The sequence below is a fragment of the Oncorhynchus masou genome, chromosome 31 (assembly GCF_036934945.1).
Source record: "Oncorhynchus masou masou isolate Uvic2021 chromosome 31, UVic_Omas_1.1, whole genome shotgun sequence".
Taxonomy (NCBI): domain Eukaryota; kingdom Metazoa; phylum Chordata; class Actinopteri; order Salmoniformes; family Salmonidae; genus Oncorhynchus; species Oncorhynchus masou.
Genome location: NC_088242.1, coordinates 1,706,560 through 1,778,648, shown reverse-complemented (window position 1 = coordinate 1,778,648; position 72,089 = coordinate 1,706,560). Strand labels below are relative to the sequence as shown.

General features: G+C 49.5%; 1 protein-coding gene across 1 annotated transcript; it reads left to right on the top strand.

The window, feature by feature from the left end:
- Positions 1-19,418: 19,418 nt before the first annotated feature.
- On the top strand, positions 19,419-60,999 carry LOC135524870 (netrin receptor UNC5B-a-like). Its single transcript, XM_064952725.1, has 7 exons — positions 19,419-19,599; positions 24,885-25,109; positions 28,610-28,753; positions 30,462-30,565; positions 35,373-35,553; positions 60,383-60,550; positions 60,824-60,999. The coding sequence occupies exons 1-7, from the start codon at positions 19,419-19,421 to the stop codon at positions 60,997-60,999; spliced, it is 1,179 nt and encodes a 392-aa protein (XP_064808797.1).
- The last annotated feature ends 11,090 nt before the right edge of the window (positions 61,000-72,089 follow it).

Below are 72,089 nucleotides of genomic sequence, written 5' to 3'. Positions count from 1 at the left end.
GAGCAGCTTACCGATCACTGTACCTGTACACAGACCATCTGTAAATAGCCCACCCAACTACCTCATCCCCACATTGTTACTTATCTTCTTTCCTTTTAGACCCCAGTATCTCTACTTGCACATCATCATCTGCACATCTATCACTCCAGTGTTAATGCTTAATGCCAAACTGTAATTATTTTTCCTCTATGGCCTATTTATTGTCTTGCCTCCCTACTCTTCCTACCTCATTTGCACACACTGTACATAGATTTTTCTATTGTGTTATTGACTGTACATTTGTTTACTCCATGTGTAACTCTGTGTTGTTGTTTGTGTCGCACTGCTTTGCTTTATCTTGACCAGGTCGCAGTTGTAAAGAAGAACTTGTTCTCAACTGACCACCCGGTTGAATAATACCACAAAATACAGTTACTATACTTGCTGCAGTTTCAAAATATCTTTTGTACGGGTCTCTTTTTGAGAAAGGGAAATGGTTGCAAATCACCCTTTTCCAAATGTGCTTTTGTTTGGTAATACATATTACATTTGCTCTTGTTTTGCAACTGGTAAGATCTGCAAACAGGCATTAATGGTTCTGTCCCATCATCAAACCTTTTAAACTCTTCTTAGCTTTCTCTGTCTGGATGTGTGGTGGGTAAACAATGTCCATAGCAACGCTGGTGATGTTGGCCACAATGTCGTAATTGAAGCCTGTTGTTTCTTTGTATTATTGTCTCTAGTGTCTCCAGAGAGCTGTTTTACTTTGTCTTTTGTTTTCTGTCTTTCTTTTGTCTTTTCTATTGTGCTGTTAACTAGCAATTTTTCTGTTGTTGTTAGCTGGCTAGCTTCTTTTAGGAGAGTCCCTAGCAACTGCTTAGCAACTGGTAAACGATCCAGCTAAGCTAACGACACAGTGTTTCCTCCATGATTACGGGTGGCACTTCCGGCGGAAGTAGCTGAAGTACTGATTTACCGGTGGTATTTTTGGCTTAAGAAGCTAGCCAACTGGGATAAGCAATAATGAGATATTCACTCGCTAGATGTTGAAGTGTTACGGAGTTCGGGGTTGTACATGCAACCAGACAAAACTTAATGATTGGCTTAAATTGGAGTGCTTCGACTATGAAACTAAAACAGAATGTTCCTGTCAGAGATGGGACAGTTTACATCGCCTCCCAAATTACGATGAAGTGAAAAGAAATTGGAAACTTAAACTTAAAAAAACAAAAAGTTGTATGTTTGCTCGCTTCACGTTGTTGATAAGACGCCAACGCAGGATAACCCAACACTCTTTCTGGGTGATGACCACCAGAGAAGAGACGTCGCCTTAGCAGGACAGGTCTGTCGACTAGTTTGATATCGCATGTTTGTCTTCAGTTTTTGCTACTAGAATCTGACTACGGTAGCTTCTAGTCAGGGTCTGAAGTTGATCTCTTTAATTTCTACCGGACACTTTTTTTAAAAATCTGCCATTTATGAAATCTATGTTGAACGCTTTATAATTGTAAACACTGAATCAGTGGTGGGCTACCTGACATTAGAACTAGGATACATCATGTGTAAACATAATCCATGATTATTCTTCATTTATAATATTAATATAAGAATAACTTATCTGTCATGGTGGCAGGTGACCTGAAATGTTTACCTGCCACAGCCAACATTTACCCTGTAATTGTCAGGGGTTCATTTCAATCCCTGTTCTCGCTAATAGATACAGAATAGTCTGTTGACACTAAATGAAACTTAGACCAAACTTTGTTATAGCTGATTTAGCAAGATGCTTCAAAAGGTCACCCGGGTCATGTAGGTAAAACATTCTGGATAGATGTTGTTGCTGAGCACACCAAGGATCTCGTTCCTCGTGCGATGATAAAGGCTACTAATTTAGGTAAAACATTCTGGATAGATGTTGTTGCTGAGCACACCAAGGATCTCGTTCCACGGCGATGATAAAGGCTACTAATGTAGGTAAAACATTCTGGATAGATGTTGTTGCTGAACACACCAAGGATCTCGTTCCACGGCGATGATAAAGGCTACTAATACCACAGGTTTTTCCAGGGAAGAAAATGTCAAATACAACTTTCTGACTGCACAGAAAGTGTTTTGAAACAAAAAAATAAAATCTGGACTCCAGAACTGAATCTTACAGTCACTACTATGCCAGTAATACTGTAAAATATCTAGTTGCATCTGCTCCATCAGGAATGGTTGTGTTCATTTCAGATGCTTACGGTGGGGAATGTAGCGATAGGTTCACAACACAGAACTCAAGGTTTCTCCACCGTTTGCGTGCTGTAGATGGGGTGACCATGGCTTCACAATTAGGAACTTGCTAGAGGAACGGAATGCACCCTTCGTCTTAGTTGACCAATGAGAAGGTCACTGGCACACGACACATTGCTAATGTCTTTATCCATGTGGAACGATCAATAAGGTGTTTTTAAGGTGTACAGGATTCTCTCACACACTGTGCTCTCTTAGTTTTGATTCCCTAATGTTGACAACATATTTCAAATGTGTTTAGCTCTTGTAAATCTGAGAGGATTATTTCTAACAAATAGACACAATGTCTAACATCATCAACATGTCTAACAACATGCACTGATCGTTTAAGTATTCCAAAAATGTACATCACTTTATTCCTATTAATGAACTGCGGAACCTTGTCAGCATTGTCAGCATCGATTTGATTTGATTTGAGCATTTGTAGCATTCTTTTTATTCCAACTGTTAGCTGTAATTGTTTCAAGTCATTGTTTCAAGTCATTGTTTCAAGTCATTGTTTCAGGCCATTGTTTCAGGCCATTGTTTCAAGTCCTTGTTTCAAGTCCTTGTTTCAAGTCATTGTTTCAAGTCATTGTTTCAAGTCATTGTTTCAAGTCATTGTTTCAAGTCATTGTTTCAAGGTATTGTTTCAAGGTATTGTTTCAAGTCATTGTTTCAAGTCATTGTTTCAAGGCATTGTTTCAAGTCATTGTTTCAAGGCATTGTTTTGCCAGCTCACACAACTGCCTGTACCAACATGCCTATTTTAACTGGTTCATTGTTTCAAGTCATTGTTTCAAGTCATTGTTTCAAGTCATTGTTTCAAGTATTGTTTCAAGTCATTGTTTCAAGTCATTGTTTCAAGGCATTGTTTCAAGTCATTGTTTCAAGGCATTGTTTTGCCAGCTCACACAACTGCCTGTACCAACATGCCTATCTTAACTGGTTCTGTCCTATGAAAAATTGAAGGTTGTATCCATCTGTTCAATTAAGGTGAAGTAGAGGCTCTGTCCATTTTTACCGACCTGAAGGTTGTATCCATCTCTTCCATTAGGGTGAAGTAGAGGCTCTGTCCATTTTTACCTACCTGCAGGTTGTATCCATCTGTTCCATTAGGGTGAAGTAGAGGCTCTGTCCATTTTTACCTACCTGCAGGTTGTATCCATCTGTTCCATTAGGGTGAAGTAGAGGCTCTGTCCATTTTTACCGACCTGAAGGTTGTATCCATCTGTTCCATTAGGGTGAAGTAGGCTCTGTCCGTCGTCCAAGATTTTGATGTCGCCATTTGAGGCGACTCTGAAGTTCTGTCAGAGACGTGGAACTCTTGAAGGGGCACTTGATCTCAAGGAGCTGTGTTGCATCTAGGATCCCATCCGGGCTGACTCCCTACCAGGGATCCCATCTGGGCTGGCTCCATACCAGGGATCCCATCTGGGCTGGCTCCCTACCAGGGATCCCATCTGGGCTGGCTCCCTACCAGGGATCCCATCTGGGCTGGCTCCCTACCAGGGATCCCATCTGGGCTGGCTGGGATCCCATCCGGGCTGGCTCCAGGGATCCCATCTGGGCTGGCTCCCTACCAGGGATCCCATCTGGGATCTGGCTGGCTCCCTACCAGGGATCCCATCTGGGCTGGCTCCCTACCAGGGATCCCATCTGGGCTGGCTCCATACCAGGGATCCCATCTGGGCTGGCTCCCTACCAGGGATCCCATCTGGGCTGGCTCCCTACCAGGGATCCCATCTGGGCTGGCTCCCTACCAGGGATCCCATCTGGGCTGGCTCCCTACCAGGGATCCCATCCGGGCTGGCTCCCTACCAGGGATCCCATCCCATCTGGGCTGGCTCCATACCAGGGATCCCATCTGGGCTGGCTCCCTACCAGGGATCCCATCTGGGCTGGCTCCCTACCAGGGATCGCATCTGGACTGGCTCCCTACCAGGGATCCCATCCCTGGCTCCCCCATCTACCAGGGCTGGCTCCCTACCAGGGCTGGCTCCCTACCAGGGATCCCATCTGGGCATCCCTACCAAGGATCCCATATGGGCTGGCTCCCTACCAGGGATCCCATCTGGGCTGGCTCCCTACCAGGGATCCCATCTGGGCTGGCTCCCTACCAGGGATCCCATCTGGGCTGGCTCCCTACCAGGGATCGCATCTGGACTGGCTCCCTACCAGGGATCCCATCTGGGCTGGCTCCCAACCAGGGATACCCATCCCATCTGGGCTGGCTCCCTACCAGGGATCCCATCTGGGCTGGATCTCATCTGGGCTGGCTCCCTACCAGGGATCCCACCTTGGCTGGCTCCCAGGGATCCCATCTGGGCTGGCTCCATACCAGGGATCCCATCCCTTCTGGGCTGGCTCCAGACCAGGGATCCCTCTTGGCTGGGATCCCATCTTGGCAGGCTACCTACCTGGGATCCCATCCCATCTGGGCTGGCTCCCTACCAGGGATCCCATCTGGGCTGGCTCCCTACCAGGGATCCCATCTGGGCTGGCTCCCTACCAGGGATCCCATTGGCTGGCACCCTAGGGATCCCATCCCTCCACCAGGGATCCCATCTGGGCTGGCTCCCTCCCATCTTGGCTGGCTCCCTACCAGGGATCCCATCTGGGCTGGGATCTCATCTGGACTAGCTCCCTACCAGGCATCCCATCTGGGCTGGCTCCCTGCCAAGGATCCCATCTTGGCTGGCTCCCTACCAGGGATCCCATCTGGGCTGGCTCCCTACCAGGGATCCCACCTTGGCTGGCTCCCTAACAGGGATCCCATCTGTGCAGGCTCCATACCAGGGATCCCATCCCTTCTGGGCTGGCTCCAGACCAGGGATCCCTCTTTGGCTGGCTCCCTACCAGGGATCCCATCTTGGCAGGCTACCTACCAGGGATCCCATCTGGGCTGGCTACCTACCAGGGATCCCATCTGGCCTGGCTCCCTACCAGGGTTCCCATCTGGGCTGGCTCCCTACCAAGTATCCCATCTTGGCTGGCACCCTACCAGGGATCCCATAAGGGTTGGCTCCCTACCAGGGATCCCTTCTTGGATGGCTCCCTACCAGGGATCCCATCTGGGCTGGCTCCCTACCAAGGATCTCATCGGGGCTGGCTCCCTACCAGGGATCCCATCTGGGCTGGCTCCCTACCAGGGATCCCATCCCATCTGGGCTGGCTCCCTACCAGGGATCCCATCCCATCTGGGCTGGCTCCATACCAGGGATCCCATCTGGGCTGGCTCTCTACCAAGGATCCCATCTTGGCTGGCTCCCTACCAAGGATCCCATCTGGGCTGGCTCCCTACCAGGAATCCCATCTAGGCTGGCTCCCTACCAAGGATTTCATCTGGGCTGGCTCCCTACCAGGGATCCCATCTGGGCTGGCTCCCTACCAAGGATCTCATCTGGGCTGGCTCCCTACCAAGGATTTCATCTGGGCTGGCTCCCTACCAGGGATCCCATCTGGGCTGGCTCCCTACCAGAAATCCCATCTGGTCTGGCTCCCTACCAAGGATCTCATCAGGGCTGGCTGGCTCCATACCAGGGATCCCACCTGGGCTGGCTCCTTACCAGGGATCCCATCTGGGCTGGCTCCCTACCAGGGATCCCTTCTTGGCTGGCTCTCTACCAAGGATGGTCAGGTTGCACCACCAGGCCTCTGTTCTCCACAACATGCCCTCTGCTCTCCAGGAGTGTGATGACATTGACCTAAATTTCTTTGCCGTGATTTGTTGCAGTATTGACAGTGAAGGCTGGGTACAAATGCTCATTTAAACCCTCTGCTTCTCGCTGTCCCTCTCCTTCTCGCTGTCCCTCTCTCTCTCTTGCTGTCCCTCTCTCTCTCGCTGTCCCTCTCTCTCTCTACCTCTCTGTCTCTCTCTCTCTCTACCTCTCTGTCTCTCTCTCTCTCTCTTTCTCTCTCTCTACCTCTCTGTCTCTCTCTCTGTCTCTCTCTCTCTCTACCTCTCTGTCTATCTTTCTCTGTCTCTCTGTCTCTCTCTACCTCTCTGTCTCTCTCTCTCTGTCTCTCTCTCTACCTCTCTGTCTCTCTCTCTCTGTCTCTCTCTCTCTACCTCTCTGTCTCTCTCTCTCTCTCTCTCTCTGTCTCTCTCTGTCTATCTCTCCTCCTACTGCTGAGCTGGACTCAAAGCACTCAGAACGACTCCAGTCAACTCCAAATGACATTCCACAGAAGACAGACACACGCAGACACACATCCCTGTTCCACACAGGTCATTATAAAACTCCTACCATCACACAGAGAGGGAGGAAGACGGCAGAATGAGTGACTATGTGGATCTCTCTGCTGTCTGGCTGCCTGTCTGGTTGGCTGTCTAGCTGGCTTTCTCTCTGGCTTTCTGTCTGGCTGGCTAGCTGTCTGGCTGGCTAGCTGTCTGGCTGGCTTTTGGTCTGTCTGTGTGTCCGGCTGGCTGGCTAGCTTTCTGTCTGGCTGGCTGGCTGGCTAGCTGTCTGGCTGGCTTTTGGTCTGTCTGTCTCTGTCTGGCTGGCTGACTTTCCATCTGTCTGGCTGCCTGTCTGTCTGGGTGCCTGCCTGGTTGGCTGTCAGGCTTTCTATCTGTCTGTCTGGCTGCCTGTCTGGTTGGCTGTCTTGGTTTCTCTGTCTGGCTGGCTAGCTGTCTGGCTGGCTGGCTAGCTGTCTGGCTGGCTTTTGGTCTGTCTGTGTGTCCGGCTGGCTGGCTAGCTTTCTGTCTGGCTGGCTGGCTGGCTAGCTGTCTGGCTGGCTTTTGGTCTGTCTGTCTCTGTCTGGCTGGCTGACTTTCCGTCTGTCTGGCTGCATGTCTGGTTGGGTGTCTGGCTTTCTGCCTGTCTGGCTGGCTTTAAGTTTGGCTGGCTGGCTGGCTGTCTGCATGGCTGTCTGGCTGCCTGTCTGGTTGGCTGGCTGCCTGTCTGGTTGTCTGGCGTTCTGGCATTCTGGCTGGCTGTCTGCCTGGTTGTATAGCTGCCTGTCTGGTTGGTTGGCTGGCTGTCTGTCTGGTTGGCTGGCTATCTGTCTGGTTGGTTGGCTGCCTGTCTGGCTGGCTGCCTGTTTGGGTGTCTGCCTGGCTGGTTGTGAAAGGGGGGTTCTGTGTGCCTGCCTGTGACACGTATGTATCTACCTGTGTACATGTCTACCTGTGTACATGTCTACCTGTGTACATGTCTACCTGTCTACCTGTGTACATGTCTACCTGTGTACATGTCTACCTGTCTACCTGTGTACATGTCTACCTGTGTACATGTCTACCTGTGTACATGTCTACCTGTGTACATGTCTACCTGTCTACCTGTGTACTTGCGTACATGTCTACCTGCGTACAAGTTTACCTGTCTACATGTCTACCTGTGTACATGTCTACCTGTCTACCTGTGTACATGTCTACCTGTCTACCTGTCTACCTGTGTACATGTCTACCTGTGTACATGTCTACCTGTGTACATGTCTACCTGTGTACATGTCTACCTGTCTACCTGTGTACTTGCGTACATGTCTACCTGCGTACATGTTTACCTGTCTACATGTCTACCTGTCTACCTGTGTACATGTCTACCTGTCTACCTGTGTACATGTCTACCTGTCTACCTGTCTACCTGTGTACATGTCTACCTGTGTACCTGTCTACCTGTGTACATGTCTACCTGTCTACCTGTGTACTTGCGTACATGTCTACCTGTGTACATGTTTACCTGTCTACATGTCTACCTGTCTACCTGTGTACATGTCTACCTGTCTACCTGTGTACATGTCTACCTGTCTACCTGTCTACCTGTGTACATGTCTACCTGTGTACATGTCTACCTGTGTACATGTCTACCTGCGTACATGTTTACCTGTCTACATGTCTACCTGTCCACCTGTGTACATGTCTACCTGTCTACCTGTGTACATGTCTACCTGTCTACCTGTCTACCTGTGTACATGTCTACCTGTGTACATGTCTACCTGTGTACATGTCTACCTGTGTACATGTCTACCTGTGTACATGTCTACCTGTGTACATGTCTACTTGCGTACATGTCTACCTGTGTACATGTCTACCTGTGTACATGTCTACCTGTCTACCTGTGTACTTGCGTACATGTCTACCTGCGTACATGTTTACCTGTCTACATGTCTACCTGTCTACCTGTGTACATGTCTACCTGTGTACATGTCTACCTGTCTACCTGTCTACCTGTGTACATGTCTACCTGTGTACATGTCTACCTGTGTACATGTCTACCTGTGTACATGTCTACCTGTGTACATGTCTACCTGTCTACATGTCTACCTGTGTACATGTCTACCTGTGTACATGTCTACCTGTCTACCTGTGTACATGTCTACCTGTCTACCTGTGTACATGTCTACCTGTGTACATGTCTACCTGTCTACCTGCATACATGTCTACCTGCGTACATGTCTACCTGTGTACATGTCTACCTGTGTACATGTCTACCTGTCTACCTGTTTACATGTCTACCTGTGTACATGTCTACCTGTGTACATGTCTACCTGTCTACCTGTGTACATGTCTACCTGTCTACCTGTGTACATGTCTACCTGTGTACATGTCTACCTGTGTACATGTCTACCTGTCTACCTGTGTACATGTCTATCTGTGTACATGTCTACCTGTGTACATGTCTACCTGTCTACCTGTGTACATGTCTACCTGTCTACCTGTGTACATGTCTACCTGTGTACATGTCTACCTGTCTACCTGTGTACATGTCTACCTGTCTAAATGTCTACCTGTCTACATGTCTACCTGTGTACATGTCTACCTGTCTACCTGTCTACCTGTGTACATGTCTACCTGTGTACATGTCTACCTGTCTACCTGTCTACCTGCGTACATGTCTACCTGTGTACATGTCTACCTGTGTACATGTCTACCTGTCTACCTGTGTACATGTCTACATGTCTACCTGCGCACATGTCTACCTGTGTACATGTCTACCTGTCTACATGTCTACCTGTGTACATGTCTACCTGTCTACCTGTGTACATGTCTACCTGTGTACATGTCTACCTGTCTACATGTCTACCTGTGTACATGTCTATCTGTGTACATGTCTACCTGTGTACATGTCTACCTGTGTACATGTCTACCTGTGTACATGTCTACCTGTCTACCTTTGTACATGTCTACCTGTCTACCTCTGTACATGTCTACCTGTCTACCTGTCTACCTGTGTACATGTCTACCTGTGTACATGTCTACCTGCGTACATGTCTACCTGTGTACATGTCTACCTGTCTACCTGTGTACATGTCTACCTGTGTACATGTCTACCTGTGTACATGTGTACATGTCTACCTGTGTACCTACGTACATGTCTACCTGTGTACATGTCTACCTGTTTACATGTCTACCTGTGTACATGTCTACCTGTGTACATGTCTACCTGTGTACATGTCTACCTGTCTACCTGTGTACATGTCTACCTGTGTACATGTATTCCTGTCTACCTGTGTACATGTCTACCTATGTACATGTCTACCTGTGTACATGTCTACCTCTGTACATGTCTACCTGTGTACATGTCTACCTGTCTACCTGTGTACATGTCTACCTGTCTACCTGTGTACATGTCTACCTGTCTACCTGTGTACATGTCTACCTGTCTACCTGTGTACATGTCTACCTGTGTACATGTCTACCTGTCTACCTGTGTACATGTCTACCTGTCTACCTGTGTACATGTCTACCTGTGTACATGTCAACCTGTGTACATGTCAACCTGTGTACATGTCTACCTGTGTACATGTCTACCTGTGTACATGTCTACCTGTGTACATGTCTACCTGTCTACCTGTGTACATGTCTACCTGTCTACCTGTGTACATGTCTACCTGTGTACATATCTACCTGTCTACCTGTGTACATGTCTACCTGTCTACCTGTGTACATGTCTACCTGTCTACCTGTGTACCTGTCTACCTGTGTACATGTCTACCTGTGTACATATCTACCTGTCTACCTGTGTACATGTCTACCTGTCTACCTGTGTACATGTCTACCTGTGTACATGTTTACCTGTGTACATGTCTACCTGTCTACCTGTGTACATGTCTGCCTGTGTACATGTCTACCTGTCTACCTGTGTACATGTCTACCTGTGTACATGTCTTCCTGTCTACCTGTGTACATGTCTACCTGTGTACATGTCTACCTGTGTACATGTCTACCTGTGTACATGTCTTCCTGTCTACCTGTCTACCTGTGTACATGTCTACCTGTGTACATGTCTACCTGTGTACATGTCTACCTGTGTACCTGTGTACATGTCTACCTGTGTACATTTCAACCTGTGTACATGTCAACCTGTGTACATGTCTACCTGTGTACATGTCTACCTGTGTACATGTCTACCTGTGTTCATGTCTACCTGTCTACCTGTGTACATGTCTACCTGTCTACCTGTGTACATGTCTACCTGTGTACATATCTACCTGTCTACCTGTGTACATGTCTACCTGTCTACCTGTGTACATGTCTACCTGTCTACCTGTGTACCTGTCTACCTGTGTACATGTCTACCTGTGTACATATCTACCTGTCTACCTGTGTACATGTCTACCTGTCTACATGTGTACATGTCTACCTGTGTACATGTTTACCTGTGTACATGTCTACCTGTGTACATGTCTGCCTGTGTACATGTCTACCTGTCTACCTGTGTACATGTCTACCTGTGTACATGTCTTCCTGTCTACCTGTGTACATGTCTACCTGTGTACATGTCTACCTGTGTACATGTCTACCTGTGTACATGTCTTCCTGTCTACCTGTCTACCTGTGTACATGTCTACCTGTGTACATGTCTACCTGTGTACATGTCTACCTGTGTACATGTCTTCCTGTCTACCTGTCTACCTGTGTACATGTCTACCTGTGTACATGTCTACCTGTGTACATGTCTTCCTGTCTACCTGTCTACCTGTGTACATGTCTACCTGTGTACATGTCTACCTGTGTACATGTCTACCTGTGTACATGTCTACCTGTGTACATGTCTTCCTGTCTACCTGTCTACCTGTGTACATGTCTACCTGTGTACATGTCTACCTGTGTACATGTCTACCTGTCTACCTGTCTACCTGTGTACATGTCTACCTGTGTACATGTCTACCTGTGTACATGTCTTCCTGTCTACCTGTCTACCTGTGTACATGTCTACCTGTGTACATGTCTACCTGTGTACATGTCTACCTGTGTACATGTCTTCCTGTCTACCTGTCTACCTGTGTACATGTCTACATGTCTACCTGTGTACATGTCTACCTGTGTACATGTCTACCTGTCTACCTGTCTACCTGTGTACATGTCTACCTGTGTACATGTCTACCTGTGTACATGTCTACCTGTGTACATGTCTACCTGTGTACATGTCTACCTGTGTACATGTCTACCTGTCTACCTGTCTACCTGTGTACATGTCTACCTGTCTACCTGTGTACATGTCTACCTGTGTACCTACGTACATGTCTACCTGTGTACATGTCTACCTGTGTACATGTCTTCCTGTCTACCTGTCTACCTGTGTACATGTCTACCTGTGTACATGTCTACCTGTGTACATGTCTACCTGTGTACATGTCTACCTGTGTACATATCTACCTGTGTACATGTCTTCCTGTCTACCTGTCTACCTGTGTACATGTCTACCTGTGTACATATCTACCTGTGTACATGTCTTCCTGTCTACCTGTCTACCTGTGTACATGTCTACCTGTGTACATGTCTACCTGTGTACATGTCTTCCTGTCTACCTGTCTACCTGTGTACATGTCTACCTGTGTACATGTCTACCTGTGTACATGTCTACCTGTGTACATATCTACCTGTGTACATGTCTTCCTGTCTACCTGTCTACCTGTGTACATGTCTACCTGTGTACATATCTACCTGTGTACATGTCTTCCTGTCTACCTGTCTACCTGTGTACATGTCTACCTGTGTACATGTCTACCTGTGTACATGTCTACCTGTGTACATGTCTACCTGTGTACATATCTACCTGTGTACATGTCTTCCTGTCTACCTGTCTACCTGTGTACATGTCTACCTGTGTACATATCTACCTGTGTACATGTCTTCCTGTCTACCTGTCTACCTGTGTACATGTCTTCCTGTCTTCCTGTCTACCTGTGTACCTGTCTTCCTGTCTACCTGTCTACCTGTGTACATGTCTACCTGTGTACATGTCTACCTGTGTACATGTCTACCTGTGTACATGTCTACCTGTGTACATGTCTTCCTGTCTACCTGTGTACATGTCTTCCTGTGTACATGTCTACCTGTGTACATGTCTACCTGTGTACATGTCTTCCTGTCTACCTGTGTACATGTCTTCCTGTGTACATGTCTACCTGTGTACATGTCTACCTGTGTACATGTCTACCTGTGTACATGTCTACCTGTCTACCTGTGTACATGTCTACCTGTGTACATGTCTACCTGTGTACATGTCTACCTGTCTACCTGTCTACCTGTCTACCTGTGTACATGTCTACCTGTGTACATGTCTACCTGTGTACATGTCTACCTGTGTACATGTCTACCTGTGTACATGTCTTCCTGTCTACCTGTGTACATGTCTTCCTGTGTACATGTCTACCTGTGTACATGTCTACCTGTGTACATGTCTTCCTGTCTACCTGTGTACATGTCTTCCTGTGTACATGTCTACCTGTGTACATGTCTACCTGTGTACATGTCTACCTGTGTACATGTCTTCCTGTCTACCTGTCTACCTGTGTACATGTCTTCCTGTGTACATGTCTACCTGTGTACATGTCTACCTGTGTACATGTCTACCTGTGTACCTGTCTACCTGTGTACATGTCTTCCTGTCTACCTGTCTACCTGTGTACATGTCTACCTGTGTACATGTCTACCTGTGTACCTGTGTACATGTCTACCTCACACTATCGTAGCCCGTATATCATGCGTGTGTTTCCGTGTTCAAGAATCCCTGTGATCAGCCAGCGTTCTCTGTTCTGTCTGTTGTCTGTCATTCGTAATGGAAGAGTACTGACTCGCTGCACTACATCACAGAGCAGAAGACAAGCTGCCTCCCAAATGGCCTCTAACGGTTTCTGCTCAAATGAAGTGTATTATAGGGAGTTTGGAATACAGCTCTGTTCTTTTCTTTAAACAACGTGACTCCTCCATTTCACAAAAATTGCTGGCTGCTGAAGCCTGATGGATGTTTGTGTGACGTAGGTGTGTGTGGGGTTCGGCCTCTGAAACACGTTTCAACCCTTCTGTTATTCAACAGTGTAGAGGACAGCGTTTCAACCCTTCTGTTATTCAACAGTGTAGAGGACAGCGTTTCAACCCTTCTCTGTTATTCAACAGCGTAGAGGACAGCGTTTCATCCCTTCTCTGTTATTCAACAGTGTAGAGGACAGCGTTTCAACCCTTCTGTTATTCAACAGTGTAGAGGACAGCGTTTCAACCCTTCTCTGTTTTTCAACAGTGTAGAGGACAGCGTTTCATCGCTTCTCTGTTATTCAACAGTGTAGAGGACAGCGTTTCAACCCTTCTCTGTTATTCAACAGTGTAGAGGACAGTGTTTCAACCCTTCTCTGTTTTTCAACAGTGTAGAGGACAGCGTTTCAACCCTTCTCTGTTATTCAACAGTGTAGAGGACAGCGTTTCAACCCTTCTGTTATTCAACAGTGTAGAGGACAGCGTTTCAACCCTTCTCTGTTATTCAACAGTGTAGAGTACAGCGTTTCAACCCTTCTGTTATTCAACAGTGTAGAGGACAGCGTTTCAACCCTTCTCTGTTATTCAACAGTGTAGATGACAGCGTTTCAACCCTTCTCTGTTATTCAACAGTGTAGATGACGGCGTTTCAACCCTTCTCTGTTATTCAACAGTGTAGAGGACGGCGTTTCAACCCTTCTCTGTTATTCAACAGTGTAAAGGACGGCGTTTCATCCCTTCTCTGTTATTCAACAGTGTAGAGGACGGCGTTTCAACCCTTCTCTGTTATTCAACAGTGTAGAGGACAGCGTTTCAACCCTTCTGTTATTCAACAGTGTAGAGGACAGCGTTTCATCCCTTCTCTGTTATTCAACAGTGTAGATGACGCGCGTTTTCAACCCTTCTTCTGTTATTCAACAGTGTAGAGGACGGCTCTTTCAACCCTTCTCTGTTATTCAACAGTGTAAAGGACGGCGTTTCATCCCTTCTCTGTTATTCAACAGTGTAGAGGACGGCGTTTCAACCCTTCTCTGTTATTCAACAGTGTAGAGGACGGCGTTTCAACCCTTCTCTGTTATTCAACAGTGTAAGGACGGCGTTTCAACCCTTCTCTGTTATTCAACAGTGTAGAGGACAGCGTTTCAACCCTTCTGTTATTCAACAGTGTAGAGGACAGCGTTTCAACCCTTCTGTTATTCAACAGTGTAGAGGACAGCGTTTCAACCCTTCTGTTATTCAACAGTGTAGAGGACAGCGTTTCAACCCTTCTCTGTTATTCAACAGTGTAGAGGACAGCGTTTCAACCCTTCTCTGTTATTCAACAGTGTAGAGGACAGCGTTTCATCCCTTCTCTGTTATTCAACAGTGTAGAGGACGGCGTTTCAACCCTTCTCTGTTATTCAACAGTGTAGAGGACGGCGTTTCAACCCTTCTCTGTTATTCAACAGTGTAAAGGACGGCGTTTCATCCCTTCTCTGTTATTCAACAATGTAGAGGACAGCGTTTCAACCCTTCTGTTATTCAACAGTGTAGAGGACAGCGTTTCATCCCTTCTGTTATTCAACAATGTAGAGGACAGCGTTTCAACCCTTCTGTTATTCAACAGTGTAGAGGACAGCGTTTCAACCCTTCTCTGTTATTCAACAGTGTAGAGGACAGCGTTTCAACCCTTCTCTGTTATTCAACAGTGTAGAGGACAGCGTTTCAACCCCCGTCCGTCTGTCAGTATGTCAACACACCTCCACTCCAGCTCTAAGAGGTGTCTTTTCTATCTGTGTTTGAGAAAAACGATCAATGCCAGACAAAGGCAAGGGGAGAAAGGAGAAACACAATTGCTTATTGACAGAGAACTCAACGTCTGGACCAATAGAAGTCTGAAAGACGACAGCTTAGGGCTTAGTGACTGGTGAGGTAAGAGAGATACAGAGAGATACAGAGAGATACAGAGAGAGACTGAGAGAGACTCCACTCCAGCTCTAGAGATCTGACTGCCAGACAAAGAAGACTGAGAGAGAACTGACCAATAGAGAGACAGAGAGAGACAGAGAGATACAGAGAGATACAGAGAGATACAGAGAGATACAGAGAGATACAGAGAGAGACTGAGAGAGACTGAGAGAGACTGAGAGAGACAGAGAGTCTGAGAGAGACTGAGAGATACAGGGAGAGACTTAGAGAAATCTACAAAAATATCCTCTGTGTTTACAAAGTAAAACACCAAATTAAAGCATGCAGAACAGAATTAGGCTGATACACACTAATTATCAAAATCCAGAAAAGAGCTGTTAAATTCTACAACCACATAAAAGGAAGCGATTCCCAAACCTTCTATAACTAAGCAAGCTGGTCCTGGGGCTCTGTTCACAAACACAAAACAGACCCCACAGAGCCCCAACACAATTATAACCCAACCATAATATGAGAAAACAAAAAGATAATTACTTGACACATTAGAAAGAATTTACTGAAAAACATAACAACTAGAATACCTGACCACTGTGACTGACCCAAAATTAAGGAAAGCTTTGACTATGTACAGACTCAGTGAGCATAGCCTTGCTACTGAGAAAGGCTGCCGTAGGCAGACCTGGCTCTCAAGAGAAGACAGTCTATATGAACACTGCCCACAAAATGAGGTGGAAACTGAGCTGCACTTCCTAACCTCCTGTCCAATGTATGACCATATTGGAGACACATATTTCCCTCAGATTACACAGACCCACAAAAAAATTGAAAACAAACCCCATTTTGATAAACTCCCATATCTACTGGGTGAAATTCCACAGTGTGCCATCACAGCAGCAAGATATGTGACCTGTTGCCGCAAGAAAAGGGCAACCAGTGAAGAACAAACACCATTGTAAATATAACCCATATTTATGTTTATTTATTTTCCATTTTGTTCTTTAACTATTTTCAAATAATATGACATTTGAAATGTGTTTTTTTTAAACAGTTTTTTTCTTCAGTTTAATTAATTAAATTAATTAAATAATTATCTATTTCACTTTGGTAAAGTATTAAGACCCCTTAACGTTTTCCACATTCTGTAAAATAAATAAAATGTATTAAATACTTTTTTCCCTCATTAATCTACACACAATACATCATAATGACATAACAAAAACAGGTTTTTAGAAATGTTTGCTAATTTCTTTTAAAAGTATATATATATATATCACATTTACATAAGTATTCAAACCCTTTACCCAGTCCTTTGTTGAAGCGCCTTTGGCAGCGATTACAGCTTTGAGTCTTCTTGGGTATGACACTACAAGCCTGGCACACCTGTATTTGGGTAGTTTCTCCCATTCATCTTTGCAGATCCTCTCAAGCTCTGTCAGGTTGGATGGGGAGCCTCGCTGCACAGCTATTTTCAGGTCACTCCAGAGATGTTGGATTGGGTTCAAGTCCGGGCTCTGGCTGGGCCACTCAAGGACATTCAGAGACTTGTCCCGAAGCCACTCCTGCGTTGTCTTGGCTGTGTGTTTAGGGTCGTTGTCCTGTTGGAAGGTGAACCGTCGCCCCAGTCTGAGGTCTGGAGCCGGTTTTCATCAAGGATCTCTCTGTTCTTTGCTCTTTTCATCTTTGCCTCCATCCCCACAGCATGATGCTGCCACCACCATGCTTTACGGTAGGGATGGTGCCACCACCATGCTTCACGGTAGGGATGGTGCCAGGTTGTCTCATGGTCTGAGAGTCTTCGGTGCCTTTTGGCAAACTCCAAGCGGGCTGTCATGTGCCTTTTGCTGAGGAGAGGCTTCCGTCTTTCCACTCTACCATAAAGGTATTATATAGACAGGTGTGTGTCTTTCCAAATCATGTCCAATCAATTGAATTTATCACAGGTGGACTTCAATCAAGTTGTAGAAACATCTCAAGGATGATCAATGGAAACAGGATGCACCTGAGCTCAATTTCGAGTCTCATAGCAAAGGGTCTGAATACTTATATAAATAAGGTATTTCTGTTTTAAATAAATAACGTATTTTTAATACGGTTGCAAAAATGTCAAAACTGTTTTGTCATTGTTATTATTGTCTGTAGACTGATGAATGTTTTTACTTAATCCATTTTAGAATAAGGCTGTAATGTAACAAAATGTGGAAAAAGTCCAGGGGTCTGAATTCTTTCCGATGGCAATAAAGCACCTTAAATTGAATTGAATTCAGAGAAACTTCTGTCTATGTAAATCTGTCATGGCCACGAGAAGGTAGAGGTTGAAGTAAAGTACTCTCTCTGATAAGATTATTCTGCTACTGGCTCTCCTCTGCTCAACTCTCCTCTTGGCTGACTGGGAGGCTGACTGGGAGGCTGGCACTGGGAGGCTGGCTGGCTGGCAGCGCTGGGTGGGAGGCAGGCTGGCTGACTGGGAGGCTGGCACTGGGAGGTTGGCACTGGGAGGTTGGCTGGGAAGCTGGCAGGCTGGCTGGCTACCTGGCAGGCTGGGAGGCTGGCACTGGGAGGCTGGCACTGGGAGGCTGGCACTGGGAGGTTGGCTGGGAAGTTGGCAGGCTGGGAGGCTGGGAGGCAGGCACTGGGAGGCTGGCAGCGCTGGGTGTTACTGCTAGTTTATGTTAAGTGACACTTCTCCCAGTGAGAGGCTGAAACTCACTCTCACCCTCTCTCTCTCTATCACACCAGGGTCTTGTCGGCTTTTGGCTGATAAAAATATATAAAAGCCTATAACTGTTGCCGGCCAAAAAATCCATTGCAAAATAATGTTTTTTATTCATTGATGGAAATACCAGTGGATATAAATACACTGAACGCAACATGTAAAATGTTGGTCCCATGTCTCACAAGCTTGAAATAAAAGATCCCAAGAAATGTTCCATATGGACAAAAAGCTGATTTCTCTCAAATTTGTTTAGATCCCTGTAAGAACAAATTCTTATTTACAACGACGGCCTACCCCGACCAAACCCTAACCTGGACAACGCTGGGCCAATTGTGCGCCGTCCTATGGGAATCCCAATCACAGCTGGTTGTGATACAGCCTGGAATTGAACCAGGGTCTGTATTAATGCCTCTAGCACTGAGATGCAGTGCCTTAGACCGCTGCACCACTCGGGAGCCCACATCTGGCTTCTCCACCTGCGGGATCGTCTGAGACCAGCCACCTGGACAGCTGATGAAACTGTGGGTTTGCACAACCAAATTATTTCTGCACAAACTGTCAGAAACCGTCTCAGGGAAGCTCATCTGCTCGTCATCCTCACCAGTGACCTTCACCCTGACTGCAGTTTTGCGTCGTAACCGATTTCAGTGGCCAATGGCACGTTGGAGAAGCTCTTCACGGATGAATCCCGCTTTCAACTCTAATGCAGATGGCAGACAGCGTGTAGAGCGGGTTGCTGATGTCAACATTGTGAACAGAGAGCCCCATGGTGGTGGTGTGGTTATGGTATGGTGTTTGCTGATGTCAACGTTGTGAACAGAGAGCCCCATGGTGGTGGTGGGGTTATGGTATGGTGTTTGCTGATGTCAACGTTGTGAACAGAGAGCCCCATGGTGGTGGTGTGGTTATGGTATGGTGTTTGCTGATGTCAACATTGTGAACAGTGCCGCATGGTGGTGGTGGGGTTATGGTATGGTGGTTGCTGATGTCAACGTTGTGAACAGAGAGCCCCATGGTGGTGGTGTGGTTATGGTATGGTGTTTGTTGATGTCAACGTTGTGAACAGAGAGCCCCATGGTGGTGGGGTTATGGTATGGTTGCATGGTATGGTGGTTGCTGATGTCAATCGTTGTGAACAGAGAGCCCCCATGGTGGTGGTGAAAATGTCCTAGTTCTTCCATGGCCTCCATGGGAATTGAGCATAATGCTACAGACAACAAACACAATTGCATTTTATCGATGGCAATTTGAGTACACAGAGATACCGTGATGAGATCCTGAGGCCCATTGTCGTGCCATTCATCCTCCTCCATCACCTCATGTTTCAGCAGGGTAATACACGGCACCATGTCACAAGGATCTGTTCACAATTCCTGGAAGCTGAAAATGTCCCAGTTCTTCCATGACCTGCACACTCACCAAACACGTCACCCATTGAGCATGTTTGGGATGCTCTGGATCGACGTGTACGACAGCGTGTTCCAGGTCCCTCCAATAACCATCAACTTCACACAGCCCTTGAAGAGGAGTGGGACAACATTCCACAGGCCACAATCAACAGCCTGATCAACTCTATGTGAAGGAGATGTGTTGTGCTGCAAGAGGCAAATGGTGGAACCAGATACTGACTGGATTTCTGATCCACAGCCCTACCTTTTATTTAACACGCTGTCGTACACGTTGATCCACAGCAGATACTGACTGGTTTTCTGATCCACGCCCCTACCTTTTATTTAACACGCTGTCGTACACGTTGATCCACAGCAGATACTGACTGGTTTTCTGATCCACGCCCCTACCTTTTATTTAACACGCTGTCGTACACGTTGATCCACACAGATACTGACTGGTTTTCTGATCCACGCCCTACCTTTTATTTAACACGCTGTCGTACACGTTGATCCACAGCAGATACTGACTGGTTTTCTGATCCACGCCCCTACCTTTTATTTAACACGCTGTCGTACACGTTGATACACAGCAGATACTGACTGGTTTTCTGATCCACGCCCCTACCTTTTATTTAACACGCTGTATCTGTATTTCCAGTCATTGATCCACAGCAGATACTGACTGGTTTTCTGATCCACGCCCCTACCTTTTATTTAACACGCTGTCATGTTATACGTTGAGACACAGCAGATACTGACTGGTTTTCTGATCCACGGACCCATATCATACCTTTTATTTAATATCATACACGCTGTATCGTACATGTTGATCCACAGCAGATACTGACTGGTTTTTACATGGACAGCATACATATCATACATTTAAAGGTATCAGTGAAACAACAGATGCATATCCCAGTTGCGTGTTATATTTTTTGTTCCATGTTCATTTGACCACTATCATACATGGACAGCATACATATCATACATGGACAGCATACATATCATACATGGACAGCATACATATCATACATGGACAGCATACATATCATACATGGACAGCATACATATCATACATGGACAGCATACATGCGGATTTTATATGCTACTCCTCAACTGGAGAACTCGTGATTTTAAGACAGATGATTTATTTTAGCACTCATGACTCCTTTCTATGCGATTCACCAAAATGACGATCTGTTTCTCTGAATGGCCTTGTGAAAGCCTAACACTGTCATGTCGTATTTTATAACTACTAGTCATGTTGGCAATAGAACAAGCTTTCAAATCATGCCCACCTGACCCAGATTGTGATTTTTGTGACATTTGTTTTTATTTTGAGCATTTATTTTATTAATTTATTTAAGCTGCTTGCTGCTGGAGTAAAACATACTTTTATAAACAATTTCATTGCTCAACAATTGTAAATGCAAATCACATTTCAACATTTTGCTGCACGAATAAAAAATAGCTACTATCTTTATTTCTAAACTGGTCATTGAAGTCATTAAAGGTTATCAGCGCATCACATACCACTTTTGAATGTAAGCAGGAGGCAGTATGCATTTTGAAAACATACTTAATTGTTTGTTAATTTGTTATTATGAGCCATGTCTTACCTTGCTTTAAAGTTCGCTATAGAAATCCAACCTTTTTAATGAAGACTCCTTAGGCAGCGGTTGATTTTCAAGGGGAAGCTTACAGTTTATATATTATAGATATATATATAGCTTACAATTTATATATTTCTACCGTTCCAGTTTGATTTTCATATGTGCATTTCAGTTTCTTTTCAATAACGATCTTTTCGTTTCTCAAAATCATCGTCACGTGGTTAATGATTAAAAAATGTAAATGTTGAAAGCCTCTGCCATGTGAACACATTGAATAAAGACGAAATAAAATAAACATTAAAAAAAAACCCACTTGTGATCGATTGGCAGCTAAAGAAATGAGCGAATGGAAGTTAGTTTATCAGCCATTGCAGCTGGAGGCCTTTAACTTCCTTTGCTCTTTTACACTGAGGATTGGCGGTTATCAAGGGGGGAGAATGTTTGCAGACTGTCCAAGCATTTCGCTACACTCGCATTAACATCTGCTAACCATGTGTATGTGACAAATAAAATTTGATTAGATTTTTTTTTGATTTGATAGATTTTTCAAATTGTGAGGAAACTGTGAGGAACTAATAGTATTATATTTCGCAAACACTTTCCTACATTTCTGCGCAGCAGGTCAGATACTTCTATGGGGCGGCAAGGTAGCCTAGTGGTTAGAGCGTTGGACTAGTAATCAAAAGGTTGCAAGTTCGAATCCCCGAGCTGACAAGGTACAAATCTGTTGTTCTGCCCCTGAACAGGCAGTTAACCCACTGTTCCTAGGCCGTGAAAATAAGAATTTGTTCTTAACTGACTTGCCTACTAAAATAAAGGTAAAATAAAATAAAAAATATGCTCAACATGATCAGGACAGCGAAACCAGACAGCTCATTGTTCACACAGAGCACTCCAAACAAAAGACAATGAAAACATTTACAATGTAAATGATGGTTATGAAATAACACTGGTTTAAGTGTAGCAGGTTGTGAACTCTGCAAACAATGTCATTAATACATTAACAGAAATGAATGTAACCAAATGATGGAGATTAATAGTAAAACACACACACCCTAACACCCTAACACACCCCCCCTAACACACACACTCCAACACACACACACACTCCAACACACACACACTCCAACACACACACACCCTAACACTCCAACACACACCCTAACACACACACACACACACACACCAACACACACACACCCAGGAGCGATGTGTCAGAGGGAAAACATCTGAGGATAATTTGTAAACACCAGACCCTGTCTGAGGGACATGGTACCTCCCGGAGAGGCTGTCTGAGGGACATGGTACGTCCCGGAGAGGCTGTCTGAGGGACATGGTACCTCCCAGAGAGGCTGTCTGAGGGACATGGTACCTCCCGGAGAGGCTGTCTGAGGGACATGGTACGTCCCGGAGAGGCTGCCTGAGGGACATGGTACCTCCCGGAGAGGCTGTCTGAGGGACATGGTACCTCCCGGAGAGGCTGTCTGAGGGACATGGTACCTCCCGGAGAGGCTGTCTGAGGCACATGGTAACTCCCGGAGAGGCTGTCTGAGGGACATGGTACCTCCCGGAGAGGCTGTCTGAGGGACATGGTAACTCCCGGAGAGGCTGGATGGGGCAGACAACTGAAACCAGGGGGGTGCAACCTATCAAGACTATAAAGGATTGGTCAGGGTGCCAAGCTCACAGATTCATATTACTATCACTACTGTAACACACACACACTCTCCATTCTCAAGCTCACTCTCTCTAACTCTCCCTCTATCTTACTGTTTGTGTCTTCTGTTCCTAACCATGGTTCTCTAACTCTCCCTCTATCTTACTGACTGTGTCTTCTGTTCCTAACCATGGTTCTCTCTCTATCATCGCTCTCTCAATTCAATTCAATTTCAAGGGGCTTTATTGTCCTGGGAAACATATGTTAACATGGCTCTTTATGTTAACATTGCTCTTTATTGTCATGGGAAACATGTTAACATTGCTCTTTATTGTCCTGGGAAACATGTTAACATTGCCAAAGCAAGTGATGTAGATAATATACAGAAATGAAATAAACAATAAAAATTAACAGTAAACATTACACTCACAGAAGTTCTCTCTCTCTCTCTATATATATATTATATATATATATATATATATAAACTCAGCAAAAACAAAAACTGACCTTTTTCATGACCCTGTCTTTCAAAGATAATTCATAAAAATCCAAATAACTTCACAGATCTTTATTGTAAATCTATATTGTAAAGGGTTTAAACACTGTTCCCCATGCTTGTTCAATGACCCATAGACAATTAATGAACATGCACCTGTGGAACGGTCATTAAGACACTAACAGCTTACAGACGGTAGGCAATTAAGGTCACAGTTATGAAAACTTAGGACACTAAAGAGGCCTTTCTACTGACTCTGAAAAACACAAAAGAAAGATGCCCTGGGTCCCTGCTCATCTGCGTGAACGTGCCTTAGGCATGCTGCAAGGAGACATGAGGACTGCAGATGTGGCCAGGGCAGTAAATTGCAAAGTCCGTACTGTGAGACCTCTAAGACAGCGCTACAGGGAGACAGGATGGACAGCTGATCGTCCTCACAGTGGCAGACCACGTGTAACAACACCTGCACAGGATCGGTACATCCGAACATCACACCTGCGGGACAGGTACAGGATGGCAACAACAACTGCCCGAGTTACACCAGGAACGAACAATCCCTCCATCAGTGCTCAGACTGTCCACAATAGGCTGAGAGAGGCTGGACTGAGGGCTTGTAGGCCTGTTGTAAGGCAGGTCCTCACCAGACATCACCGGCAACAACATCGCCTATGGGCACAAACCCACCGTCGTTGGACCAGAGAGGACTGGCAAAATGTGCTATTTGACGAGTCGTGGTTTTGTTTAACCAGGGGTGATGGTCGAAGGATTTTTTTTCGGAGCGTTACACCGAAGCCTGTACTCTGGAGCAGGATCGATTTAGAGGTGGAGGGTTCGTCATGGTCTGGGGCGGTGTGTCACAGCATCATCGGTCTGAGCTTGTTGTCATTGCAGGCAAATCTCAACGCTGTGCGTTACAGGGAAGACATCCTCCTCCCTCATGTGGTTCCCTTCCTGCAGGCTCAACCTGACATGACCCTCCTTCATGACAGCCATACTGCTCGTTCTGTGTGTGATTTCCTGCAAGACAGGAATGTCAGTGTTCTGCCATGGCCAGCGAAGAGCCCAGATCTCAATCCCATTGAGCACGTCTGGGACCTGTTGGATCGGAGGGTGAGGGCTAGGGCCATTCCCCCCAGAAATGTCTGGGAATTTGCAGGTGCCTTGGAAGAGTGGGGTAACATCTCACAGCAAGAACAGGCAAATATTTATTGCAGCTGGTGGCCACACCAGATACTGACTGTTACTTTGATTTTGACCGCCCCCCCTTTGTTCAGGGACACATTATTCCATTTCTGTTAGTCACATGTTTGTGGAACTTGTTAAATTTATGTCTCAGTTGTTGAAACTTATGTTCATACAAATATTTATACATGTTAAGTTTGCTGAAAATAAACGCAGTTGACAATGAGAGGACGTTTAGTTTTTTTCTGAGTTTATATATTTCTGTATAGAAAGGAGTCATTTATATAATTTAGGCAAATGTATTTTCTAATGGGTTCGCTCTCTCTTTCTCTGTTTCTCTCTCTCATTCTATCTCTTTTTTTCTCTGTTTCTCTCTATCATTCTATCTCTCTATTTCTCTGTTTCTCTCTCTCATTCTATCTCTCTCTTTCTCTGTCTCTCTCTCTTTCTGTTTGTCTCTCTTTCTCTCCTTAGAGACCAGTGACTACAGCGAGGTGGTATCAGACTCCTTCCCCTCCGCCCCGGCAGAACCTCTCCCAGAGTTCCAGCTGGAACCCGAGGATGGTTTCGTCGTGAAGAACCGTCCGGTGCAGCTCCGCTGTAGGGCCGCCCCCGCTACGCAGATATACTTCAAATGTAATGGAGAGTGGGTCAACCAGAACGATCATGTGACCAAAGAGAGCCTCGACCAGATCACAGGTACAGGAATAGTACTGGAGCACAGAATGCAATCACACAATCCCATAGTCTCAAACATTCACGAGCGCAAGAATTCACACACACACACACACACACACACACGCGCGCACACGCAATCTCATGAGCGCGAGCATTGACACGAATACACATTCTCATACACTACACTCACTCTTAACTTTCCACAACCATCCACTAATAGACGTTACAATAAAGAAACCCTGTACTGTAGTGGTACGCTGGTCAGCTGTTTTTTCATCCGCACCCGCACCTGCCCGCAGTCGCTAATGACCCATATACAACCTCCCGGCTATATGTGAAAGGCTGAGGGCCTGTTAGAGGAATCAATTATTATTTTTTTGACAAGTGGTGATGTAGCCGGATTTAGAGGTTTCTGGTTCTAATTTCTGACATTTTGATTGGGTGTTAGAATATGCAGACTAAATAAACCAGAATAATGTAATAAATGATAGAATGAATGTTTCAATCAAGTTGACATTAGTAAAGATTTCTCTGTCATCTCTGGATTTTTCCCTGAGCGAAGACATTTTAGGAACCAGGGAGAAAATGCAATAACAAAAAATAAACGGGAATGATTTTCTGTGAAAATAACATCAGTTTGAATGGTTGAAAGGAAATAGAAAGCTGTGAAAATGACCCAACATGTTTCAGATAAGATTTCAGTTCAGCTTGAATGCAATATTTTATGTGGTTGAAATAATATTAGCTTTCATGATGCTGATAAAGATGGTGCCTTTACAGACGGTCCCTAACTGTGGTAGAAATACTATCAGCTTTCATGATGCTGATAAAGATGGTGCCTTTACAGATGGTCCCTAACTGTGGTAGAAATACTATCAGCTTTCATGATGCTGATAAAGATGGTGCCTTTACAGATGGTCCCTAACTGTGGTAGAAATACTATCAGCTTTTATGATGTTGATAAAGAAAGCACGTTTACAGACGGTCCCTAACTGTGCATTCTCTTAAGATTCTCCAGATTTCCATTTAACACAACTGAACAGTAAGCTACAGTTCCCTTAACTTGCCATAGGCCGATTTGAAGTCCCTGTCTTGTCCCTGTCTTGTGACGGTCGAATGTTTTATAGTTCCTCACAATCATCACACATCAACATAGCGGCACTGCTATCATCCTCTTCTAATGCTTAATAATTCAACTCTGACATTGTCCTTTTGTTTTGCCTCCATTGGATCGTCGTTAACTTTTTCTGCCTGTTCCCAAAAAACATTTGGCGATTTGGCGTGTAAGCGATTTGGAGCTCATACAGCTAGGTCCTGAAGCTTAGTGTTACACACTAATGCCAGACAGCATAAAATAAGGAATGAAACACCTCCATCTAAGCAATAGATAGAAATTGAACAAGAATTATATATTTAATGATTTTTCAGTTATTGTTTTGTCTTTATTTAACCCACGGCCCACCCAAACTTCATCCACACAATAATAAATTACCCCAAACCAGCCCACACCATGAATATCACCATGGGGACTACTAAACCAGCCCACACCTCGGATATCACCATGGGGACTACTAAACCAGCCCACACCATGGATATCACCATGGGGACTACTAAACCAGCCCACACCATGGATATCACCATGGGGACTACTAAACCAGCCCACACCATGGATATCACCATGGGGACTACTAAACCAGCCCACACCATGGATATCACCATGGGGACTACTAAACCAGCCCACACCATGGATATCACCATGGGGACTACTAAACCATCCCACACCTCGGATATCACCATGGGGACAACTAAACCAGCCCACACCATGGATATCACCATGGGGACTACTAAACCAGCCCACACCGTGGATATCACCATGGGGACTACTAAACCAGCCCACACCATGGATATCACCATGGGGACTACTAAACCAGCCCACACCATGGATATCACCATGGGGACTACTAAACCAGCCCACACCATGGATATCACCATGGGGACTACTAAACCAGCCCACACCATGGATATCACCATGGGGACTACTAAACCAGCCCACACCGTGGATATCACCATGGGGACTACTAAACCCACACCATATCACCATGGGGACTATCAAACCAGCCCACACCGTGGATATCACCATGGGGACTACACCCTCGGATATCACCATGGGGACTACTAAACCAGCCCACACCATGGATATCACCATGGGGACTACTAAACCAGCCCACACCGTGGAATCACCATGGGGACTACTAAACACACACACCTGGATATCACCATGGGGACTACCACCCACCATGGATATCACCATGGGGACTACTAAACCCAGCCCACACCATGGATATCACCATGGGGACAACTAAACCAGCCCACACATGGATATCACCATGGGGACTACTAAACCAGCCCACACCATGGATATCACCATGGGGACTACTAAACCAGCCCACACCATGGATATCACCATGGGGACTACTAAACCAGCCCACACCATGGATATCACCATGGGGACTACTAAACCAGCCCACACCATGGATATCACCATGGGGACTACTAAACCAGCCCACACCATGGATATCACCATGGGGACTACTAAACCAGCCCACACCATGGATATCACCATGGGGACTACTAAACCAGCCCACACCTCGGATATCACCATGGGGACTACTAAACCAGCCCACACTGTGGATATCACCATGGGGACTACTAAACCAGCCCACACCATGGATATCACCATGGGGACTACTAAACCAGCACACACACCGTGGATATCACCATGGGGACTACTAAACCAGCCCACACCATGGATATCACCATGGGGACTACTAAACCAGCCCACACCATGGATATCACCATGGGGACTACTAAACCAGCCCACACCATGGATATCACCATGGGGACTACTAAACCAGCCCACACCATGGATATCACCATGGGGATTGCTAAACCAGCCCACACCATGGATATCACCATGGGGACTACTAAACCAGCCCACACCATGGATATCACCATGGGGATTGCTAAACCAACCTCATGAGTCAACCTGCGCATCGCTACTGTACACATTCATTAACATATACTGATCTCAGTCTCTCTCCCCTCTCCCCCTATCCCCCTCTCTCCCTCTCCCCTTTCACCTATCCCCCTCTCCCCCTCTCCTCCTCTCCCCTCTCCCCTCTCTCCTCTCTCCTGTCTCACCTCTCTCCGGTCTCTCTCCTCTCCCCTCTCTCCCCTCTCCCCTCTTCCCTCCCCCTCCCCCCACACCATCTCTCCCTCTCTCCCCTCTCTCCCCCTCTCCCTCTCTCCTCTCCCCTCTCTCCCTCTGCCCTCTCCCCTCTCTCCTCTCCCCTCTCCCCCTCTCCCCTCTCTCCCCTCTCCCTCTCTCCCCTCTCCCCTCTCTCCTCTCTCCTCTCCCCTCCCTCTCTCTCTCTCCGGTCTCTCCCCTCTCTCCTCTCTCCGGTCTCTCCCCTCTCCCCTCTCTCCTCTCCCCTCTCCCCTCTCTCCCCTCTCTCTCCCAGGCCTGGTGGTGAGGGAGGTGGATATCTCTGTATCGAGGACCCAGGTGGAGGAACTGTTTGGTCTGGAGGACTACTGGTGTCAGTGTGTGGCCTGGAGCTCTGCAGGCACCACCAAGAGTAGCCGCGCGTATGTCCACATCGCATGTAGGTGCAGAGAGAGAGTCTGGGGGGTCTGTGTGTGTGGGGGGGGGGGGGTCTGTGTGTGTGTGTGTGTGTGTGTGGGGGTGGGGAGGGGGATCTGTGTGTGTGGGGGAGGTGTGGGGGGGGATCTGTGTGTGTGTGGGGGGTCTGTGTGTGTGGGGGGGATCTGCGTGTGTGTGGGGGGGGATCTGCGTGTGTGGGGAGGGGGTCTGTGTGTGGGGAGGGGCTGGGAGGGGGCTGTGTGTGGGGGGATCTGTGTGTATGTATTGGGGGTGGTCTGTGTGTGTGGGGGAGTCTTTGTGTGTGGGGAGGGGGATCTGTGTGTGGGGAGGGGGATCTGTGTGTGGGGAGGGGGATCTGTGTGTGTGTGTGTGTGGGGGGGGGTTGTGTGTGTGGGGGGGTCTGTGTGTGGGGGGGCTGTGTGTGTGGGGGGGGGTCTGTGTGTGTGTGTGTGTGTGGGGGTTGTGTGTGTGTGGGGGGTCTGTGTGTGGGGGGCTGTGTGTGTGGGGGGATCTGCGTGTGTGGTGGGGGCTGTGTGTGGGGAGGGGGATCTGTGGGGGGGGCTGTGTGGGGGGGGGTCTGTGTGTGGGGGGGGTCTGTGTGTGGGGGGGATCTGTGTGTGGGGGGATCTGTGTGTGTGTGTGGGGATCTGCGTGTGGGGGGTGGGATGTGTGTGTGGGGGGGGGTCTTTGTGTGGGGGGGTCTCTGTGATTGGGGTCTGTATTTGTGGTGTCTGTATTTGTGGTGTCTTTGTGTGTGGGGTCTGTGTGTGTGTGGGGGGGGGTGGGATCTGTGATTGTGGTGTCTGTATTTGTGGTGTCTGTATTTGTGGTGTCTGTATTTGTGGTGTCTGTATTTGTGGTGTCTGTGACACAGTTCATTGACATCCATCCAGATACATGTTCTTCACATGACTCCCACTGGATGTGGTGTGATTGACACGCTGTGCTTGTTGATGAGATACCTGGATGCCTGGAAGACACACACAGACAGACACTAACACACACACACACAGACACACACACACAGACAGACACACACACACAGAGACACTAACACACACACACAGACAGACACTAAAACACACACACAGACAGACACACACAGACAGACACACACAGACAGACACACACAGACAGAGACACTAACACACACATACTTGTAAACAAGACTTAATGCGAACACATGTCAGGGACATGTGTTGTGGGAACACACACACACAGACAGACAGACAGACACACACTGACTCTCTGTCGCCCCCAAAGACCCGCATAAGAAACACGCAAACAGGCACACACACGCACACACAAGCACACACATGCTCACACACACAGTCTCTCTCTCACACACATTTTGTTATTCTATTCTCGTGAAGACTACAATTGATTTCCATTAAAAATCCTATTTTCTCCAGCCCTAACCCTAAACCTAACCACTAACCCCTTACCCTAATTGTATCCCCTCCCCCCACACATACACACAGACACACACACAGACACACACACACACATACACACAGACACACACACAGACACTCAGTTTATACCATGTGTATCTCTGTGTTGTAGTTTTGTGTCACACCTCTGTGCTTCATCTTGGCCAGGTCGCAGTTGTAAATGAGAACTTGTTCTCAACTGGCCTCCCTGGTTAAATAAAGGAGAAATATGAACGACTCAATAATATAAAACTCTCTGTCGCCCCCTGTCTGCAGACCTGCGTAAGGCCTTTGAGCAGGAGCCTCTGAGTCGAGAGGTGAGATTGGAGCAGGAGGTGTTGTTGCAGTGTCGACCCCCTGAGGGCATTCCTCCTGCTGAGGTATGTGTGTCCTCATCACATCCTCTTCATCGATCGTCATCTTCATCACTCATTCTCTTCATCACTCCTCATCACTCCTCTTCACTTCTCCGCATCACTTCTTATCACTCATCATCACTTCTCTTCATCACTCCTCATTACTCTTCCTCCTCTTCATCACTTCTCCTCATCACTCCTCATCACTTCTCCTCATCACTCCTCATCACTCGTCCTCCTCTACATCACTCCTCATCACTTCTCCTCCTCTTTATCACTTCTCTTCATCACGCCTCATCGCTCCTCATCACTTCTCCTCCTCTTCATCACTCATCACTTCTCTTCATTACTCCTCATCACTCCTCATCACTCTTCCTCCTCTTCATCACTTCTCCTCATCACTCCTCATCACTTCTCCTCATCACTCCTCATCACTTCTCCTCATCACTCCTCATCACTCGTCCTCCTCGTCATCACTCCTCATCACTTCTCCTCCTCTTTATCACTTCTCTTCATCACGCCTCATCGCTACTCATCACTTCTCCTCCTCTTCATCACTCATCACTTCTCTTCATTACTCCTCTTCACTCCTCCTCCTTTTCATCCCTCCTCATCACTCCTCCTCTTCATCCCTCCTCATCACTCTTCCTCCTCTTCATCACTCCTCATCACTTCTCCTCCTCCTCTTCATCCCTCCTCATCACTCCTTCTCCTCTTCATCCCTCCTCATCACTCCTCCTCCTCTTCATCCCTCCTCATCACTCCCCCTCCTCTTCATCCCTCCTCTTCATCCCTCCTCTTCACTCCTCCTCCTCTTCATCCCTCCTCTTCACTCCTCCTCCTCTTCATCCCTCCTCATCCCTCCTCTTCACTCCTCCTCTTCATCCCTCCTCATCACTCCTCCTCCTCTTCATCCCTCCTCTTCACTCCTCCTCCTCGGGAGTGACAGGGAAATATTCAAATTTATATCAGCAAACGTATTTATTTGTTAGGTAAATGTCATCCAGTGTTATTAGCGTTGGGACATTGCAGGATTGGCTCAGTCCTGGGTGACTTGTGTGTTTGCGCTCCTTTGTTGGTGTGTTCATATGTGTGTGTGTTGTTCTTTTCGTCGTGTGTGTGTCTGTCTGTGTGTCTGTGTGTCTGTCTGTCTGTCTGTCTGTCTGTCTGTCTGTCTGTCTGTCTGTCTGTCTGTCTGTCTGCCTGCCTGCCTGTCTGTCTGCCTGTCTGTCTATCTGTCTGTCTGTCTATCTGTCTGTCTGTCTGTCTGTCTGTCTGTCTGTCTGTCTGTCTGTCTGTCTGTGCCTTTGACTGTGTGGTGTTCTCTCTGTCTTCTCTAACTGACCCAGCTCAGGACTCTAACTGGTCTCCCTGCCTCACCCCCCTCCCCCCCAGGTTGACTGGTTAAAGAATGAGGAAACCATAGACCCAGCTCAGGACTCTAACTGGTCTCCTGCCTCACCCCCTCCCCCTCACCCCCCAGGTTGACTGGTTAAAGAATGAGGAAACCATAGACCCAGCTCAGGACTCTAACTGGTCTCCTGCCTCACCCCCTCCCCTCACCCCCCCAGGTTGACTGGTTAAAGAATGAGGAAACCATAGACCCAGCTCAGGACTCTAACTGGTCTCCTGCCTCACCCCCTCCCCCTCCCCCCAGGTTGACTGGTTAAAGAATGAGGAAACCATAGACCCAGCTCAGGACTCTAACTGGTCTCCCTGCCTCACCCCCCTCCCCTCCCCCCAGGTTGACTGGTTAAAGAATGAGGAAACCATAGACCCAGCTCAGGACTCTAACTGGTCTCCTGCCTCACCCCCTCCCCCCCAGGTTGACTGGTTAAAGAATGAGGAAACCATAGACCCAGCTCAGGACTCTAACTGGTCTCCCTGCCTCACCCCCTCCCCCTCCCCCCAGGTTGACTGGTTAAAGAATGAGGAAACCATAGACCCAGCTCAGGACTCTAACTGGTCTCCCTGCCTCACCCCCTCCCCCCAGGTTGACTGGTTAAAGAATGAGGAAACCATAGACCCATCTCAGGACTCTAACTGGTCTCCCTGCCTCACCCCCTCCCCCCCCAGGTTGACTGGTTAAAGAATGAGGAAACCATAGACCCAGCTCAGGACTCTAACTGGTCTCCCTGCCTCACCCCCTCCCCCCCCAGGTTGACTGGTTAAAGAATGAGGAAACCATAGACCCAGCTCAGGACTCTAACTGGTCTCCTGCCTCACCCCCCTCCCCCTCACCCCCAGGTTGACTGGTTAAAGAATGAGGAAACCATAGACCCAGCTCAGGACTCTAACTGGTCTCCCTGCCTCACCCCCCCCCCCCCCCAGGTTGACTGGTTAAAGAATGAGGAAACCATAGACCCAGCTCAGGACTCTAACTGGTCTCCCTGCCTCACCCCCCCCCCCCCTCCCCCCCCAGGTTGACTGGTTAAAGAATGAGGAAACCATAGACCCAGCTCAGGACTCTAACTGGTCTCCCTGCCTCACCCCCCCCCCCCCCCCCCCCAGGTTGACTGGTTAAAGAATGAGGAAACCATAGACCCAGCTCAGGACTCTAACTGGTCTCCCTGCCTCACCCCTCCCCCCAGGTTGACTGGTTAAAGAATGAGGAAACCATAGACCCAGCTCAGGACTCTAACTGGTCTCCCTGCCTCACCCCCTCCCCCCCCAGGTTGACTGGTTAAAGAATGAGGAAACCATAGACCCAGCTCAGGACTCTAACTGGTCTCCCTGCCTCACCCCCCCTCCCCTCCCCCCAGGTTGACTGGTTAAAGAATGAGGAAACCATAGACCCAGCTCAGGACTCTAACTGGTCTCCCTGCCTCACCCCCTCCCCCTCCCCCAGGTTGACTGGTTAAAGAATGAGGAAACCATAGACCCAGCTCAGGACTCTAACTGGTCTCCCTGCCTCACCCCCCTCCCCCCCCCCCAGGTTGACTGGTTAAAGAATGAGGAAACCATAGACCCAGCTCAGGACTCTAACTGGTCTCCCTGCCTCACCCCCTCCCCCCTCCCCCCAGGTTGACTGGTTAAAGAATGAGGAAACCATAGACCCAGCTCAGGACTCTAACTGGTCTCCCTGCCTCACCCCCTCCCCCCCCTCCCCCAGGTTGACTGGTTAAAGAATGAGGAAACCATAGACCCAGCTCAGGACTCTAACTGGTCTCCCTGCCTCACCCCCCCAGGTTGACTGGTTAAAGAATGAGGAAACCATAGACCCAGCTCAGGACTCTAACTGGTCTCCCTGCCTCACCCCCCCAGGTTGACTGTTTAAAGAATGAGGAAACCATAGACCCAGCTCAGGACTCTAACTGGTCTCCTGCCTCACCCCTCCCCCTCCCCCCAGGTTGACTGGTTAAAGAATGAGGAAACCATAGACCCAGCTCAGGACTCTAACTGGTCTCCTGCCTCACCCCCAGGTTGACTGGTTAAAGAATGAGGAAACCATAGACCCAGCTCAGGACTCTAACTGGTCTCCCTGCCTCACCCCCCCCCCCCAGGTTGACTGGTTAAAGAATGAGGAAACCATAGACCCAGCTCAGGACTCTAACTGGTCTCCCTGCCTCACCCCCTCCCCCCCCAGGTTGACTGGTTAAAGAATGAGGAAACCATAGACCCAGCTCAGGACTCTAACTGGTCTCCCTGCCTCACCCCCTCCCCCCTCACCCCCCAGGTTGACTGGTTAAAGAATGAGGAAACCATAGACCCAGCTCAGGACTCTAACTGGTCTCCCTGCCTCACCCCCTCCCCCCCAGGTTGACTGGTTAAAGAATGAGGAAACCATAGACCCAGCTCAGGACTCTAACTGGTCTCCCTGCCTCACCCCCCCCCCAGGTTGACTGGTTAAAGAATGAGGAAACCATAGACCCAGCTCAGGACTCTAACTGGTCTCCCTGCCTCACCCCCCCCCCCCAGGTTGACTGGTTAAAGAATGAGGAAACCATAGACCCAGCTCAGGACTCTAACTGGTCTCCCTGCCTCACCCCCCCCCCCCCCCCCCAGGTTGACTGGTTAAAGAATGAGGAAACCATAGACCCAGCTCAGGACTCTAACTGGTCTCCCTGCCTCACCCCCCAGGTTGACTGGTTAAAGAATGAGGAAACCATAGACCCAGCTCAGGACTCTAACTGGTCTCCCTGCCTCACCCCCTCCCCCCCCCCCAGGTTGACTGGTTAAAGAATGAGGAAACCATAGACCCAGCTCAGGACTCTAACTGGTCTCCCTGCCTCACCCCCTCCCCCCAGGTTGACTGGTTAAAGAATGAGGAAACCATAGACCCAGCTCAGGACTCTAACTGGTCTCCCTGCCTCACCCCCTCCCCCCCCAGGTTGACTGGTTAAAGAATGAGGAAACCATAGACCCAGCTCAGGACTCTAACTGGTCTCCCTGCCTCACCCCCCCCCCCCCCAGGTTGACTGGTTAAAGAATGAGGAAACCATAGACCCAGCTCAGGACTCTAACTGGTCTCCCTGCCTCACCCCCCAGGTTGACTGGTTAAAGAATGAGGAAACCATAGACCCAGCTCAGGACTCTAACTGGTCTCCCTGCCTCACCCCCCTCCCCCTCCCCCCCCCCAGGTTGACTGGTTAAAGAATGAGGAAACCATAGACCCAGCTCAGGACTCTAACTGGTCTCCCTGCCTCACCCCCCCTCCCCCCCCCAGGTTGACTGGTTAAAGAATGAGGAAACCATAGACCCAGCTCAGGACTCTAACTGGTCTCCCTGCCTCACCCCCTCCCCCCAGGTTGACTGGTTAAAGAATGAGGAAACCATAGACCCAGCTCAGGACTCTAACTGGTCTCCCTGCCTCACCCCCCCTCCCCCCCAGGTTGACTGGTTAAAGAATGAGGAAACCATAGACCCATCTCGGGACTCCAACTTCCTGATGACCATTGATCATGACCTCATTATTAAACAGGCCCGTCTCTCTGACACGGCCAACTACACCTGTGTGGCACGTAACCATGTAGCCAGGAGACGCAGTAGTACCGCCACGCTTATCGTCTATGGTAAGTAACACACACACACACACACACTGGAGATGTTTTTCTGTCTCTCTCTTGATCTCTACTCTCTCTTTCAATTCAGTAGACTTTATTTACATAGAAAGTTAAATCACTTACATTGTCAAAGTACACAACAGTGATAAAGTAATCATAACAGCGGTAGTAGTGGATATGGTATTACCATTAACAGCAACTACAACAACAATATCAATGAGAACAACAGTGTTACATTATAGCAATAGTCTCAACCTGACTGAGAAGACACATGACCTGGTAGTAGACCAGTCTCAACCTGACTGAGGAGACACATGACCTGGTAGTAGACTAGTCTCAACCTGACTGAAAAGACACATGACCTGGTAGTAGACCAGTCTCAACCTGACTGAGAAGACACATGACCTGGTAGTAGACCAGTGTCAACCTGACTGAGGAGACACATGACCTGGTAGTAGACCAGTCTCAACCTGACTGAGGAGACACATGACCTGGTAGTAGACCAGTCTCAACCTGACTGAGAAGACACATGACCTGGTAGTAGACTAGTCTCAACCTGACTGAGAAGACACATGACCTGGTAGTAGACCAGTGTCCACATGACTGAGGAGACACATGACCTGGTAGTAGACCAGTGTCAACATGACTGAGAAGACACATGACCTGGTAGTAGACCAGTGTCAACATGACTGAGAAGACACATGACCTGGTAGTAGACCAGTGTCAACATGACTGAGAAGACACATGACCTGGTAGTAGACCAGTGTCAACATGACTGAGAAGACACATGACCTGGTAGTAGACCAGTGTCAACATGACTGAGAAGACACATGACCTGGTATGAAAGACAAAACAAAACAAGATGGGAAATATTATCGACATTACTTTGCACTTTTCACTGGCTGTCCCTCAGGTTGTGGCAGGAGGACACATATTTGGCTGCAAAAACTGCACATTTAGTCTTTTCACCCAATAAATATTTGATATTAGAAATAAATATTCTCTTAGGTTTTAGTATTTGTCACAGTGTAATAGGAAATGTAGCTCTGTCTCTACCTCTTCCCTGGAGCAGAGTGAGCACAGCCTGTCCTCTCTGAGCAGCCAGGTTTGTCTGTGACGACCGGTCTCTATAGCCAGACTGTCCTCTCTGAGCAGCCAGGTTTGTCTGTGACGACCGGTCTCTATAGCCAGACTGTCCTCTCTGGGCAGCCAGGTCTATCTGTGACGACCGGTCTCTATAGCCAGACTGTCCTCTCTGGGCAGCCAGGTCTATCTGTGACGACCGGTCTCTATAGCCAGACTGTCCTCTCTGAGCAGCCAGGTTTGTCTGTGACGACCGGTCTCTATAGCCAGACTGTCCTCTCTGGGCAGCCAGGTTTGTCTATGACGACCGGTCTCTATAGCCAGACTGTGCTCACTGAGTCTGTACCTAGTCAATGTTTTCCTCAGTTTTCTATCAGTCACAGTGGTCAGATAGTCTGCCACCATGTACTGTCTGTTTAGAGCCAAATACCATTGAAGTTTACTTTGATTTTCTGTGGTGTCTTTCCAATAGGTGATATTTTTATTTTTGCTTTGTGATGATTTGGTTGGGCCAGATGTTCTGAGTGCTGTCCTGAGGCTCTATGGGGTTGGTTTGAGTTGGTGAACTGAGCCTCAGAACCAGCTGGCTGAGGGGACTCTTGTTTCATCTCTTGACATTGTAGCGCTGTGTGATGGAATGTTTTGGGGTCACTTGTTTTTAGATGGTTGTAAAATTTGATGGCTAATTTTTTCTAGTCTAATAAAGGAGAGGGGTATTGGCCCAATTCTTCTCTACATGTGTTAATAGGAGTTTCTAATTGGAATTTTGATTTTAATTATCCGTTTAATGGCATAGATTGCTTTGTCTCTCAGCTCATTCACAGCCATGTGATAGCTACCTGTGTTGCTGATATTTTGTCCTAGATATGTGTCATTTTTGGTGTGTTCTAATAGGTCCAAATATAATTTATATTAGTCATCCTGAGTTCTGCAAGTATTTTGGAATATCATTATATTCAGTCAGACAGAACCTGTGATTAACGGTCAGACTAGGTCATCTGTGTACAGCATACCCTTGATTTTAGTGTTGTGTAGGGTGAAACCAGGTGCCTTGATTTTAGTGCTGTGTAGGGTGAAACCAGGTGCCTTGATTTTAGTGCTGTGTAGGGTGAAACCAGGTGCCTTGATTTTAGTGCTGTGTAGGGTGAAACCAGGTGCCTTGATTTTAGTGCTGTGTAGAGTGAAACCAGGTGCCTTGATTTTAGTGCTGTGTAGGGTGAAACCAGGTGCCTTGATTTTAGTGCTGTGTAGAGTGAAACCAGGTGCCTTGATTTTAGTGCTGTGTAGGGTGAAACCAGGTGCCTTGATTTTAGTGATGTGTAGGGTGAAACCAGGTGCCTTGATTTTAGTGATGTGTAGGGTGAAACCAGGTGCCTTGATTTTAGTGATGTGTAGGGTGAAACCAGGTGCCTTGATTTTAGTGATGTGTAGGGTGAAACCAGGTGCCTTGATTTTAGTGATGTGTAGGGTGAAACCAAGTGCCTTGATTTTAGTGATGTGTAGGGTGAAACCAAGTGCCTTGATTTTAGTGATGTGTAGGGTGAAACCAGGTGCGGCAGATTATTCTACTGTTTTGGCCAATTCATTTATTGGGCAGCCCTGTTTCACTCCCCGTCCCTGAGAGAAGAAGTCTACTGCCTGTTGTTAAATCATTAATGTAGATGTTAAATAGTGTTGGACTTATTGGGCAGCCCTGTTTCTCTCCCCGTCCCTGAGAGAAGAAGTCTGTTTGCTTGTTGCCAATTTTCACCGCACACATGTTTTTAGTGCACATTGATTAAATAACATCATATGTTTTTAGTGCACATTGATTAAATAACATCATATGTTGTTAGTGTACATTGATTAAATAACATCATATGTTTTTAGTGTACATTGATTCAATAACATCATATGTTGTTAGTGTACATTGATTCAATAACATCATATGTTTTTAGTGTACATTGATTCAATAACATTATATGTTGTCCTCCAATACCATTGGACAGCTGTTTCTGACTGTGATAATCACATTGGCATGGAACCTTATTGTTGTGGTTATTGTTATGAACTTGAGTGAAGACCCAAACGCGGTTTTAACAGAAAACAGAGTTCTTTAATAAAAAACAGGAATGGCATAAATCCTCTTCCAACGTAGTCAATGGAACAAAAGAACGTAGTATAATGCAGGTTGCACCTGCCATGCAGACTCCGACAGGACAGGACAAGGTGGAAGCAAACGAGACGACAGCTTGCTTCTGGCATCAAAAAACACAAACAAGAATCAGACACTGAAAGTAGCAGGAACAGAGAAAGAAATAGAGACCTAATCAGAGGGGGAAGAGAGAACAGGTGGGGAAAGAGAGAATGAGCTAGTTAGGGAAATGTAGAACAGCTGAGGGATGAGAGACAGAGAAGGTAACCTAAAAAGACCAGCAGAGAGAGAGAATGAAGAGAAAGGACAGGAACAGACATAACAAGACATGACAGTACCCCCCACTCACCGAGCGCCTCCTGGCGCACTCGAGGAGGAAACCTGGCGGCAACGGAGGAAATCATCGATCAGCGAACGGTCCAGCACGTCCCGAGAGGGAACCCAACTCCTCTCCTCAGGACCGTACCCCTCCCAATCCACTAGGTACTGATGACCACGGCCCCGAGGGCGCATGTCCAAAATCTTACGAACCCTGTAGATGGGTGCGCCTCGACAAGGATGGGGGGGGAGGGACGAGCGGGGGCGCGAAGAACGGGCTTAACACAGGAGACATGGAAGACCGGGTGAACGCGACGAAGATAGCGCGGGAGAAGAAGTCGCACTGCGACAGGATTAATGACCTGGGAAATACGGAACGGACCAATGAACCGCGGGGCCAACTTGCGAGAAGCTGTCTTAAGGGGAAGGTTCTGAGTGGAGAGCCATACTCTCTGACCGCAACAATATCTAGGACTCTTGGTCCTACGCTTATTAGCGGCCCTCACAGTCTGCGCCCTATTACGGCAAAGTGCCGACCTGACCCCCTTCCAGGTGCGCTGCAACGCTGGACAAAAGCCTGAGCGGAGGGGACGCAGGACTCGGCGAGCTGAGATGAGAACAGCGGAGGCTAGTACCCGAGGCTACACTGAAAAGGGGATAGACCGGTAGCAGACGAGGAAGCGAGTTGTGGGCGTACTCTGCCCAGGGGAGCTGTTCTGACCAAGACGCAGGGTTACGAAAAGAAAGACTGCGTAAATGCGACCAACAGTCTGATTGGCCCGTTCGGCTTGACCGTTAGACTGGGGATGAAAGCCGGACGAGAGACTGACGGAAGCCCCAATCAAACGGCAAAACTCCCTCCAAAATTGAGACGTGAACTGCGGGCCTCTGTCGGAAACGACGTCAGACGGAAGGCCATGAATTCGGAAAACATTCTCGATAATGATCTGAGCCGTCTCCTTAGCAGAAGGGGCTTATCGAGAGGAATGAAATGAGCCGCCTTAGAGAATCTATCGACAACCGTAAGAATAACTGTCCTCCCCGCTGATGAAGGCAGTCCGGTGATAAAATCTAAAGCGATGTGAGACCACGGTCGAGAGGGAATGGGAAGCGGTCTGAGACGGCCGGCAGGAGGAGAGTTCCCAGATTTAGTCTGCGCGCAGACCGAACAAGCGGCGACAAATCGACGCACGTCACGTTCCCGAGTGGGCCACCAGAAACGCTGGCGAATGGAAGCGAGCGTACCCCGAACGCCGGGGTGGCCGGCTAACTTGGCAGAGTGGGCCCACTGAAGAACGGCCGGACGAGTAGGAACGGGAACGAACAGAAGGTTCCTAGGACAAGCTCGCGGCGACGGAGTGTGAGCGAGTGCTTGCTTTACCTGCCTCTCAATTCCCCAGACAGTCAACCCGACAACACACCCCTCAGGGAGGGGTGGTGGAGACCTCAGAAGAACTGAAGAGACGAGATAAAGCATCAGGTTTGGTGTTTTTTGAACCCGGACGATAAGAAATAACAAACTCGAAACGATAAAAACAGAGCCCAACGAGCCTGACGCGCATTAAGTCGTTTGGCTGAACGGATGTACTCAAGGTTCCTATGGTCAGTCCAAACGACAAAAGGAACCTGTCGCCCCCTCCAACCACTGTCGCCATTCGCCTAGGGCTAAGCGGATGGCGAGCAGTTCCAGATTACCAACATCATAGTTACGTTCTGACGGCGATAAGCGATGAGAAAAACGCGCAAGGATGGACCTTGCCGTCAGAGAGAGAGCGCTGAGAAAGAATGGCTCCCACGCCCACCTCTGACGCGTCAACCTCAACAACAAACTGTCTAGAGATGTCAGGTGTAACAAGAATAGGTGCGGATGTAAAACGATTCTTAAGAAGATCAAAAGCTCCTGGGCGGAAACGGACCACTTAAAGCACGTCTTAACAGAAGTAAGGGCTGTGAGAGGAGCTGCCACCTGACCGAAATTACGGATGAAACGACGGTAGAAATTAGCGAAGCCCAGAAAGCGCTGCAGCTCGACGCGTGACTTAGGAACGGGCCAATCAATGACAGCCTGGACCTTAACGGGATCCATCTTAATGCCCTCAGCGGAAATAACGGAACCGAGAAAAGGGACAGAGGCGGCATGAAAAGTGCACTTCTCAGCCTTCACATAAAGACAGTTCTCCAAAAGGCGCTGGAGGACGCCCAGGTGCTGAACATGAATCGAGAGAGACGGTGAAAAAATCAGGATATCGTCCATGTAAACGAAAACAAAAATGTTCAGCATGTCTCTCAGGACGTCGTTAACTAGTGCCTGAAAGACAGCTGGAGCGTTAACGAGGCCGAAAGGAAGAACCCGGTATTCAAAGTGCCCTAACGGAGTGTTAACGCTGTGGTTCCACTCGTCCCCCTCCCTGATGCGCACGAGATGGTAGGCGTTACGAAGGTCCAATTTGGTGAAAAACCTGGCTCCCTGCAGGATCTCGAAGGCTGAAGACATAAGAGGAAGTGGATAACGATTCTTAACTGTTATGTCATTCAGCCCTCGATAATCCACGCATGGGCGCAGGGACCCGTCCTTCTTCTGAACAAAAAGAACCCCGCGCCGGCGGGGAGGAGGAGGAGACTATGGTACCGGCGTCGAGCGAAACCGACAAATAATCCTCGAGAGCCTTAGGTCGGGAGCCGACAGAAGTATAATCTACCCCGGGGGAGTAGTTCCCGGAAGGAGATCAATACTACAGTCATACGACCGATGTGGAGGGAGAGAAGTGGCCTTGGAACGACTGAACACCGTGCGCAGATCGTGATACTCCTCCGGCACCCCTGTCAAATCGCCAGGCTCCTCCTGTGAAGAAGAGACAGAGGAAACAGGAGGGATAGCAGACATTAAACAGGTTACATGACAAGAAACATTCCAGGATAGGATAGTATTACTAGACCAATTAATAGAAGGGTTATGGCGCACTAGCCAGGGATGACCCAAAACAACAGGTGTAAAAGGTGAACGAAAAATTAAAAAAGAAATGGTTTCCTATGATTACCAGAGACAGTGAGGGTTAAAGGCAGCGTCTCACGCTGAATCTTGGGGAGAGAACTACCATCTAAACGAACAAGGCCCTGGGCTCCCTAACTGTCTGAGAGGAATGTCATGTTCCCGAGCCCAGGTCTCGTCCATAAAACAGCCCTCCGCCCCAGAGTCTATCAAGGCACTGCAGGAAGCAGATGAACCGGGCCAGCGGAGATGGACCGAAAGGTAGTGCGTGATCCAGAAGGAGAGGCCTGAAAGTTGCGCACCAGTAGCCCTCCTCTTACTGATGAGCTCTGGCTTTTACTGGACATGAGGTGACAAAATGACCAGCGGAGCCGCAGTAGAGACAGAGGCGATTGGTGATTCTCCGTTCCCTCTCCTTGGCCGAGATGAATACCCCCAGCTGCATAGGCTCAGCATCCGAGCCGGCGGGGGAGGGTGGCAGTGATGCGGCAGGTGGCGGCAGTGATGTGGAGAGGGAGCAACGGAGAACGTGAGCTCCTTTCCACGAGCTCGGCGACGAAGATCAAACCGTCGCTCTATGCGAATAGCGAGAGCTATTAAGGAGTCCAGACTGGAAGGAACCTCCCGGGAGAGGATCTCATCCTTAACCTCGACGTGGAGACCCTCCAGAAAACGAAGCAAAGCCGGCTGCCTGTTCCAGTCACTAGAGGCAGCGATGTGCGAAACTCAATAGAATAATCCGTTATGGATCTATTCCCCTGACATAGGGAAGACAGGGCCCTGGAAGCCTCCTCGCCAAAAACAGAACGGTCAAAAACCCGTATCATCTCCTCCTTAAAGTCCTGATACTGGTTAATACACTCAGCCCTGGCCTCCCAGACTGCCGTGCCCCACTCACGCGCCCGTCCGGTGGAGAGAAATGAGGCGTGCGGGCTGCGCTCCTGGAGTAAGTGTTGGGCTGGAGAGAGAACACCACATCACACTGAGTGAGGAATGAGCGGCACTCAGTGGGCTCCCCAGAGTAACACGGCGGGTTGTTGATCCTGGGCTCCGGAGACTCGGAAACCCTGGAAGTGGGCGGTGGATCGAGGTGGAGTTGGTGAACCCGTCTTGTGAGGTCGGAGACTTGGACGGCCAGGGTCTCAACGGCATGTTGAGCAGCAGACAATTCCTCCTCGTGTCTGCCTAGCATCGCTCCCTGGATCTCGACGGCGGAGTGAAAAGGGTCCGGGCCGCTGGGTCCATTCTTGGTCTGATTCTTCTGTTATGAACTTGAGTGAAGACCCAAACGTGTTTTTAACAGAAAACAGATTTCTTTAATAAAAAACAGGAATGGCATAAATCCTCTTCCAACGTAGTCAATGGAACAAAAGAACGTAGTATAATGCAGGTTGCACCTGCCATGCAGACTCCGACAGGACAGGACAAGGTGGAAGCAAACGAGACGACAGCTTGCTTCTGGCATCAAAAAACACAAACAAGAATCAGACACTGAAAGTAGCAGGAACAGAGAAAGAAATAGAGACCTAATCAGAGGGGGAAGAGAGAACAGGTGGGGAAAGAGAGAATGAGCTAGTTAGGGGAAATGTAGAACAGCTGAGGGATGAGAGACAGAGAAGGTAACCTAAAAAGACCAGCAGAGAGAGAGAATGAAGAGAAAGGACAGGAACAGACATAACAAGACATGACAGTTATTTAGACGGAAAACATTCAAGTAATTCATGTAAGGGATTTCCTCCTCTTCGTCTGAAGAGGAGAGGCGAGAAGGATCGGAGGACCAATATGCGGCGTGGTAAGTGTCCATGGTTCTTTTAATAAGAAATACTCAACATGAACAACCGAATACAAAAAAACAATAAATGTGGAACGAACGAAAACCCAAATAGTACTGTGTGGTGACAAACACAGACATGGAAACAAACAGTGAAACCCAGGCTACCTAAGTATGATTCTCAATCAGAGAACTAATGACACCTGCCTCTGATTGAGAACCATACTCGGCCGAAAAATAGAAATCCCCAAAATCATAGAAAAACAAACATAGACTGCCCACCCCAAGTCACGCCCTGACCATACTAAATAATGACAACACAAAGCAAATAAAGGTCAGAACGTGACGGACATTAAAATGTCCTCAGAGACGTCTTCTCCATTTCAGACAACGATAACCCTCTGACCTGAGTGGGCGGGTGCACTGTCCAGATGCGCATTTCCAAGCTCTCTGATTGGTTGTTAATGGGAGGGTTATGATGGGTGGGAGATAACTAAGGTAGGCTGAGCAGACAAACTAACAGGACTTAAGGGGGAAACTGAAGGGACTGTGAGGGGAGGTGAGGTAGAGAGGAAAGGAGCAGCATGGTCTTTTTGTTTTACCTAGATAGTACTTAGATAGTATACAATAGATAGTATGCATTGTACATCCTGTTTTCAGTCATAACAAAACTTAGCAAAAAAACGAAACGTCCCTTTTTCAGGACCCTGTCTTTCAAAGATAATTCGTAAAAAGCCAAATAACTTCACAGATCTTCATTGTAAAGGGTTTAAACACTGTTTCCCATGCTTGTTCAATGAACCATAAACAATTAATGAACATGCACCTGTGGAACGATCGTTAAGACACTAACAGCTTACAGACGGTTGGCAATTCAGGTCACAGTTCTGAAAACTTAGGACACTAAAGAGGCCTTTCTACTGACTCTGAAAAACACCAAAAGAAAGATGCCCAGGGTCCCTGCTCATCTGCATGAATGTGCCTTAGGCATTCTGCAAGGAGGCATGACTGCAGATGTGGCCAGGGCAATAAATTGCAATGTCCGAACTGTGAGACGCCTAAGATAGTGCTACAGGGAGACAGGATGGACAGCTGATTGTCCTCGCAGTGGCAGACCACATGTAACAACACCTGCACAGGATCGGTACATCCGAACATCACACCTGCGGAACAGGGATGGCAACAACAACTTGCCCGAGTTACAACAGGAGCGTACAATCCCTCCATCAGTGCTCAGCTCAGACTGTCTGCAATAGGCTGAGAGAGACTGGACTGAGGGCTTGTAGGCCTGTTGTAAGGCAGGTCCTCACCAGACATCACCGGCAACAACGTTGGCTATTGGCACAAATCCACCGTCGCTGGACCAGACAGGACTGGCAAAAAGTGCTCTTCACTGACGAGTCAAGGTTTTGTCTCACCAGGGGTGATGGTCGGATTCGCGTGTATCGTCAAAGGAATGAGCGTTACACCGAAGCCTGTACTCTGGAGCAGGATAGATTCGGAGGTTGAGGGTCCATCATGGTCTGGGGCGGTGTGTCACAGCATCATCGGTCTAAGCTTGTTGTCATTGCAGGCAATCTCAACACTGTGCGTTACAGGGAAGACATCCTCCTCCCTCATTTGATACCCTTCCTGCAGGCTCATCCTGACATGACCCTCCAGTATGACAATGCCACCAGCCATGCTGAGGAGGTGCACTGCAGTACTTAATGCAGCTGGTGGCCACACCAGATACTGACTGTTACTTTTGATTTTGACCCCCCCCCCTTTCTGAAGTTTTCTGAAAATAAACTCAGTTGACAGTGAGAGGATGTTTCTTTTTTTGCTGAGTTTATTATGAACATGAACTTTTAACCCCAACCCTCAGCTACTCTCAGTCCATCCCACCTATCACCTTAACCCCACCCCTCAGCTACTCTCAGTCCATCCCACCTATCACCTTAACCCCAACCCTCAGCTACTCTCAGTCCATCCCACCTATCACATTAACCCCACCCCTCAGCTACTCTCAGTCCATCCCACCTATCACCTTAACCCCACCCTCAGCTACTCTCAGTCCATCCCACCTATCACCTTAACCCCACCCCTCAGCTACTCTCAGTCCATCCCACCTATCACCTTAACCCCACCCCTCAGCTACTCTCAGTCCATCCCACCTATCACCTTAACCCCACCCTCAGCTACTCTCAGTCCATCCCACCTATCACCTTAACCCCACCCCTCAGCTACTCTCAGTCCATCCCACCTATCACCTTAACCCCACCCCTCAGCTACTCTCAGTCCATCCCACCTATCACCTTAACCCCACCCTCAGCTACTCTCAGTCCATCCCACCTATCACCTTAACCCCACCCCTCAGCTACTCTCAGTCCATCCCACCTATCACCTTAACCCCACCCTCAGCTACTCTCAGTCCATCCCACCTATCACCTTAACCCCACCCTCAGCTACTCTCAGTCCATCCCACCTATCACCGTAACCCCACCCCTCAGCTACTCTCAGTCCATCCCACCTATCACCTTAACCCCACCCCTCAGCTACTCTCAGTCCATCCCACCTATCACCTTAACTCCACCCCTCAGCTACTCTCAATCCATCCCACCTATCACCTTAACCCCACCCCTCAGCTACTCTCAGTCCATCCCACCTATCACCTTAACCCCACCCTCAGCTACTCTCAGTCCATCCCACCTATCACCTTAACCCCACCCCTCAGCTACTCTCAGTCCATCCCACCTATCACCTTAACCCCACCCCTCAGCTACTCTCAGTCCATCCCACCTATCACCGTAACCCCAGCCTTTTGTGGTTTCCATGTGCCATTTTTCTAATAAATCAAATTAAATCAAATGTTATTGGTCGCATACACATGTTTAGCAGATGTTTTTGCGGGTGTAGAGTAATGCTTATTTTCCTAGTTCCAACAGTTCAGTAATATCTAACAATGTGTTAAACAATACACACAAATCTAAAAAAAAAGTTCAAGAATGGAATTAAGAATGAATGAAATGAATGAATAAGTGAATGAAATTAATTGGCAACCCATCCCTTATGGGATTAACATTTGCAAATAAATTCATAAAAAATCCTACAATGTGATTTTCTGGATTTTTTTTCTCATTTTGTCTGTCATAGTTGAAGTGTACCTATGATGCAAATTACAGGCCTCGCTCATATTTTTAAGTGGGAGAACTTGCACAATTTACCACATAGAAGAGAAATATTTGTAAAATTTAATTATAGGTGTCCCTTTTTCTTTTATTCCTGGCTTTATCTAAATATTCCACAATTGCGCCTTCACAGCCCAGTACGTCCTGTGCCTGCTCCTCGCACTCTCCCTGAAGTGTGTGTCACCAGTCCAGTACCAGCAGTGCCGGCCCCACGCACCAGGCTTCCTGCGACAGTTCCCAGTCCAGAGCTTCCGGCGACAGTTCCCAGTCCAGAGCTTCTGGCGACAGTTCCCAGTCCAGAGCTTCCGGCGACAGTTCCCAGTCCAGAGCTTCTAACAGTTCCCAGTCTAAGCTTCCGGCGACAGTTCCCAGTCCAGAGCTTCTGGCGACAGTTCCCAGTCCAGAGCTTCTGGCAACAGTTCCCAGTCTAGAGCTTCCGAAAGTTCCCAGTCCAGAGCTTCCGGCGATTCCCAGTCCAGAGCTTCTGGCGAAGTTCCCAGTCTAGAGCTTCTGAAGTTCCCAGTCTAGAGCTTCTGGCGACAGTTCCCAGTCTAGAGCTTCTGGCAACAGTTCCCAGTCTAGAGCTTCTGGGATTCCCAGTCTAGAGCTTCTGGCGACAGTTCCCAGTCTAGAGCTTCTGGCGAAAGTCTAGAGCTTCTACAAGTTCCCAGTCCAGAGCTTCTGGCGACAGTTCCCAGTCTTTCCGGCGACAGTTCCCAGTCCAGAGCTTCCGGCGACAGTTCCCAGTCCAGAGCTTCTGGCGACAGTTCCCAGTCCAGAGCTTCTGGCGACAGTTCCCAGTCCAGAGCTTCTGGCGACAGTTCCCAGTCTAGAGCTTCTGGCGACAGTTCCCAGTCCAGAGCTTCTGGCGACAGTTCCCAGTCCAGAGCTTCCGGCGACAGTTCCCAGTCCAGAGCTTCTGGCAAGTTCCCAGTCCAGAGCTGACTAAAGTCCAGAGCTTCCGGCGACAGTTCCCAGTCTAGCCCCACAGTTCCCAGTCCAGAGCTACACCCAGTCCAGAGCTTCCCACAGTTCCCAGTCCAGAGCTTCTGGCGAAGTTCCCAGTCTAGAGCTTTGTAAAATTTAATTCCCAGTCCAGGTGTTCCCAGTCTAGAGCTTCTGGCGACAGTTCCCAGTCTAGAGCTTCTGGCGACAGTTCCCAGTCCAGAGCTTCCGGCGACAGTTCCCAGTCTAGAGCTTCCGGCGACAGTTCCCAGTCTAGAGCTTCCGGCGACAGTTCCCAGTCTAGAGCTTCCGGCGACAGTTCCCAGTCCAGAGCTTCCGGCGACAGTTCCCAGTCTAGAGCTTCTGGCGACGGTCCACGGTCAGGAACCTCCTGAGATGGTCAACGGTCCGGAATCTCCAGCTCCATGGTAGGAGTCCTTCTCTGCCCGATGCCCAGTCCAGACACAGCGTCCAGTCCAGCTCCATGGTAGGAGCCCTTCTCTGCCCCGATGCCCAGTCCAGACACAGAGTCCAGTCCAGCTCCATGGTAGGAGCCCTTCTCTGCCCGATGTCCAGTTCAGACACAGCGTCCAGTCCAGCTCCATGGTAGGAGCCCTTCTCTGCCCCGATGCCCAGTCCAGACACAGAGTCCAGTCCAGCTCCATGGTAGGAGCCCTTCTCTGCCCGATGCCCAGTCCAGACACAGCGTCCAGTCCAGTTCCATGGCAGGAGCCCTTCTCTGCCCGATGTCCAGTCCAGACACAGCGTCCAGTCCAGTTCCATGGTAGGAGCCCTTCTCTGCCCGATGTCCAGTCCAGACACAGAGTCCCGTCCAGCTCCAGGGCAGGAGCCCTTCTCTGCCCGATGCCCAGTCCAGACACAGAGTCCAGTCCAGCTCCATGGTAGGAGCCCTTCTCTGCCCGATGCCCAGTCCAGACACAGCGTCCAGTCCAGTTCCATGGCAGGAGCCCTTCTCTGCCCGATGTCCAGTCCAGACACAGAGTCCAGTCTAGCTCCATGGTAGGAGCCCTTCTCTGCCCGATGTCCAGTCCAGACACAGCGTCCAGTCCAGTTCCATGGCAGGAGCCCTTCTCTGCCCGATGTCCAGTCCAGACACAGAGTCCAGTCCAGCTCCATGGTAGGAGCCCTTCTCTGCCCGATGCCCAGTCCAGACACAGCGTCCAGTCCAGCTCCATGGTAGGAGCCCTTCTCTGCCCCGATGCCCAGTCTAGACACAGAGTCCAGTCCAGTTCCATGGCAGTAGCCCTTCTCTGCCCGATGCCCAGTCCAGACACAGCGTCCAGTCCAGTTCCATGGCAGTAGCCCTTCTCTGCCCGATGTCCAGTCCAGACACAGCGTCCAGTCCAGTTCCATGGCAGTAGCCCTTCTCTGCCCGATGCCCAGTCCAGACACAGCGTCCAGTCCAGCTCCATGGTAGGAGCCCTTCTCTGCCCGATGCCCAGTCCAGACACAGCGTCCAGTCCAGCTCCATGGTAGGAGCCCTTCTCTGCCCCGATGCCCAGTCTAGACACAGAGTCCAGTCCAGCTCCATGGTAGGAGCCCTTCTCTGCCCGATGTCCAGTCCAGACACAGAGTCCAGTCCAGCTCCATGGTAGGAGCCCTTCTCTGCCCGATGCCCAGTCCAGACACAGCGTCCAGTCCAGTTCCATGGCAGGAGCCCTTCTCTGCCCGATGTCCAGTCCAGACACAGAGTCCAGTCTAGCTCCATGGTAGGAGCCCTTCTCTGCCCGATGTCCAGTCCAGACACAGCGTCCAGTCCAGTTCCATGGCAGGAGCCCTTCTCTGCCCGATGTCCAGTCCAGACACAGAGTCCCGTCCAGCTCCAGGGCAGGAGCCCTTCTCTGCCCGATGCCCAGTCCAGACACAGAGTCCAGTCCAGCTCCATGGTAGGAGCCCTTCTCTGCCCGATGCCCAGTCCAGACACAGCGTCCAGTCCAGCTCCATGGTAGGAGCCCTTCTCTGCCCGATGCCCAGTCCAGACACAGCGTCCAGTCCAGCTCCATGGTAGGAGCCCTTCTCTGCCCGATGCCCAGTCCAGACACAGCGTCCAGTCCAGCTCCATGGTAGGAGCCCTTCTCTGCCCGATGCCCAGTCCAGACACAGCGTCCAGTCCAGCTCCATGGTAGGAGCCCTTCTCTGCCCGATGCCCAGTCCAGACACAGCGTCCAGTCCAGCTCCATGGTAGGAGCCCTTCTCTGCCCGATGCCCAGTCCAGACACAGCGTCCAGTCCAGCTCCATGGTAGGAGTCTTCTTCTGCACCTGGGTCCAGGCTGGGTACAGTGTTCAGCCTGGGTCCATGGCTGGATCTGCGGGATGAGCGGGTTCTTCGCCCCGCACCAGAGCCGACACTAGACACCCCCCCTAACCCTCCATTTTTGTTTCAGGTTTTGCGGTTGGAGTTTCCACCTTTGGGGGGGGGGGGGATACTGTCACGTTACCAGCTGCCTTTATTTTCTATGGTAGAGTACTTCAGGGTGTGACTAGGGGTTTAGTCTAGTTTGTATTTTCTACGTGGGGTTCTATTTAGTTTTTTCTATGTTGGTGTTTTGGTATGATTCCCAATTAGAGGCAGCTGGTAATCGTTGGGGATCATATTTAAGTATTTTTCCACCTGTGGTTTATGGGATATTGTTTTGAGTAAGTTCACGTAGCACCTCTGTTGTCACGGTTTAGTTTATTGTTTATTGTTTTTGTTTTGCTAAGTTCCACTATTAATAAAGGATGTGGAACTCAACATCCGCTGCGCCTTCGTCCGACCATTATTCCAGCGAACGTGACAGACTGAATATTTTCCTCTTCCGTTTCACCACAATACCGATCCGGTGTCAATATCCCGGATCTTACTCGTGCACATAGCGAGCTCTTGCTTTTAGGTAGGGAGGAGGTTATAGACCCGGGTAATGTGGTGCCAGGACAACAACCAGGTCAACAACCTCTCTCTCAATGTGACAATGGAGCTGATTGTGAACTACAGGAAAAGGAGGGCTGAACAGGCCCCCATTAACATCGAGGGGACTGAAGTGGAGCTGGTCGAGAATTTTAAAGTTCTTTGGTGTCCACATCACTAACAAACTAACATGGTCCAAACACACCAAGGCAGTCATAAAGAGGGCACGACAACACCTTTTCCCCCTCAGGAGACTGAAAAGATTTGGCATGGGTCCCCAGATCCTCAAAACGTTCTACAGCGGCAGACATATCAGTGTGGATGATGGATCACCACCTCAAGCTGAACCTCGGCAAGACGGAGCTGCTCTTCCTCCCGGGGAAGGCCTGCCCGTTCCATGATCTCGCCATCACGGTTGACAACTCCATTGTGTCCTCCTCCCAGAGCGCTAAGAACCTTGGCGTGATCCTGGACAACACCCTGTCGTTCTCAACTAACATCAAGGCGGTGGCCCGTTCCTGTAGGTTCATGCTCTACAACATCCGCAGAGTACGACCCTGCCTCACACAGGAAGCGGCGCAGGTCCTAATCCAGGCACTTGTCATCTCCCGTCTGGATTACTGCAACTCGCTGTTGGCTGGGCTCCTGCCTGTGCCATTAAACCCCTACAACTCATCCAGAACGCCGCAGCCCGTCTAGTGTTCAACCTTCCCAAGTTCTCTCACGTCACCCCGCTCCTCCGCTCTCTCCACTGGCTTCCAGTTGAAGCTCGCATCCGCTACAAGACCATGGTGCTTGCCTACGGAGCTGTGAGGGGAACGGCACCGCAGTACCTCCAGGCTCTGATCAGGCCCTACACCCAAACAAGGGCACTGCGTTCATCCACCTCTGGCCTGCTCGCCTCCCTACCACTGAGGAAGTACAGTTCCCGCTCAGCCCAGTCAAAACTGTTCGCTGCTCTGGCCCCCCAATGGTGGAACAAACTCCCTCACGACGCCAGGACAGCGGAGTCAATCACCACCTTCCGGAGACACCTGAAACCCCACCTCTTCAGGAATACCTAGGATAGGATAAAGTAATCCTTCTCACCCCCCCTTAAATGATTTAGATGCACTATTGTAAAGTGGCTGCTCCAATGGATGTCAGAAGGTGAATTCACCAATTTGTAAGTCGCTCTGGATAAGAGCGTCTGCTAAATGACTTAAATGTAAATGTAATGTAAATGCACCATCGAGAGCATCCAGACCGGTTGCATCACTGCCTGGTATGGCAACTGCTCAGCATCTGACCATAATGAGCTACAGAGGGTAGTGCGTACGACCCAGTACATCACTGGTGCCAAGCTTCCCGATAATAATATCTATGTCTCCCTTAATTTGGTTTTCGTACAGATGTTCACAGGTCAAAAGGTCAGACATTTCATTTGCCCAAGACTCCCCCCTATGGATAGATCCCATTGAAAAAGTTGCTATTCTGGCAGTCAATTCCAAAGTCTCTCCATACACGCCTTCCATCTCACCTCACAAGGTTCCCGTGTCCCCTGTTATTGTCATACAGGCCTTCCATCTCACCTCACAGGGTTCCCGTGTCCCCTGTTATTGTCATACAGGCCTTCCATCTCACCTCACAGGGTTCCCGTGTCCCCTGTTATTGTCATACAGGCCTTCCATCTCACCTCACAGGGTTCCCGTGTCCCCTGTTATTGGGTCATTGTCACAGGCCTTCCATCTTACCTCACAGGGTTCCCGTGTCCCCTGTTATTGTCATACACGCCTTCCATCTCACCTCACAGGGTTCCCGTGTCCCCTGTTATTGTCATACACGCCTTCCATCTCACCTCACAGGGTTCCCGTGTCCCCTGTTATTGTCATACACGCCTTCCATCTCACCTCACAGGGTTCCCGTGTCCCCTGTTATTGTCATACACGCCTTCCACACCTCACAGGGTTCCCGTGTCCCCTGTTATTGTCCTTCCATCTCACCTCACAGGGTTCCCGTGTCCCCTGTTATTGTCATACAGGCCTTCCATCTCACCTCACAGGGTTCCCGTGTCCCCTGTTATTGTCATACACGCCTTCCATCTCACCTCACAGGGTTCCCGTGTCCCCTGTTATTGTCATACACGCCTTCCATCTCACCTCACAGGGTTCCCGTGTCCCCTGTTATTGTCATACACGCCTTCCATCTCACCTCACAGGGTTCCCGTGTCCCCTGTTATTGCAAGTAAAGGTGCAAACTGGTGGACACATACAAAGTAAAGTACTGGTCTGTTATGTTATGTTTGTTTTCGAGAAACCTTTGTGCCCTACACCCCACACCCCACACCCTTTATGGCCTTCCTGTGACAGCGGGTGCTGTAGGTGCTGTAGGTGTTTTGGAGGACAGGTATTTTGCCCCCGGTGATGCGTTCAGCAGACCACACCACTCTCTGGAGAGCCTTACAGTTGCGAACGGTGCAGTTGCCGTACCTGGCGGTGATTGCCGTACCAGGCGGTGATACAGCCCGACAGGAGGCTCTCAATGGTGCATTATTACAAGTTAGTGAGGGTCTTAGGGGCCAAGCCACATTTCTTCAGCCTCCTGAGTTTAAAGAGGCGCTGTTGCGCCTTCTTCACCACACTGTCTGCGTGGGTGGACCATTTCAGATTGTCAGTGATGTGTACGCCCAGGAACTTGAAGCTTTTCACCTTCTCAGCTGCAGCCGCGTGCTCCCTCTGTTGTTTCCTGAAATCCACAATCAGCTCCTTAGTTTTGTTGACGTTGAGGGAGAGGTTGTTTTCCTGGCACCACTACACCAGGGCCCCGACCTCCTCCCTGTAGACTGTCTCATCGTTAATATCTACAGATTGTAAATCAAATATAAATATTTTTACCAAAAGTATTGTTATATGGTTGATTGATTGACTCTGGTTTTTCCAAATCTCCTAACAGTGCTATTTGTAGGATTAATTTCAGATAAATGTTTTTCTGACATTCCTGAACAAGCTGCATAGATGCGATACCAAAATAAGTGATCTAATGATTCTGTCTCTTCGCAGCGAAATCTGAAGAACTGACATGGTTGTACATAACATTATGTTCCTGTCAAGAATTTTGTATAATAATTTAAAATAAAATAAACTCTTTAAGTTTTCTAATCAAGTGTTGTTTTGTGTATCAGATCATAAATGATGTGTTTGAGTTGTTTGTCAGTGAGGAGGGTGTGGTCTGTTTGTCAGTGAGGAGGGTGTGGTCTGTTTGTCAGTGAGGAGGGTGTGGTCTGTTTGTCAGTGAGGAGGGTGTGGTCTGTTTGTCAGTGAGGAGGGTGTTTGTCAGTGAGGAGGGTGTTTGTTTGTCAGTGAGGAGGGTGTGGTCTGTTTGTCAGTGAGGAGGGTGTCTGTTTGTCAGTGAGGAGGGTGTGGTCTGTTTGTCAGTGAGGAGGGTGTGGTCTGTTGAGGAGGGTGTGGTCAGTGAGGAGGGTGTGGTCTGTTTGTCAGTGAGGAGTGGTGTGGTCTGTTTGTCAGTGAGGAGGGTGTGGTCTGTCAGTGAGGAGGGTGTGGTCTGTTTGTCAGTGAGGAGGGTGTGGTCTGTTTGTCAGTGAGGAGGGTGTGGTCTGTTTGTCAGTGAGGAGGGTGTGGTCTGTTTGTCAGTGAGGAGGGTGTGGTCTGTTTGTCAGTGAGGAGGGTGTGGTCTGTTTGTCAGTGAGGAGGGTGTGGTCTGTTTGTCAGTGAGGAGGGTGTTTGTCAGTGAGGAGGGTGTGGTCTGTTTGTCAGTGAGGAGGGTGTGGTCTGTTTGTAGTCATTTGGTAAAAATCCCATCTGCCTTTCTGCTCAGGATGTTGTATTCTTCAAGGAAATGATGTCATCTGCTCTGTACGATGCTGCACAGATGTTTTCCCCCAAGTTTGCTGTTTAACGCAAATTCCTCTGTTATTATTTGTCTGTCAAATTTTGTCTCCGTTTTTATAGATTGATGAGATCAACCCTCGGTTCCAAATATCGGGGGAAATACCGTTAGTGGGGATAATGTTGAAGAGTTTGAGCAAAGCCAATTTGAATTTGTGGTCTTTATATTTGATAATTTCATTTAAAATACCATCAGCACCACAGGACCTTTTGGGTTGGATATAGTTTTTCCAGTAATCCTTCTTCTGTAATGGGGGTTATCTACAGGATTCAGATAGGGCGAGGGGTTATCTACAGGATGCAGATAGGGCGAGGGGTTATCCACAGGGCGAGGGGTTATCCACAGGATGCAGATAGGGCGAGGGGTTATCTACAGGATTCAGATAGGGCGAGGGGTTATCCACAGGGCAAGGGGTTATCTACAGGATTCAGATAGGGCAAGGGGTTATCTACAGGATTCAGATAGGGCAAGGGGTTATCTACAGGATTCAGATAGGGCAAGGGGTTATCCACAGGATTCAGATAGGGCGAGGGATTATCTACAGGATTCAGATAGGGCAAGGGGTTATCCACAGGATTCAGATAGGGCAAGGGGTTATCCACAGGATTCAGATAGGGCGAGGGGTTATCTACAGGATTCAGATAGGGCGAGGGGTTATCCACAGGATTCAGATAGGGCAAGGGGTTATCTACAGGATTCAGATAGGGCAAGGGGTTATCTACAGGGCAAGGGGTTATCCACAGGGAAAGGGGTTATCCACAGGATTCAGATAGGGCAAGGGGTTATCCACAGGGCAAGGGGTTATCCACAGGGCAAGGGGTTATCTACAGGGCAAGGGGTTATCCACAGGGCAAGGGGTTATCCACAGGATGCAGATAGGGCGAGGGGTTATCTACAGGGCAAGGGGTTATCTACAGGATTCAGATAGGGCGAGGGGTTATCCACAGGGCAAGGGGTTATCCACAGGGCAAGGGGTTATCTACAGGGCAAGGGGTTATCCACAGGGCAAGGGGTTATCCACAGGATGCAGATAGGGCGAGGGGTTATCCACAGGGCAAGGGGTTATCCACAGGGCAAGGGGTTATCCACAGGGCAAGGGGTTATCCACAGGATGCAGATAGGGCAAGGGGTTATCCACAGGGCAAGGGGTTATCCACAGGATTCAGATAGGACAAGGGGTTATCTACAGGATTCAGATAGGGCGAGGGGTTATCTACAGGATGCAGATAGGGCAAGGGGTTATCCACAGGGCGAGGGGTTATCCACAGGATTCAGATAGGGCAAGGGGTTATCCACAGGATTCAGATAGGGCAAGGGGTTATCCACAGGATTCAGATAGGGCAAGGGGTTATCCACAGGGCGAGGGGTTATCCACAGGATTCAGATAGGGCAAGGGGTTATCCACAGTGCAAGGGGTTATCCACAGGATGCAGATAGGGCAAGGGGTTATCCACAGGGCAAGGGGTTATCCACGGGGCAAGGGGTTATCCACAGGATGCAGATAGGGCAAGGGGTTATCCACAGGGCAAGGGGTTATCCACAGGATTCAGATAGGGCGAGGGGTTATCCACAGGATTCAGATAGGGCAAGGGGTTATCCACAGGATTCAGATAGGGCGAGGGGTTATCTACAGGATTCAGATAGGGCAAGGGGTTATCCACAGGATTCAGATAGGGCAAGGGGTTATCCACAGGATTCAGATTGGGCGAGGGGTTATCCACAGGATTCAGATAGGGCAAGGGGTTATCCACAGGATTCAGATAGGGCGAGGGGTTATCTACAGGATTCAGATAGGGCAAGGGGTTATCTACAGGATTCAGATAGGGCGAGGGGTTATCCACAGGATTCAGATTGGGCGAGGGGTTATCCACAGGATTCAGATAGGGCAAGGGGTTATCCACAGGATTCAGATAGGGCGAGGGGTTATCTACAGGATTCAGATAGGGCAAGGGGTTATCTACAGGATTCAGATAGGGCGAGGGGTTATCCACAGGATTCAGATTGGGCGAGGGGTTATCCACAGGATTCAGATAGGGCAAGGGGTTATCCACAGGATTCAGATAGGGCGAGGGGTTATCTACAGGATTCAGATAGGGCAAGGGGTTATCCACATGATGCAGATAGGGCAAGGGGTTATCCACAGGGCAAGGGGTTATCCACGGGGCAAGGGGTTATCCACAGGATGCAGATAGGGCAAGGGGTTATCCACGGGGCAAGGGGTTATCCACAGGATGCAGATAGGGCAAGGGGTTATCCACAGGGCAAGGGGTTATCCACAGGATTCAGATAGGGCAAGGGGTTATCCACAGGGCAAGGGGTTATCCACAGGATGCAGATAGGGCAAGGGGTTATCCACAGGGCAAGGGGTTATCCACAGGATTCAGATAGGGCAAGGGGTTATCTACAGGATTCAGATAGGGCGAGGGGTTATCCACAGGGCAAGGGGTTATCCACAGGGCAAGGGGTTATCTACAGGATTCAGATAGGGCGAGGGGTTATCCACAGGGCGAGGGGTTATCCACAGGATTCAGATAGGGCGAGGTTGTTGCTTCCCGGTATGGGTTTGTTCCCATGACTGTTAATAGTGCCCAGTTCTTCTGCTGTTCTAGTATTCAGGTCTCCACAGACCAGTACGTTGCCTTGGGCCTGAAAACAGTGGTGGTTCTAGACCAATCTGGGGCCAGTTGTACTGTTAGAGGGGCCAATTGTACTGTTAGAGGGGCCAGTTTTACTGTTAGAGGGGCCAGTTGTATTGTTAGAGGGGCCAGTTGTACTGTTAGAGGGGCCAGTTGTACTGTTAGAGGGGCCAGTTGTACTGTTAGAGGGGCCAGTTGTACTGTTAGAGGGGCCAGTTGTACTGTTAGAGGAGCCAGTTGTACTGTTAGAGGGGCCAGTTGTACTGTTAGGGGGGCCAGTTGTATTGTTAGAGGGGCCAGTTGTACTGTTAGAGGGGCCAGTTGTACTGTTCGAGGGGCCAGTTGTACTGTTAGAGGGGCCAGTTGTACTGTTAGAGGGGCCAGTTGTACTGTTAGAGGGGCCAGTTGTACTGTTAGAGGGGCCAGTTGTACTGTTAGAGGGGCCAGTTGTATTGTTAGAGGGGCCAGTTGTACTGTTAGAGGGGCCAGTTGTATGGTTAGAGGGGCCAGTTGTACTGTTAGAGGGGCCAGTTGTACTGTTAGAGGGGCCAGTTGTACTGTTAGAGGGGCCAGTTGTATTGTTAGAGGGGCCAGTTGTACTGTTAGAGGGGCCAGTTGTATGGTTAGATGGGCCAGTTGTACTGTTAGAGGGGCCAGTTGTACTGTTAGAGGGGCCAGTTGTACTGTTAGAGGGGCCAATTGTACTGTTAGAGGGGCCAGTTTTACTGTTAGAGGGGCCAGTTGTATTGTTAGAGGGGCCAATTGTACCGTTAGAGGGGCCAGTTGTACTGTTAGAGGGGCCAGTTGTACTGTTAGAGGGGCCAGTTGTACTGTTAGAGGGGCCAGTAGTACTGTTAGAGGGGCCAGTTGTATTGTTATAGGGGCCAGTTGTACTGTTAGAGGGGCCAGTTGTACTGTTAGAGGGGCCAGTTGTATTGTTATACGGGCCAGTTGTTCTGTTAGAGGGGCCAGTTGTACTGTTAGAGGGGCCAGTTGTACTGTTAGAGGGGCCAGTTGTACTGTTAGAGGGGCCAGTTTTACTGTTAGAGGAGCCAGTTGTACTGTTAGAGGGGCCAGTTGTACTGTTAGGGGGGCCAGTTGTATTGTTAGAGGGGCCAGTTGTACTGTTAGAGGGGCCAGTTGTACTGTTCGAGGGGCCAGTTGTACTGTTAGAGGGGCCAGTTGTACTGTTAGAGGGGCCAGTTGTACTGTTAGAGTGGCCAGTTGTGCTGTTAGAGGGGCCAGTTGTACTGTTAGAGGGGCCAGTTGTACTGTTAGAGGGGCCAGTTGTACTGTTAGAGGGGCCAGTTGTATTGTTAGAGGGGCCAGTTGTACTGTTAGAGGGGCCAGTTGTACTGTTAGAGGGGCCAGTTGTACTGTTAGAGGGGCCAGTTGTACTGTTAGAGGGGCCAGTTGTATTGTTAGAGGGGCCAGTTGTACTGTTAGAGGGGCCAGTTGTATGGTTAGAGGGGCCAGTTGTACTGTTAGAGGGGCCAGTTGTACTGTTAGAGGGGCCAGTTGTACTGTTAGAGGGGCCAGTTGTACTGTTAGAGGGGCCAGTTACATTAGACGTTATTGTCACATCGTTTTCTTCACAAAAGACCATGTTCATAATCACCATCGTTGACACTGTCTAATAACAGATGTAAGAAAAGAACGATAGCAACAATTAGTTGAGTAAAAATTATTTCATACTCCACAATTAGGGGGGCCACAAGGGGGCCCAAAATTGTTGTCACAGCCCTCCCCCTCCCCAGAACCGCTAGTGCCTGAAAGTGACTCATCTCCCCCTCTAGAATGGAGAAACTCTCTTCATTAAGGGAAAGTATAAATGTATGACACAGAGGATGACCTTTTTATTGGTTAAGACCTGTAAAGATAGATCTGTAAAGATAGACCTGTAAAGATAGACCTGTAAAGATAGATCTGTAAAGATAGATCTGTAAAGATAGACCTGTAAAGATAGACCTGTAAAGATAGATATGTAAAGATAGATCTGTAAAGATTGACCTGTAAAGATAGACCTGTAAAGATAGACCTGTAAAGATATACCTGTAAAGATAGACCTGTAAAGATAGACCTGTAAAGATAGATCTGTAAAGATAGACCTGTAAAGATAGACCTGTAAAGATAGATCTGTAAAGATAGACCTGTAAAGATAGATCTGTAAAGATAGACCTGTAAAGATAGACCTGTAAAGATAGACCTGTAAAGATAGATCTGTAAAGATAGATCTGTAAAGATAGATCTGTAAAGATAGATCTGTAAAGATAGACCTGTAAAGATAGACCTGTAAAGATAGACCTGTAAAGATATACCTGTAAAGATAGATCTGTAAAGATAGACCTGTAAAGATAGACCTGTAAAGATAGACCTGTAAAGATAGACCTGTAAAGATAGATCTGTAAAGATAGATCTGTAAAGATAGACCTGTAAAGATAGACCTGTAAAGATAGATCTGTAAAGATAGACCTGTAAAGATAGACCTGTAAAGATAGATCTGTAAAGATAGACCTGTAAAGATAGATCTGTAAAGATAGACCTGTAAAGATAGACCTGTAAAGATAGACCTGTAAAGATAGATATGTAAAGATAGATCTGTAAAGATAGATCTGTAAAGATAGACCTGTAAAGATAGACCTGTAAAGATAGATCTGTAAAGATAGCCTCCTTGTTGATTTATAACCAGATAATGTATTCTCCTGTCTCTGCTCTCTCTGTCCCTCTCTGTCTCTCTCTGTCTCTCTCTCTCTCTCTCTCTCTCTCTCTCTCTCTCTCTCTCTCTCTCTCTCTCTGTCTCTGTTTCTCTCTGTCTCCGTCTCTCTGTCTCTCTCTCTCTCGCTCTCTCTCTCTCTGTCTGTCTCTCTTTCTCTCTCTCTCTGTCTGTCTGTCTCTCTTTCTCTCTGTCTGTCTCTCTTTCTCTCTCTCTCTCTCTCTCTCTCTCTCTCTCTCTCTCTCTCTCTCTCTCTCTCTCTCTCTCTCTCTCTCTCTCTCTCAGTGAGTGGGGGCTGGTCTTCGTGGACTGAGTGGTTGGAGTGTAGCGCCCGCTGTGGGCGGGGCTGGCAGAGACGGATACGCAGCTGCACCAATCCCGCTCCTCTAAACGGGGGAGCCTTCTGTGAGGGTCCGCCTTTTCAGAGAGTTACATGCACCACTCTATGTCCAGGTAAAAATGATTGACAGGTGTTTGCCCTGTTAAAAACACAGGTGGACATTTATTGTCATGAATCTTGTCCTGGAGGCTGAACTGAGCGATTTCCCCTTAGATAGGCCAGCTGCAAAGTCAATATTGTCTATATTCTATTCATGAAAACAAAAATTATATTTTTGATTTTAATTCAAGGTTAAGGTCAGATTTGTACATACTGCTAGCTTGTTAGTTAGTTAATCTTGAACCCTTGCCCTCTAAACCCTCACCTCTGACCCCTGACCCCTGTAGTGGACGGAGGCTGGACAGAGTGGGCCAAGTGGTCAGTGTGCGGGACAGAATGTACCCATTGGACAAGCAGGGAGTGTCATGCCCCCCCGCCCCGAAACGGAGGACTCCACTGTAGTGGGAGCATGATGGAGAGCAAGAACTGCACCGACGGACTCTGTACACGCAGTGAGTCATGACGAAGGGAGGTAGGGGGAGGGAGGGACGGAGAGAGAGAGGGTGAGAAAGTGAGAGAGAAAGAAAGGGGAGGAGAGAGAGAGAGGGGAGGGGAGAGAGAGCGAAAGAGAGAGATAAATAGAGAGAGAGCGAGAGAGAGAGGGGATGAAGAGAGAGGGGAGAGAGAGAGAGAGAGAGAGCGAGAGACAGAGATGGAAGAATGAATGTGAAGGACCAAGAGACCAGGGCTGTATTCATTAGGAACAAAATAAAGTGGACTTAAACAAGGAAGGGGGTGCCTTCATCTACATCTAGTTTTAGATGTTGTGTACTAAATCACATCACCGCCGTGCTGTTGGGAGAAATCAGAACAATGTAGAGGCAGAAAGATATTCTGAAGTCTAACAGACAGACAGAGGCAGAGAGAGAGAGTGGGGGGAGGGGGAGAGAGGCAGAGAGAGAGAGTGAGGGGGAGTGGGAGAGAGGCAGAGAGAGAGAGTGAGGGGGAGGGGGAGAGAGGCAGAGAGAGAGTTGGGAAGACAAGTCTACCGTAGACAGATGTTCAGCGGTTTAGTTTGGGTTCACAAGAAGAAAAGACAAGTGATCCAAATGTTAAAGGCACAGATGGAGGGTGAAGGTAGGGCAGAGTGGTGTGTGTGTGTGTGTGTGTGTGTGTGTGTGTGTGTGTGTGTGTGTGTGTGTGTGTGTGTGTGTGTGTGTGTGTGTGTGTGTGTGTGTGTGTGTGTGTGTGTGTGTGTGTGTGTGTGTGTGTGTGTGTGTGTGTGTGTGTGTGTGTGTGTGTGTGTGTGTGTGTGTGTGTGTGTGTGTGTACGAACGAACGAGAGGAGTGTGAAGCGAAAGGAGGGCACAGAGTCGGAAGGAAGGAGTGCAACAACAGACAGAGTAATGAACAGAGGGAGTGGAGAGGAGAGAGGGATGAGGAGGGATGAGGAGGGATGAGAGGGACGAGGAGGGTGAGTCAGATTCGCCCTGACACACAATGTGCAACGCCTGATGATCTGGGTGGAATCCAGCTGACCACACACACACACACACATACACACACCAAGTACACACAGGCAGTGAGCTACACACACATGCATCACATACACACTGAGACATACAGTTGTGGCCAAAAGTTTTGAGAATGGCACAAATATTTATTTCCACAAAGTTTGCTGCTTCAGTGTGTTTAGATATTTGTGTCAGATGTTACTATGGAATACTGAAGTATAATTAAAAGCATTTCATAAGTGTCAAAGGCTTTAATTGACAATTATTGACAATTACATGAAGTTGACCCTTCTTTTTCAAGACCTCTGCAATCCGCCCTGGCATGCTGTCAATTAACTTCTGGGCCACATCCTGACTGGTAGCAGCCCATTCTTACATAATCAATGCTTGGAGTTTGTCAGAATTTGTGGGGTTTTGTTTGTCCACCTACCTCTTGAGGATTGACCACAAGTTCTCAATGGGATTAAGGTCTGGGGAGTTTCCTGGCCATGGACCCAAAATATCGATGTTTTGTTCCCCGAGCTACTTAGTTATCACTTTTGCCTTAAGGCAAGCTGCTCCATCATGCTGGAAAAGGCATTGGTCATCACCAAACTGTTCCTGGATGGTTGGGAGAAGTTGCTCTCGGAGGATGTGTTGGTACCATTCTTTATTCATGTCTGTGTTCTTAGGTAAAATTGTGAGTGAGCCCACTCCCTTGGCTGAGAAGCAACCCCACACATGAATGATCTCAGGATGCTTTACTGTTGGCATGACACAGGACTGATGGTAGCGCTCAGCTTGTCTTCTCCGGACAAGCTTTTTTCCGGATTCCCCAAACAACCGGAAAGGGGATTCATCAGAGAAAATGACTTTACCCCAGTCCTCAGCAGTCCAATCCCTGTACCTTTTGCAGAATATCTGTCTGTCCCTGATGTTTTTCCTGGAGAGAAGTGGCTTCTTTGCTGCCCTTCTTGACACCAGGCCATCCTCCAAAAGTCTTCGCCTCACTGTGCGTGCAGATGCACTCACACCTGCCTGCTGCCATTCCTGAACAAACTCTGTACTGGTGGTGCCCCGATCCTGCAGCTGAATCAACTTTAGGAGACGGTCTTGGCGCTTGCTGGACTTTCTTGGGTTCCCTGAAGCCTTCTTCACAACAATTGAACCTCTCTCCTTGAAGTTCTTGATGAGCCGATATGTGGTTGATTTAGGTGCAATCTTACTGGCAGCAATATCCTTGCCTGTGAAGCCCTTTTTGTGCAAAGCAATGATGACGGCACGTGTTTCCTTGCAGGTAACCATGGTAGACAGAGGAAGAACAATGATTCCAAGCACCACCCTCCTTTTGAAGCTTCCAGTCTGTTATTCAAACTCAATCAGCATGACAGAGTGATCTCCAGCCTTGTCCTCGGCAACACTCACACCTGTGTTAACGAGAGAATCACTGACATGATCCTTTTGTGGCAGGGCTGAAATGCAGTGGAAATGTTTTGGGGGGGTTCAGTTCATTTGCATGGCATAGAGGGACTTTGGAATTAATTATAATTAATCTGATCACTCTTCATAACATTCTGGAGTATATGCAAATTGCCATCATACAAACTGATGCAGCAGACTTTGTGAAAATTAATATTTGTGTCATTCTCAAAAACTTTTGGCCACAACTATACTGTACATGCTAACACACACTGAGATCAGATGGACAACTACTGTACATGCTAACTATACTGTACATGCTAACTATACTGTACATGCTAACCCACATAGACAATACGTACACATACACAACACCAACTAGCCTCATCATCAGTAGCACTCATAGTTCTTCTGCATTGCTTGTTGTTTGGGGTTTTAGGCTGGGTATCTTTAAACCACTTTGACTGATGGAGGAGAAAAGGGGACATTTGATTGGTTGAGGTCAACACACTCTGGATTTGAGTTGAGGAGAATGTATTGGGGTCCTGGAGTCTAATAACGTCATAGTATCAATTCACTACAAAGTGCTGTCACTCATTTTGTTATATGTCACAGCGATTCACCGATACATATGCTATGACTCATAGATTTTGGTCACTGATGATCCTTGTTTACGTCAAGGTCATCACTGTCAAGGTCGTTGGGACTCTGCCGACTCAAACTGCTCACGCTCTCACGTACCGATGAAAGACGTTCACTCAACTTTGATGTTCTTCGGGAAGTAAAATTAGCTCCGCTCGTTAAAACAATGGCTGCCCAGTTTCCGGACAATGTTAAATTACACCATCTCTGATTGCAACGGACTTCCTCTCATGGACAGAAGCGATGGACATCAAACCGTCAATAGTCAGGTAACGTTAACTTGATGTTAAATAGCTAGCTAGGTGTTTCGAGGGAGGGGTGTAACAGCTGCAACAGAAATATTTAGCGAGATAATATAACGCTACCGAGCTTCCAACATTAACTAGCTGGACAGATCTGCCTGCCACTTGACATTAAACTGAACTCAAGATAGCTAGCTAACGTTAATGGTCCATAATCTAGTTATGGAATCTATAAAATGTGAACTAGCTAACGTACAGCAGCTAGCTAGCTATAATGGTGTCTGTATGAATAACCTTTTTTAGCGAGTTTGTAGTTAAAACTGCATCGCCTGTAAATGCATCATAGGTCGGAGGCTCTGAGAGCTGGCACAGATTAGACAAATTAACACTGTAGGGGTTGTTAGCTACATAAAAATAACATTTTACTCAACCAATCGGGCCTTCTGTCTATTTTTCAGGCTAGAATTGCATCTTTTGGAGGGCAGGCGGTCATGTGATTGCTGTTGCAGAGGAGTAACTGCAAGAGGCAAAGGACATGCAACAACGGGAACCTTCTTGAAGACAGAGCAGATCACTGATCCAATAAATGTCGTTCCACTTCATGATTGTGTCCCACTTGTTGTTGATTCTTCACAAAAAAAATACAGTTCTTTATGTTTGAAGCCTGAAATGTGGCAAAAGGTCGCAAAGTTCAAGGGGGCCGAATACTTTCGCAAGGCACTGTATCAACAATAAGGTGCTCCTCCTCCACCACCACCACCTCAACTCCTCCACCACCACCACCACCACCTCAACTCCTCTACCACCACCTCCACCACCTCACCTCCACCACCTCCACCACCTCAACTCTTCCACCACCACCACCACCTCAACTCCTCCAACACCACCTCCACCACCACCTCAACTCCTCTACCACCACCTCCACCACCTCACCTCCACCACCTCCACCACCTCAACTCTTCCACTACCACCACCACCTCAACTCCTCCACCACCACCTCCACCACCTCAACTCTTCCACCACCACCACCACCTCACCTCCTCCACCACCTCCACCACCTCAACTCCTCCACCACCACCACCTCACCTCCACCACCACCACCACCTCACCTCCACCACCTCAACTCTTCCACCACCACCACCACCTCAACTCCTCCACCACCTCACCTCCTCCACCACCACCTCAACTCCTCCACCACCACCTCCACCACCTCCACCACCACCACCACCTCAACTCCTCCACCACCACCTCAACTCCTCCACCACCACCACCACCACCTCAACTCCTCCACCACCACCTCAACTCCTCCACCACCACCTCCACCTCCACGACCACCTAAACTCCTCCACCACCACCTCCACCACCACCTCAACTCCTCCACCACAACCTCAACTCCTCCACCACCACCACCTCAACTCCTCCACCACCACCTCAACTCTTCCACCACCACCTCCACCACCACCACCACCTCAACTCCTCCACCACCACCTCAACTCCTCCACCACCACCTCCACCACCACCTCAACTCCTCCACCACCTCACCTCCTCCACCACCTCCACCACCACCACCACCTCAACTCCTCCACCACCTCACCTCCACCACCACCTCCACCACCTCACCTCCACCATCACCTCACCTCCTCCACCACCTCACCTCCACCACCACCTCCACCACCTCACCTCCTCCACGTCCACCACCACCTCAACTCCTCCACCACCACCTCCACCACCTCACCTCCACCACCACCACCACCTCAACTCCTCCACCACCACCACCACCTCAACTCCTCCACCACCTCACCTCCTCCACCACCTCCTCCTCCACCTCCACCACCACCTCAACTCCTCCACCACCTCACCTCCACCACCACCTCCACCACCACCACCACCTCAACTCCTCCACCACCTCACCTCCACCACCACCTCCACCACCACACCTCCACCATCACCTCACCTCCTCCACCACCTCACCTCCACCACCACCTCCACCACCTCACCTCCTCCACCTCCACCTCCACCACCACCTCAACTCCTCCACCACCACCTCCACCACCTCACCTCCTCCACCACCTCCAAAACCTCACCTCCTCCACCATCTCACCTCCACCACCACCTCACCTCCACCACCACCTCCACCACCTCACCTCCTTCACCACCTCCACCACCACCTCCACCACCTCACCTCCTCCACCACCTCACCTCCTCCACCACATCAACTCCTCTACCACCTCACCTCCTCCATCACCTCACCTCCTCCACCACCTCAACTCCTCCACCACCTCACCTCCACCACCTCACCTCCACCACCTCCACCACCTCACCTCCTCCACCACCTCACCACCTCCACCACCTCACCTCCTCCACCACCTCACCTCCACCACCTCACGTCCACCACCACCTCCACCACCTCACCTCCTCCACCACCTCACCTCCACAACCTCACCTCCACCACCACCTCCACCACCTCACCTCCACCACCTCACCTCCACCACCACCTCCAACACCACCTCCACCACCTCCACCACCTCCACCACATCACCTCCTCCACCACCTCACCTCCACCACCACCTCCACCACCTCACCTCCTCCACCACCTCACCTCCACCACCACCTCCACCACCTCACCTACACCACCTCCACCACCACCACCACCACCTCACCTCCTCCACCACCTCACCACCACCACCACCACCTCACCTCCTCCACCACCTCACCTCCACCACCACCTCCACCACCTCACCTCCACCACCACCTCCACCACCTCACCTCCTCCACCACCACCTCCACCATCTCACCTCCTCCACCACCTCACCTCCACCACCACCTCCTCCACCACCTCCACCACCACCTCCACCACCTCACCTCCTCCACCACCTCCACCACCTCACCTCCTCCACCACCTCACCTCCACCACCACCTCCACCACCTCACCTCCTCCACCACCTCACCTACATCACCTCACCTCCACCACCTCACCTCCACCACCGCCTCACCTCCACCACCACCTCCACCACCTCACCTCCACCACCTCACCTCCACCACCACTACCTCCACCACCACCTCCTCCACCTCACCTCCTCCACCACCTCACCTCCTCCACCACCTCACCTCCACCACCTCCACCACCTCACCTCCACCACCTCACCTCCACCACCTCCACCACCTCACCTCCTCCACCACCACCTCCACCACCTCACCTCCTCCACCACCACCTCCACCACCTCACCTCCTCCACCACCTCACCTCCACCACCACCTCCTCCACCACCTCACCTCCACCACCACCTCCACCACCTCACCTCCTCCACCACCTCCACCACCTCACCTCCACCACCACCTCCACCACCTCACCTCCTCCACCACCTCACCTCCACCACCACTTCCACCACCACCTCCACCACCTCACCTCCTCCACCACCTCACCTCCACCATCACCTCCTCCACCACCTCCACCACCTCACCTCCTCCACCACCACACCACCACCACCACCTCCACCACCTCACCTCCTCCACCACCTCACCTCCATCACCTCACCTCAACCACCTCACCTCCACCACCTCACCTCCACCACCACCTCCACCACCTCACCTCCACCACCACCACCTCCACCACCACCTCCTCCACCTCACCTCCTCCACCACCTCACCTCCTCCACCACCTCACCTCCACCACCACCTCCACCACCTCACCTCCACCACCTCACCTCCACCACCTCCACCATCTCACCTCCTCCACCACCACCTCCACCACCTCACCTCCTCCACCACCTCACCTACACCACCACCTCCTCCACCACCTCACCTCCACCACCACCTCCACCACCTCACCTCCTCCACCACCTCCACCACCTCACCTCCTCCACCACCTCACCTCCACCACCACCTCCACCACCTCACCTCCTCCACCACCTCACCTCCACCACCACTTCCACCACCACCTCCACCACCACCTCACCTCCTCCACCACCTCACCTCCACCACCACCTCCACCACCTCACCACCACCTCCACCACCTCACCTCCACCACCACCTCCACCACCTCACCTCCACCACCACCTCCACCACCTCCACCACCTCACCTCCTCCACCACCTCACCTCCACCACCGCCTCACCTCCACCACCACCTCCACCACCTCACCTCCTCCACCACCTCACCTCCACCACCACTACCTCCACCACCACCTCCACCACCTCACCTCCTCCACCACCCTCACCTCCTCCACCACCTCACCTCCACCACCACCTCCACCACCTCACCTCCACCACCACACCTCCACCACCACCTCACCTACACCACCACCTCCACCACCTCACATCCACCACCTCCACCACCACCTCACCCTCCACCACCACCTCCACCACCTCACCTCCACCACCTCCACCACCACCTCCACCACCACCTCCACCACCTCACCTCCTCCACCACCTCACCACCTCCCACCTCAGCTCCTCCAATCACCACCATCTCCACCTCAGCTCCTCCAATCACCACCATCTCCACCTCAGCTCCTCCAATCACCACCATCTCCACCACCTCAGCTCCTCCAATCACCACCACCTCCACCTCAGCTCCTCCAATCACCACCACCTCCACCTCAGCTCCTCCAATCACCACCACCTCCACCTCAGCTCCTCCACCTCACCTCCTCCACCACCTCACCTCCACCACCTCACCTCCACCACCACCTCCACCACCTCACCTCCACCACCTCACCTCCTCCACCACCTCCACCTCCTCCACCACCTCACCTCCACCACCTCACCTCCACCACCACCTCCACCACCACCTCACCACCTCCACCACCTCCACCTCCTCCACCTCCAACCACCTCAGCTCCTCCACCACCCAGGTCACCATCAGCTCCTCCAATCACCACCACCTGGAACTCAGCTCCTCCAATCACCACCATCTCCACCTCAGCTCTCCAATCACCACCATCTCCACCTCAGCTCCTCCAATCACCACCATTCCACCTCAGCTCCTCCAATCACCACCACTCCCACCTCAGCTTCCTCCAATCACCACCATCTCCCCACCTCAGCTCCTCCAATCATGACCACCTCTACTCCCCTACTCCTCCACCACCTCAACCACCTCAGCTCCACCACCACCACCTCCATGAGGGATCCACCAGCCTCCACCACCTCAACCATCAGGGATTGGGATGACCACCACCACTCCACCACCTCCACCACCACTCCACCTCAGCTCCTCCTCCAGCCCTCCATACCTCACCACCTCAACCACCTCAGCTCCACCACCCCAACTCCACCACCTCCATGAGCTCCTGAGCTCCACCACCTCCACCTCAGCTCCTCCAACTCACCACCATTGGGATCCACCTCAGCTCCTCCAATCACCACCATCTCCACTGGGATCAGCTCCTCCAATCACCCCCATACTCCACCTCACTCCTCCAATTGGGACCACCACCTCCACCTCAGCTCCTCCAATGACCTCCACCATGAGCTCCATACTCCTCCAACTCATGACCACCTCCACCACAGCCCTCCTCCCCACCTCCACCTCCAACCACCTCAGCTCCACCACTGGGATGACCTGGGATGAGCCCTCCATACTCCCCAACTGGGATGACCACCTGGGATGAGCCCCACTCCACCACCACCTCCACCACCTCCATGAGCCCTCCTCCACCACCTGGGATGAGGGATTGGGTTGAGCACCATACTCCACCACCTGGGATGAGCTGAGCCCTCCACCTAGCTCCCCAACTGGGATGAGGGATTGGGATGAGCCCTGATACTCCCCAACTGGGATGAGGGATTGGGATGAGCTCCTGATACTCCCCAACTGGGATGAGGGTTTGGGATGAGCCCTGATACTCCCCAACTGGGATGAGGGATTGGGATGAGCTCTGATACTCCCCAACTGGGATGAGGGATTGGGATGAGCCCTGATACTCCCCAACTGGGATGAGGGATTGGGATGAGCCCTGATACTCCCCTACTGGGATGAGGGATTGGGATGAGCTCTGATACTCCCCAACTGGGATGAGGGATTGGGATGAGCCCTGATACTCCCCTACTGGGATGAGGGATTGGGATGAGCCCTGATACTCCCCTACTGGGATGAGGGATTGGGATGAGCCCTGATACTCCCCTACTGGGATGAGGGATTGGGATGAGCCCTGATACTCCCCTTCTGGGATGAGGGATTGGGATGAGCCCTGATACTCCCCTACTGGGATGAGGGATTGGGATGAGCTCTGATACTCCCCTACTGGGATGAGGGATTGGGATGAGCCCTGATACTCCCCTACTGGGATGAGGGATTGGGATGAGCTCTGATACTCCCTACTGGGATGAGGGATTGGGATGAGCTCTGATGACTCCCCTACTGGGATGATTGGGATTGGGATTGAGACCCTGATACTCCCCTACTGGGATGAGGGATTGGGATGAGCCCTGATACTCCCCTACTGGGATGAGGGATTGGGGTGATGGAGCCCTGATACTCCCCTACTGGGATGAGGGATTGGGATGAGCCCTAATACTCCCCTACTGGGATGAGGGATTGGGATGAGCCCTGATACTCCCCTACTGGGATGAGGGATTCTGATACTCCTCTACTGGGGTGAGTTGTACACCCCTATATCTTCAGCGCCACTCGTTCTTATGAATCAGTTCATTATTATAACAGCAATAATAACACCAACCATTAGGACCATCAGTGAACCTCTTCAACCAGAGCTTTGGGAACCCCCTCCTCTTTGCACGGAAACTGTTTCCCGTGGTAACACCCCTCCTCTTTGCACGGAAACTGTTTCCCATGGTAACACCCCTCCTCTTTGCACGGAAACTGTTTCCCATGGTAACACCCCTCCTCTTTGCACGGAAACTGTTTCCCATGGTAACACCCTCCTCTTTGCACGGAAACTGTTTCCCATGGTAACACCCCTCCTCTTTGCATGGAAACTGTTTCCCATGGTAACACCCCTCCTCTTTGCACGGAAACTGTTTCCCATGGTAACACCCCTCCTCTTTGCACGGAAACTGTTTCCCATGGTAACACCCCTCCTCTTTGCACGGAAACTGTTTCCCATGGTAACACCCCTCCTCTTTGCACGGAAACTGTTTCCCATGGTAACACCCCCTCCTCTTTGCACGGAAACTGTTTCCCATGGTAACACCCTCCTCTTTGCACGGAAACTGTTTCCCATGGTAACACCCTCCTCTTTGCACGGAAACTGTTTCCCATGGTAACACCCCTCCTCTTTGCACGGAAACTGTTTCCCATGGTAACACCCCTCCTCTTTGCACGGAAACTGTTTCCCATGGTAACACCCCTCCTCTTTGCACGGAAACTGTTTCCCATGATAACACCCCTCCTCTTTGCACAGAAACTGTTTCCCATGGTAACACCCCTCCTCTTTCCTCTCCTCCAGGCCCCTCGGTGGGTTCAGAGGGATATGTGTTTAGAGTGTCATGGCCCCTCGGTGGGTTCAGAGGGTGTTTAGAGTGTCCAGGCCCCTCGCTGGGTTCAGAGGGTGTTTAGAGTGTCATGGCCCCTCGGTTGGTTCAGAGGGATATGTGTTTAGAGTGTCCAGGCCCCTCGCTGGGTTCAGAGGGTGTTTAGAGTGTCCAGGCCCCTTGCTGGGTTCAGAGGGTGTTTAGAGTGTCCAGGCCCCTCGGTGGGTTCAGAGGTTCCAGGCCCTCGCTGGGTTCAGAGGGTGTTTAGAGTGTCCAGGCCCCTCGCTGGGTTCAGAGGGTGTTTAGAGTGTCATGGCCCCTCGGTTGGTTCAGAGGGATATGTGTTTAGAGTGTCCAGGCCCCTCGCTGGGTTCAGAGGGTGTTTA

What these genes read in the sequence shown, in the direction of transcription:
- LOC135524870 (XM_064952725.1), top strand. Translation starts at nt 19,419, where the DNA reads ATGTCACAAGGATCTGTTCACAATTCCTGGAAGCTGAAAATGTCCCAG. An exon ending in GAGCCTCGACCAGATCACAG is followed by an intron (nt 25,110 to 28,609) that starts GTACAGGAATAG and finishes TCTCTCTCCCAG; the next exon opens with GCCTGGTGGTGAGGGAGGTG. An exon ending in CGCGTATGTCCACATCGCAT is followed by an intron (nt 28,754 to 30,461) that starts GTAGGTGCAGAG and finishes CCCTGTCTGCAG; the next exon opens with ACCTGCGTAAGGCCTTTGAG.